At 39.5% G+C, this 72,089-nt stretch overlaps 2 protein-coding genes across 2 annotated transcripts; one reads left to right on the forward strand and one right to left on the reverse strand.

Moving 5' to 3' along the window:
• The first annotated feature begins 5,309 nt into the window (after positions 1–5,309).
• Positions 5,310–23,563, forward strand: LOC139730864 (uncharacterized). Its single transcript, XM_071641738.1, has 12 exons — positions 5,310–5,510; positions 8,640–8,867; positions 10,019–10,125; positions 11,208–11,299; positions 12,293–12,322; positions 13,974–14,055; positions 19,108–19,400; positions 19,465–19,614; positions 21,114–21,172; positions 22,043–22,152; positions 22,936–23,144; positions 23,352–23,563. The coding sequence occupies exons 1-12, from the start codon at positions 5,310–5,312 to the stop codon at positions 23,561–23,563; spliced, it is 1,773 nt and encodes a 590-aa protein (XP_071497839.1).
• A 4,895-nt stretch (positions 23,564–28,458) lies between these two features.
• On the reverse strand, positions 28,459–39,800 carry LOC139730854 (uncharacterized). Its single transcript, XM_071641728.1, has 2 exons — positions 39,631–39,800; positions 28,459–31,193 (listed from the first exon to the last, which is right to left on the reverse strand). The coding sequence occupies exons 1-2, from the start codon at positions 39,798–39,800 to the stop codon at positions 29,891–29,893; spliced, it is 1,473 nt and encodes a 490-aa protein (XP_071497829.1). The 3' UTR covers positions 28,459–29,890.
• Positions 39,801–72,089: the final 32,289 nt, after the last annotated feature.

The raw sequence follows: 72,089 nt of genomic DNA on the forward strand, positions 1-72,089 counted from the left end.
TATGTTTGATTTTTCTTACTTATGTTTGATTGCATCTTTTTATGCAAGAGGGCCCTAGACCCGGAGTGTTATATTAAAGGACAAGTCCACCTTCATATACATTAGGATTGAGAGAATGCAGCAATATTAGTAGAACACGTCAGTGAAAGTTTGAGGAAAATCGGACAATCCGTTCAAAAGTTACGAATATTTTAAGTATCTGCGCAGTCACTGCTGGAAGCGAAGACTACTACAGTGTATGATGTCACATGCGTTCAACTATACAAGGAAAATAAAAAGAGAATTTCACAAAACTCTACTTTTTGAATAAAGTACTTATTTCTTCCACTTGCTACTGACGTATGTTAAGGGTAATATTATTCCCTATGCCTTCTGAAAGAGAGAAGTCGAGTGTTCTTTTGTTATGCGAGAAAATGGAAATATGTTGAATTTTCTTTATTCTTTCTTTATATCGTTGTACTCATGTGACATCACAAGCTTACTTAGTCTTTTCATCCAGCCGTGACTGAGCAGAAACTTCAAAAATTCATAACTTTTGAACGGATTGTCCGATTTTCCTCAAACTCTCACTGATGTGTTCTACTAATAGTGCTGCATTCACTCAACCTGCATGTCCATGAAGGTGAACTTGTCCTTTAACTGTACAGTTCAGATCAAGCATAAGTCGGAAAATAAAGCATCAAGTCTCTGAATACATAATTCTGTTTAGCTGATACCTATGTTTACCTTCCTGATGCATGTTTGATTGCATCTTTTAATGGAACAGGGCCCAGATCAGACATGAGACATCTACTTTGGGGAGGGTACTAAGCAGCTGAACATTACCATGTGTATACAAAAGGCAGGAGAATACTTACGGAAAGCCATTCTTGTATGTGTCCGCAAACATGGATAAGGGCTTTTTTTATACGTCACCCGCAGCATAAATATACCTTCTTTTAAAAGCATAATTATTATGCTAGCTCTTGATGCATATTCGTGATTCTTGCGTCGAGATGTGTTGATCATACCTGATTGATTGGTTGATTGATTGATTGATTGATTGATTGATTGATTGATTGATTGAGTGAGTGAGTGAGTGATTGCCCTTCATCACGTACATAATCATCGACTGTTCAATGAGCTCAGTTGAGTTATGTTAAAAAAAAAGCACGGGCACACATTCTCTGAGGTACTCGGACCCACGAAATAGGGGTTAGAACCATCACTGGCTATCGGGCAAACCTCGGTAGTTTATAGTGGATATGACTCCTGCATGTCTAGTATTCAGAAGTTTGTAGGTTCGTGTTCCATTCGAGTTAGTTTCTATATCTCCTTGATCTTTTATCATGACTACTACTGAGACTTTGATTAATAATTGGTGTGTATTTACATTTAAGTCATGGGAGGGCTATTCATCAATCGGTTGCAATAGGGAAAAAAAATGAAGGTTCATTAATTTGCATAAAATGCGCAGTACCTTTTGCTATAATGGATAAGAATCATCAGGTGTGGCTCTCAGTCGGAAGTCTAGTGGATAAGACGCCTGTCGAATCATAAGGTCTGGAGTTCGATTGAGTCCCACCCGAGTATATGTATACCCGTGATTTATTATTAAGGCTATTACTCAGGCACTGAATAATCGGTGTTACTTTACTTCCATGAAGGGCAATTCATCAATCATATATGCATCTAGAACCTGTTAGGATAAATTGATTTAAAGTATTGTATAAATGATGATTCTACTTATGTTAGAGGTGCGTCAGAGATTGCAGCGAGATGTCCCATCTGTAGTTAAAAATCATCTCTACTCGTATCTGATCTAGTAATTTGGTGTTATTTTCCAAGTACGCTCTTCAATGCGTGAATCCGTGATTCTTTGAAGCAATAACCACCCACTATATTACCGAGCACACACAAAGAATAATAATCATGTCAGCCGTTAAAGCAGGGGCGTCACCAGCTTTTTTTCAAGGGGGGTGCGTTTTGACAGTAAATGTAAACTGTGAGATTTTTTTTAATGTGATTCATTGGCTCCTGTGTCATCATGTACATTTACACATACTCTGTATATTGTACATTATACATGTGATTGTATACATACACGAATCTTTCGCTTTGAAGGACTATATACGGGGGTACATTATTGTGACGGTGTGAGATCCTCGGCGATGATCCATTCCGCTCCTTCAGTGCGGAGGGTGTTGGAGGGGGATACCCCCTCCCACTGTAGGAACTTTTTGAAAAAAAACAAGAGTGTAAAAGTCGCGTTTACAGAGCATGGGAAAAATAAAAATATCATGAAGGACTATTACGGGGGTACATTATGTGACGGTGTGAGATCCTCGGCGAGGGAGCGAAGCAACCGAGCGGGAGAGGGTGTAAGAGGGGGATACCCCTCCCACGGAGGGACCTTAGTTTTTGTAAAAAGAAAAAAAAAAAGGAGAATTGCAGAACAATTAAATGCGAGCGAGCGGAGCGACCGAGCTTGAAAATTTTGATATTTTACAATCCCAAACTGCGGTTTGTAGCTTATATTTTTTCGCTTTGGAAATGAAGGGGGCGCACCGGGCGCAACTGCTTACAATTACTGGCAGCAACATTAGGATAATGGCATAACGAGTAAATGCGAGCGATTGGAATGAGCGAGCTTGAAAATTTTGACATTTTACAGTCCAAAAACTGCCGTTTTTAGCTCTATCTTTTCGCTTTGGAGATTAAAGGGGGGTGGCGCATCGGGCGCAACTGCTGGCAAGTACTGGCAGCAACGTCAGGAGAATGGCACAACGATTAAATGCGAGCGAGCGAAGCGAGCGAGCTCGAAAATTTTGGCATTTCACAGTTTAAAAAATGCCGTTTTTAGCTACATTTTTTCGCTTTGAAAATTTAGGGGGGGGGGGGCACCGGGCGCGACAGTTGGCAATTACTGGCAGTAACATCAGGAGAATGGCAAAGCGATTAAATGCGAGCGAGCTTGAAAATGTTGACATTTTAAATTTAAAAATTTACCGTTTGTAGCTATATTTTTCACTTTGGAAATTAAGCAGGGCGCACCGGGCGCAACCGCTGGCAATTACTGGCAACAACATCAGGAGAATGGGATAACGATTCAAATGCGAGCGAGCGGAGCGAGCCACTTAGAAAATTTTGACATTTTACAGGCAAAAAAAAAACTTCCGTTTGTAGCTATATTTCTTCGCTTTGGAAATTAAGGGGCGCACAGGGCGCAACTGCTGGCAATTACTGGCAGTAACATCAGGAGAATGGCATAAAATTGAATGCGAGCGAGCAGAACGAGTGAGCTTGAAAATTTTGACACAGTCAAAAAAACTGCCGTTTGTAGCTATATTTTTTCGTTTTCGAAATTAAGGGGGGGTGGCGCACAGGGCACAACTGCTGGCAATTACTGGCAGCAACATCAGGAGAATGGCATAACGATTACATTGTCTGTATCACTTCAGTCAATCAATTTTCCTTACAACGTTTTTGTCACCCCAAGGTTCCGCAATTATGTTTTCTCAATTTACTTTGTTTTGATTAAGCAACCTTATTTTATGATACCAAAGAAAGTGAAATGTTTATGTTCTTTTCGAAAAATGAAATAAAGTTTGAATTGAATTGATTAAAATGCGAGCGAGCGGAGCGAGCGAGTTTGAAAATTTTGACATTTTACACTCTAAAAACTGCCGTTTGTAGCTATTCCTTTTCGCTTTGGAAATTAAGGAGGGGTGGCGCACCGGGCGCAACTGCTGGCAATTTAATACTGGCAGCAACATCAGGAGAATGGCACAGCGATTAAAAACGAGCGAGCGGAGCGAGCGAGCGTGAAAATTTTGACATTTTACAGTCCCAAAACTGCCGTTTGTAACTATGTTTTTTCGCTTTGGAAATTAGGGGGGAGGGGGAGGCGGTGTGCCACTGATAGTCAAGGATGTCGGTTTATGTTCATGATTGGGGGAGGTATGACCAGCGAGGGGGCGTCGAAGTGACCAAGCGGGGGAAGGACGTCTAAAATCTGCACTTTAGAGCATCCCCTAATTGTTTGTGTTTGTGTGTGTGTGTTTTATACATGGAAAAGTTGGGAAATAGCCCAGGTCAAGTCTTATTATTGGCAATGCAAGGCATTTTTTTATAGACTATAGTATGTAAAACAACACTCAGTGATCTAGCTTTGATATAACAAAGTGTAAGGTACAGAGGTGTACATTCTACATCACATGGCGCAACATTGCAGCGACTCTTTGCCGTTCGGATGTTCTGAGTACACTGCTCCATCCTGCTTATCATTCAGAATGCCAACCAGGAATCACGCTGAATCACAATCTTTTGTCGGCTCCGGGCTTTTTGAACAATGTTTCACACTATTGATGCCTCTTTAATTATGGTTAAAAGAAATCTTAGAGAAAAAAAAAATAATTTCTTGCTCACCCTTTCATGTCAATTTCAAAAGCAGTTTACCAACCCTTGAATTACCATTTTGATCTTTTTTTTTTCAACCAGCGCCGCCCCCCCCCCCCGTTACGCCACTGATTGGAGACCTATAATGGGGGAGGGGGTGGGCGTGGTATCTCCCTACCATGCGACGGAGCTTTTGTATTTTCTGAAGTGACAATCCGTTGCACAATGAATGAAATATACCTTACGTATACAGTACGGGCGATAGATAGTAAACACGTGATGTACATGTATAGCATCAGTGCTGCCAGAGCCGGGGTGCGATTGTTTTTGTTTTTTGTTTTGTTTTTGTTTTGTTTAGTTTTCCTCCTGGTGGAAAAAAAAATAAGAAGAAAAATGAAAAAAGAACAATTTTTTAGTGTCCGGCGTTGAGGTCGCTCGCAGACTGAAGCGTTTTTTTTTTTTTTTTTTTTTTTTTTAGGTTCTGAAGGGGGGTGCGTTCGCACCCAGCGCACCCCCCCCCCCCCCCCCCCCCCTGGTGACGCCCATGTAAAGGCACAAACTTGATGAACTCCTCACGGAAGAAATCACGCATGAAAGCGCCTTTTGATTTGCCTTTTATATAATATATGATTGCAGTTTTGGTTGACGGATTCCAACTGCATAAGGCAATCTTCATGCGGTTATCAAACAAAAACGTCGCAGGGAGTCGCCAGTGTTGCACGAGTACTATAGTTCGCACGATTTGCTGTTTTCAGTAACTCCACTCAACGTTATGAGATTATAACTTGGAGATTTGCAACCAGTTTCCTTCAAGAAAGCCAACTTTATTTGTCCGGTTCGTATATGCCGGATGGTGGCTGCAAAGTGTACAGAGTCGACTATAATACGGATGATTTCATAGTTTGATGCAGATGTACCAATAAGTTAGCAGAATGCATCACGCAAGGTTCATCATCGCTCTCTGCATCTGCATGGGCGTCCTGGCGTCTGCAGAGGTGGATCCCGCACTGGGTGGACATCGCTCGAAGAGATCGCCTACGCCGCTTAGTGCTGAGGAGAGAATGGGAATACTCGACTTACACAATCAGCTCCGGAGCGGTGTTTCACCAGAGGCATCCAACATGCGTTACATGGTAGGCTATAATGTGTAGTTGCCTGTCCGGCTGTATGTTACGGACTTTTGTTTCTTGCCTGTACTTCATAAGAACGAAGACGGAAAATTACTTTATCCGTTCCATCCGAGGTATATGATGAATGGCAGTTGATTTTTTTTTTCGGGGGGGGGGGGGGTAACTTCATCTCAGCAGGCACTCTTGGTCTACATAAGGTAGGGCGGGGTAAGGTCACGTTATCATGGTAGGATCTTCTAAACAAGAGACCTTATGTGACTGATACACAGCCTGGTCCCCTGCTCTTTATTTGAAATGCATCAGCTTGAATGTCTGAAACACAAAGGTGCCTGCCACAAACAACTACACATGAATAGTATTGTGCTTTCCAGATTACCCACAGACTGTATTCTTCCTTTGTGCATTTCCACTGGTGAGTGTTCATGACATACCTTACCCCAACAAAAAGAATGAATTGTCAAAGGGAATGTGCATCAAGGTTCAACCAAGTAATTCAGGTTTGCTTTTAACCTGCACTTTTTCCTACTAAAAAATGAAGGAACAAAAATGCAATTACCAATCCTTTCATAAAACAACAACAACAACAACAACAACAACAACAACAATAAATCAATAAAATAATGCCGTCCAAGGAAATTGTCAGAAGAGTACATTTTGGGCAGCAGTACTTTTTTGTTCATCGAAGGGAATGGAAAAATAAGAAACACATCTGCTTCGATGAATGATGTATGTAAATTTTTTGTCTTTATCAGAACCATGGTGACAATGTGAATATGACCAATAATAATTCGAGAAAGTGCCTTTCTTGCGCCAAAATCTCAATTGAATTTTCGAATTTTAAATTTTGGGTTTGTGTCATATACTTTAGAGCTTCTGCTGTTGTCGTGTTTTAAAGAAAGAAGAGAGAGAGAAAAAATGGGGCCCTATACAACCATATAATAGCTTCTGACCACACAAGCAATGAAGATTCAATAGTGTTATGGACAAAGTTTAATGGCGTACCTATGCGCAGGGCTTTCCAAAGCTCAGTCAGTAAGAGTACCGGTCTCGCAATCTGGAGGTCTCGGGTTCGAATCCCAGTGGAATCCGATTTTCACTACTCATTTTCATGGGAAAAATAAGTGGACACAAAATGCTAAACGCCAAAAATGCAATGATTAGTCCGTCATTTAATACATTTAGACATTACTCTGATAATAACGTAGATGAATTTGGTTCGTGTTCAAAATGACACCGAGGAACTCTCAAATAAGAGTATAATATCTGGACAGCTCATAAGGTGCAAATGAGTGCTGGGAAATATGCATACGATTTAAATGTGATTCTATTTCTTAACGTGCTTTAGGCAACATCGTCTTGATAGAATTGAAATACACTACCTGTGAAGGTCAAGGCTGTGTATGTATTCTCTTACAGTGCAATTTTTATTTGAATCTTTAACTTCATTTATTCCATTTCCAACAAAATATGATTACAGCATATCCGGCACATTTGCAATACGAAATCAAGGATGCCCATTTTTTACAATCAGGGAAAAGATATACAATGATACAGTGCAATGAAATGTTATCATGTAATGTAACTTTACTTTATGAAAGAAAAAAAATGCCAATGGAGGGGACTGCTGGTCGAAAGCAATATTTATCTAGCGTCGTGCTGTTTTTACTCCACGCTACAGCGATCTAATGGAAATAGCTGAGGTCAGTGAGTTCCAATACGTAAACAAACAAGTATAGGCTTGTACATCATTCATTGTTCACGAGAAGAATTTGTTGTCCTGATTTCTTACCATGTCCACTGACCGGAAGGAACAAAAAAAAGTTCAGGTCGACTTAATTTCTATGCACTACTTTTAAAACATATGGAAAATAATTTGACGAAGTTTCTGTTTGTGTCTTAACTCACAAGTCATCTACTATATCTCAATCACGATTTGGTTTACAATTCTCCCTCCCTTTCTCTCCCTCTCCCTCTCTCTCTCTCTCTCTCTCTCTGCCTATCTATCTCGCTATCTTTCTTTCTTTGATGACTTCTCTCTATTTTTTTTTCTCCGAAGTGGAGATCACTTTCTGGGAAAAAACATTAAAGTTTCTGACACAGAAGTTGCAATTTTGGTATTGCTTATAACCATACCATGAAAACAGGAAGGGGAACTAACTGTGGTTTTATGAATATGAAGTTTTAGTCTTAGACAAAAACAAAGAAATATCTGTATCAAAAAACATCTTATGGCGAAGAATTTTTTTGTCCAGTTGGATTCCCTCGCTTTATTGGAATCGTTCTATAAATAAGCGTGTTGGTGTTGTACGCTATGATTGCTAGCTATGGTCATTAATTGCAAGATGAACTATTACAGGTTAAAAACGGCAAGAGTTATTTGTCAAAAGCAAGAATGTCAGTAGCATAATTGGTAAATATCAAAGTATCTGATAAATCTGTCAGAAGTAAGAGTTACCCATCTTGAAATTAACATAGTCCAAATATTGTACTTTGAGTGTCACCGCAAATTAAGGGGAATCACCTTAACACTATGGGGTATAGTCCAGCCTTTGCACATTTCAAAAACTTATTGCCGCGACTAGCCTTGAATCGAAGTCCTATTTTCCTTCGAACTAATGCAGAAATATCAGATTTTACTTTGCTATGTCAGAGTTGTAGACATTAGGATGAAGTTGGTTGGTTGGTGGTAATATGAAAGCCAGTCCAGAAATTTTTGCCAGAACGGTTCATTGGTTTTGGCGATGAAAAATTTAATTGTGACCAGTTTTCCCCCTGTCAACAAAAAGGCGTTTCCGGGAGTGCTTTATAGCGTGAGGGAAAAAGATGATTTATAATGTCCCAGTTCAGTTTAACGGTAAACAACGTCCATTGAAAAGAAGTAACACAGAGGGAAAAACAGACCATAAAACGGGACGGTGCGGGTGTGTGCTGGATGATGAAGGGCGCGGTACCCGAGTGCGTGCTTTTTGTTTTCTTTTCCTTTTTTCTTAATAATATGCGGGCTCGAATTCCAGGGTAGTCGGGAACAAAAACTGCATAATCTTCATGGTGTATCAGAGTCCTGTTCTGTTCAATGTTTAAAATAAAATGAAGTGTCGATAACATGGAGACGATCATGATTAAAATTTTCAGGTTTGGGATGATTCTCTGGCAACCATGGCTCAGCAATGGTCGGACGGATGCGTATACGAACACGGCAACCCTACAAACATCTCCCCGTTCGATCCCGTGGGCCAGAATCTCTGGGCGGGCACGTTTTACGATGACGGCACGCACGCCACGCAGTCTTGGTACGACGAGGTAACGGACTATAATTACGAGTCTAATCAGTGTTCGGCGGTATGTGGTCATTACACCCAGGTAAGCATGTTCCCTTTCGGATGAATTTCAGTCCTTTCTTAACATCTTTTCAGTCGATATCTTCCCGTGTGTGTGTGTGTGTGTGTGTGTGTGTGTGTGTGTGTGTGTGTGTGTGTGAATGTGAAATTATAGATATCATTAATCGTGTATCTTTTTGTGATTAATTATGCTGTTTCAGAATATTCAGTGAATGCAAGGCAAGTAAATCATAATGTTAGAAATGTTTATTGTGTAATAAATAACATCTAATGCATGCTATTTGCAAACAAAGAAAAACGTGTGTGTGAGTGTGTGTGTGCGTGTGTGTGTGTGTGTGTGTGTGTGTGTGTTTGGGTCCGTATCTATATCTGATTAGTCCGTCAGTTCTTATCTGAATGATCTATACAAACAATTACCAGTTTTACCCTATGAGGAATATCTTACTGTAAGTGGGTGACACATTTCTGTAGAGGTCAAGCGTAATATTCGTCTAGAGAGGCACATATTTTTTTTCTACTCCTTCTTCCCCCTCTCGTAAAATAAGGCAAAGATAGTAATTTATTATTTTTCTCACTTACGAGAAGAAAAAGAGGATCAAGGGAAGGGGAAACATAGAGACTAACGGAGTCCTCTGTAGCAGAAGGCCTTGTAGTGAATACATGTAATAGATTCTTCTTCCAAGCAAGCGACATTTCAATATCCCAACTGTGGAACACATTTTCCCCTTATCATTTCCTCGTGTAATCTAATCATCATTTCTCCCCATTATGTTTTGCTCATCACCATACTATTAGTATGCGCATATACGTAGATATTATATTGCATGGATGCCAGAGCGGATAAATACAAAGTTTACCAAAGCCAGAAAGAGTGCATTCGTGTATCTTATTCTAAGAATACATTACAAATACATATCTTTGCGATGAATAATATGAGCTTTGGCTGACTGTAATATGTAACATCATGTGCCTAGTGTAACAGTGAAGATCAAAAAAATGAATTCTTTGTCGACTGCGCTTAGGTATGAAGCCTGGTTGAAAATAAAACAAAACAAACAAACAAACAAAACACGCTCAGGAGTGTAGAGTTTGCGGATATTATAATAGGCATCATCATAATCACAGACTACAACGATTATGATCTAGATTATATATCCACCCTTCCCGACCCAGGTGGTGTGGGCTGAATCATATGCTGTTGGATGTGGACGCACATTCTGCGCAAACTTGGTGGGGTTCACCCAGAATGCCTACATGATCACGTGCAACTACGGACCAGCGTAGGTATTAAGTTCGAAGAGTTGTGCTACGTCCATCGCACTTGCGTACTGTATCTGTCACTATTGACGCTAGGCTCTGTTGCATGTGAAGTAGAGAGCTAACAGAAGTCCGATAATTAAACCTAAGTCTCTGGACACTAAATGTTGAATGGTTGATATAGCTGACTTATGATTGATTTTCTGACCTATGTCTGATTAATAACATGTTTTTATGTAACAGGGCCCTGGATATGTCCTAACGGTTCGATGTCTTTATTTCATCGGATGGAGGATGATTTAGATATGAGGGACAAATTGACCGATTGTAATGTTACTGAGTTTGCATAGCTATATCGATTATAGGAAGAAAAATATGTACCCGGTACTGAAACAGGCATTTCCCTCTTTTGTTACTGTACACTTTGACTTGATATTCATTTTTATCAATTACTTTCTCCTAAGATGACTCTCTTTAACAGTCAGGTGATAAGATCGATTGTGTCTTAGGATAAGATTTTTTTTCTTAAACAATTTGCACGTCAGTGTGTGTTTTATTCATATCATTAATGAATACTGAATCTTCATTCTTGGTGTTCTCCCGTAAAATACCACGCATACGAAAATATTAACTAAACCACTGAAAACACCAATATTATGCTAGAGCTCATTTTTCCGTTACCACATGCACTACATGGATCACACATTCTCTGAACATGGCTGATTCAATTCGCCCATGTCCGACTTAAAGACTTTGAACTTTGACCCGAACTGACTACTTAGCTCGTATGTTACTGCATATCCGTCAGCACTGTCACGAATGTCGTCAATATTTCCTGAATGAATTCGGAAATATTGTAACAATATATGGGACGAAATGCACTTTCAATAATTCATAAGTATAGAAAATCCATTATACTGATACAATTTGTGCACTTATCTCTGCATGAATAAGATTTCTTTGTGCTTTTTTTTTTTTTGGTCTTGATATTATGTCTTTATCTGTCACTTTCGGTGGATTGCATTATGTTTTGTAAGAACTGTAATCCCTGCAGAAGGGTGATAGATCTTAATGTAAAATAATTATAATGTTGTGTCTGTGGCAGGGGAAATGTTGTCGGTCAACGCCCGTATCTAACTGGTCTTAGCTGCTCGGAATGCTCAACCGGCAGTGGCCAGTGCTTCAATAATCAATGTAGTAAGTTTTTTTCACCTCTCCCTTTTTTCCCATCTTTTTCTTCTTTTTTTTTTCATTTTCCAATCATTTACCTACTGTAGTACAGTTAAGGTAGATATTTGTGACATTTCCCTATATGATTGCCACTTTGCGTTTTGTCTGTTCATCTTTTTAGCTTGAATATAAATCTTTAGTGAATTAAGGATGCCCTGTGTCAGAGGCAATCGAGATTAACAATTAAAATTAATGGATGTGAATGCTTGTACTTCCCTTCAAGCACAATTCAGGTTCTTTTGTTTAAATTTCACTGAACGCTCTTTCCAGTGATGCTGAGAAAATGTTAGAATATGTCATATTTTTCGTTTGAATTTCCAGATTTTAATCGTCAAAAGAACAATGACATTGTGATTCTCGCACTCGTCAGTGACAGCACATCAAAAAATCAATAGTTCTTGATATCAGCACAAATAAAGACGTCTGATCCAGTTTTTGCGTAATAACACAACACTGCATGTGTGAGCATCGATATATACAATTCGAAAGCATTCACTAAAAAACATAATAAAACAAATCAAAAAAAAAAAAAAATGGAAGACAAAGTAGTCACTGATGAGGTAGAAAACACACACACACAAAATTATGAATTTAATGGAAGGAATAAGAACATCACAGGAACGGCGGTATGATTAGACTATAGCTTTTTTTTTTGGGGGGGGGGGGGAGAGTTGTGTGTGTGTGTGTGTGTGTGTGTGTGTGTGTGTGTGTGTTTGTTTGTTTGTTTTTTGTTTGTTTTTTTGTTTTTTTAACATTTATGTTCAGTTCCCGGCAGGAGGTGATATCATGCTATCTCCTACTCCGGCAAGCCCGAGGTTGACGTACTTTGTTATATATTAGTCATATATGTTCTCGACAGTAACTATGATGACTTTTTTCTTGTGTAAGCAAGAAATCAATATTGAGCAAACATGTAAGTGACTTAAACGGAATGTCGTGTATTGTTTTCCAACTATACAGGACCATGTTCTGAGCACTCCGAGCCCTGTGGTGAGTAGAGTTGATTTGCCCTATCTATACGCTTCATTGCTATGAAGATTTCGACTCGGTTAGGTTATTAACAAGTCAAGCATGTGTCAAGGGATCTATTTTCATCTAATCAACTAGACTAAGTAGAAAAGAAGCAGACAACAAAAGAAGACAGAAGGGGTATTAACATCACCCCTTTACTCAGTAAGAACGATTGCATGTTTGTCAGTCTATTGACGGAAGCCAAGTCTGGCAGATAAGTGGGTAGATGTATATCGATTAGTCATTATATACCACATGTTGTCAGAACTTAAGCCAGAAATTAAACAAGAATGGGGCCTTTATCATCTAGACTAATGAACTTATACTTGATCCTAATTTCTGAAAAATACTGAACCTGTGTTTTAATGTCAATTTTAATTTTCCAATAGATAAGGACGGAGATATAATTGCAAAGGAAATAAGCCTCGAAAGTCAAGTGAACAGAGATGGGGATGTATATACCATCGTCTGATAATGATGATAGTAATGATATTAATGGTAATGATGATAATAATGATAAACAATGATAACAATCATTTGTACTGCGTAGCTGCCATAATGATAACAGAGTGGCAGTGGCATAGTGGCATAGTGGATTAGTGGATAAGACTCCCGACTCGTGATCGGAGGACCCGAGTTCGAATCCCGCCCAGTGCTTACGTCCTTGGACAAGATGTTTTTACCCACTATGTACCTCTCGACTCAGGTGTATAAATGGGTACCTGGCAATGCTAGGGTAATAATAATAGCAGGGCCCTCTGGTAGAGCAGTTGCAACACTGAATAGGCCACCCTGGGTAAAAAGACATTATTATTATTAATATTATTATAATTATTATAATTATTATAATTATTATAATTATTATTATAATTATTATTATCATTATTATTATTATTATTATTATTATTATCATTATTATTATTATTATTATTATTATTATTATTATTATTATTATTACTCTGTTGTGCATTACAAACAAGTTGTCGTGGCATCCATGTTTCAAACCTTAATAACATTTTTCAGAAGATGAGTTTTTAACGTGATAGATTTCGGAGCAGAAACATGAACGAAAGCCTGTCACCAAGGATAGTTCTTTTTGTTTCCCAGGTGTTTTGGTTTTCTCATCCATGCAGAGACATACATTGTTCCTTCACAATGACACACAAACTTGAAAAAAGTGTAATTCGTCGTATGCTCAGTCATGCATGACGTTTGTCTACATAATCAGCCACAAATGAAAAGAGGAAGAGTTCATCTTTCCAAACAACCAACATTGTGCTCTCCATAGCTGACAATTATGAAATGATAGTCCTCTAAAATTGGATTACCCTCTATGTGATACGCACTATATTTCATCTGTTCCGTCCAATTAAGTCCCCTATTGTAGGCAGGCATTCACCTACCAGTAGTTGATGCTATATAGGTGCGGCAAATAATTCGCGAAGCTTTCTGGCTACTAAGGGCAACTCATATGAACAAAGCATGCGCATAAATGCCTAGGATTTGAATTCCATTACCAAATCAGTATATTATTGTATATTAACGTTCATGTTGATCATTTCTATTCCCTGCTCGGAGACCAAATGAATGTAATTAATGCCACTTCTCTTCATTGTTCGTCAATTTTCAGAATGCCGTTACACCTGTGAGAACTGCGGAATCCTGAACAGCGATTGTACCTGCACATGTCAGAATGGCTACCGCGACAACAGGTGCACCAGTATGTATCCTAGAGAAAAATAGATGAATGAATTAACTAATAAGGAAATTGACTTAATAAACCGATGCACAAGAATGCATTCATACAATATACATGCACACATACGATTATGTACACACAAACATGTATTCACACATACATACATGCTCGCATGCATTTCTATACAAACTTGCATAATTATACACACATGCATAAAAACATGTAAGAGCACCTACATGTACACATACATATTAGATAGAAAAACAACAACGTAAAGAACACTGAAGATGAAAATATTTAAAAGTATCTCAAGTTGTCACGAAAGGGATTGTCATACCAACAGTCCACAAGCATGGGCCTACTGATGTAGTTACTCTGCATAACTATGGACTCTCACTCACAAACACACACACAAACACACACACACACACACACACACACACACGCACACGCACACGGACTCGGTTACTAAACTAAATTCTATTCAATTTTTGTTTGTTTGTTTTACACAAAGCTTGTTCCTGGCAACTAAATTAGAAAGCTGGCCTGAGACTGACCCGATAGCAACAATTAAAGGGAAGATAAACCCAAAGAGCAATGTGGATTGAGTGAAAGCAGCAAAATTAGTAGAACACATCCGTGAAAGTTTGAGGAAAATCGGACAATTGATGCAAAAGTTATGAATTTTTAAAGTTTTGGTGTTGGAACCGCTGGATGAGGAGACTACTAGAGGATATGACGTATGAGTGGACAACAATACAAAGAAAATATAAAGGAAATTCAACAAAAATTTACTTTTCTAGAATTATGAAAGAGCAATGGACCAACCGCTTCCAGAAAGCAGGGGGAATAATTGCTACCCTTAACATATGTAAATATCAAGTTGATGGAATTTGTAATTTTCATGAAAAATGGATTTTTGTAGTATTTTCTTTATATTTTCTTGGTATTGTTGTCCACTCATACGTCATAACCTCTAGTAGTCTCCTCATCCAGCGGGCCCAAACACCAAAACTTTAAAAATTCATAACTTTTGCATCGATTGTCCGATTTTGTTCAAACTTTCACTGATGTGTTCTACTAATGCTGCTGCTTTCACTCAATCCACATTGCTCTTGAGGTTTATCTTCCCTTTAATGTATGCAGGGTGGATTCCAAAGTGAAAGTTTATCCATTGGGAAGGTTCATGAAAAGGCTTGGTACTAGGAGCCCACAAAAACATAAGGAAAAAACAACAACATTACATTGACTACATTAGCAAATCACTCTGTATATTGAAACAATAATTGTTTACTGTGGTTGTTGGGACGAAACTTACTGCTACCTTTTCTACTGAAAACTTTGTGTAGGCAGCTACCTCATTACCTTAATCAAACATTTTTGCTACTTGAAAGACAAAACACGGTGTCACGCACATTTCACACGAGTAATGTAAATCCGTCACCCACGAAAAGCTAAAAATATTCAGCTGTGGAATATTTGCGTAGTCACGGACCAATGACCTCGATGCCGATCTGTAGTTCATTATAAGGTCATTTCCGGCTCGTACTTATGAAACTATTTTTTTTTTTTTGGTAAGTCATTCTGATTTCAATCACTTCAACTTTTGTGAGCAATAGAGAAGCAATTACCCAATTAAGCTTGTGAGTCAGTCGAGAATTATGTCAACTGGAAATAAAACCTGAAAACGTGATTATAAACCTTCAAAATGTAGAATATTCTGTCAAAACATTATTCTCCCTTACCAAAATGTCACAAATCATCGTTTATTGGTGCTAAGATATTTACGAGTACTCAGTATGTGTATGTGTTTTTGTTTGTTTGTTTGTTTGTTTGTTTGTTTGTTTGTTTGTTTGATTGTGTGTCTGTGACATTGTTTCTTGCGGAGTTGCACAAATTTAGGCTTTCGTCAATGATAATTAACCTTAATTGTATAGCCCATATCCCCCGAAATAATTGAATGCCTTTTATGCAATTGAAGGAAGAAAGTATGGAAAGTTAATAAACGGGAATCCATATTTGAGAGAGAGAGAGAGAGAGAGAGAGAGAGAGAGAGAGAAAGGGAAACAAGACAAAATACAAGTCAATTGCATTTCAGTTCCAATTCACTTACAATGTTTTATTCTGTCACGTCTGTAGCTTTGTGCATTATATTCAGTTGTGTTGTTTATTGCATATAGATGTGTGTGTTTGCGTGTGTGTGTGTGTGTGTGTGTGTGTGTATGCGTGTAATATTTATGTATCTGTCACAGTTTTTCTTAATACTCATCCACCTCACTAGCTGCATGTGTCGATACGCATGAATATTGCGGTGCTAGTCCCGGTTGGCCGTTGAGCTGGTGCGGTAACCCCCAGTACTCGTACGTTGATGCATATTGTCCCGCCTTTTGCGGAATTTGTGGTAAGTGTGTGTGAGGAAAACATACTTTGATGTCTTCCAAATCCTATTTTCTGCGCTTTTATTCTTTTCTTTTACTCATGAGGTATAGACATGATAGATGTTGGTTCGAATTGATGTAAATGGTGTACCACATCATGGTATATGTATACAATACAATCATCGTTACATCATATAACGTACGTTTGTGTAAACCAAGCAAAGTCTTGTCCATATTGACCTTGTACTTTTTTTTTTTTTTTTTAGATACGGTGGTTGGATTTTCTGCTTACTGCATATCTTTCGGTATATCAGCAATAGTTTGTCTTCTGTGATTTCCTAACACAAAATAAACATATGGTTGGAACATGAATATTTTATCTTGTTTTTGACGGAATCACAATTATCTTGTTTTCCCTTGAGTGGTTATGACATTTTGAACATTATTACCAGTGTTTGCTTATGCTTGTTTCCTATTTATTTCGTCTAATCTTTAATCATGGAGAAATGTGAGAACTAAAAAAAGTCGAACTGAAAAGAAAAAAAAATGAAATATATGATAATGAACATCACTGTCAAAGAAATTAAATGTATATTTATTTCGATCACAAAGACTTCCATTATACAGCACTCTTATCATGTCAACCTCATTACATCATCTACAAAGCGTAAATGCGGCAACCTCACGAATAAACCCTTCAAATAATATTTTGGTATCTCAGTCTGTAGCCAGTCTTACACGTCAGGTCGAACTACCGACCAGTCACTGATTTTTAATCATCATTCTTGTTTCCTTTTTGACTTGATTCTTTCGAATTGATATATTTTCTCAAAGTATCATAACCACATGAACATGAGTATAATGAATACACAGTACTCACCACATTTAAATTATCGTTTTTTCAGGTTACAAAAAAAAAAAAAACAGCAACCGGCATGAGCTTCTCGCAGAGAAGTAAAAATCTTTAAAAAGTTAATACTGATGTCAGCTACATGCATGCAGCTATTTTTTTTCAGCTTTTCCCGGATTTGTGTGTGCGTGTGTGTGTGTGTGTGTGTGTGTGTGTGTGTGTGTATGTGTCTGTGTATGACAGTACAACTAGCAACCGAGAAATGCAAAAGAATATGATATCTCCAGAGACGAAAAATATCCAAGTAATGCGATCTCATCACACCTTTCAGGCAAGGGCAAGAGGTTTCTTCCACTCTGCTTCACATGAAAAACTGGAATATGGGGGGATGCGTAAAAATAACTTTTATTCTCGTAATCATCATATTCATCATAACTTTTATTCTCGTAATCATCATATTCATCATCACTTTTATTCTCGTAATCATCATATTCATCATCACTTTTATTCTCGTAATCGTCATATTCATCATAACTTTTATTCTCGTAATCATCATATTCATCATAACTTTTATTCTCGTAATCATCATATTCATCATCACTTTTATTCTCGTAATCATCATATTCATCATCACTTTTATTCTCGTAATCGTCATATTCATCATAACTTTTATTCTCGTAATCATCATATTCATCATCACTTTTATTCTCGTAATCGTCATATTCATCATAACTTTTATTCTCGTAATCATCATATTCATCATCACTTTTATTCTCGTAATCATCATATTCATCATCACTTTTATTCTCGTAATCGTCATATTCATCATAACTTTTATTCTCGTAATCATCATATTCATCATCACTTTTATTCTCGTAATCGTCATATTCATCATAACTTTTATTCTCGTAATCATCATATTCATCATCACTTTTATTCTCGTAATCATCATATTCATCATCACTTTTATTCTCGTAATCGTCATATTCATCATCACTTTTATTCTCGTAATCATCATATTCATCATCACTTTTATTCTCGTAATCGTCATATTCATCATCACTTTTATTCTCGTAATCATCTTTTTCTATCTTCCAGATCCACCAGACCCGAACTTTGTTTGCAGTGAGTATCTACACACTAATTTTATGAGGGTTCGCAGAAGCAACATTCCGGTTTAAATAGTGTAATTCCCATGTCATTTTAATGCATATTGAGCATTAATCTGGGGTTGTATCACATAACCAGGTTATCTGTTGACTTCAGGACATGACAGAAACTACGCTCTTCGTTTCGAACAGTGAATTGTGAGGAGACATGCCAAAGGATTCACAAAATGGATACATTAATATATAGTAGACAAACATCTACTGATAATTGCTTGACTGATGGCAAATTACAACTTTTATTATCATCCTGCTGTTTGTATAATATCTCCTCTTAACTCATTGATCATATAAACATGCGAACCAAAATGAACAAGTGATGACAGAAGAGTGCTACATCCTCCTGAAACGTTTGTCATTACTGGATCTTGATAGCTGTATCTTGTACACTGATGTTGAAATGTCACGTCCCCTAAAAGAGAATGATATGTAAGGTTTGTTTTACATCAGTTGAATTGTATAGACCACGAAGACTTTCATTTTTGCTTACGATGTAGTTTTATTGTTGCTTATTTTTGTATACATATTATTATCATGTAATTATTCTTATAGTTTTATAAGATGTGATCCTTGAATAAGATTCGCAAGCACTCTCTATTTCAGTTTTGGTTTCTCGGTAGCTTATTAGTTTTGATTTTTCCAAATCATTCTTGTCCGCACGGCATAATAAGGACTGCCAACTACATCAGCGACTACGACCACGAAAGCACCAACACCTGCACCCACGACCACGAAAGCACCAACACCTGCAAAAACCACCATGAGAGCGCCAACACCTGCACCCACGACCACGAAAGCACCAACACCTGCAAAAACCACCACGAGAGCGCCAACACCTGCAGCAACCACCACGAAAGCACCAACACCAGCAGCCACCACCACGAGAGCACCAACACATGCAGCCACCACCACGCGTGCGTCAACAGCCAAACCTACCACCACAAGTTCCACCACGTCTACCCAGGCATCTTCGCGAGCGACAACTCCTTCACAAGCCCCCACAACCATGAAGATTACCACACGCGCAGCTACCAGCGAATTAACCACCACTACCACGACTGTGACAACCCAGCCCACTGATAGTCCTTGTACGCAGGAGTGTCTGAATGGTGGGACGTTAACGACCAGCGACTGCTCATGTCGTTGTCCTAGCACTTACCAAGGGAGACGTTGCCAGAGTAAGTGATGCTGTCCCCTTCCCTCATCGCTTTCCCTCTTCAAAGTGAAACACGCTATATGTTAATAGTCATGTTTCCTCTCGAGTCGTCAAGTCAGTTTCTTTCCCTACAAGTAGTCTTGTTGCTGTCCCAGTCTTGTCTTATGCTCATTACTCTGTTTGTTGTTTTGTGTGTTACTGTTTGTCCGTCTGTCTCTAACTTTTTTGTGACAAACTTTTTGTGTTGATTTGCTGCTGTTTTCAATTCAATTCAATTTTTGCATCGATCTTTTAATACAAGAAGGGCCCACACTCTACAAGCATTGTCTTTTTAGTGGGTCTCTCCGGTTTTTTTTTTCACACAGTACAACTATTGCAATGTATCACTACTGTTAGTTTTGTATTATTGTTTTCTCTGTTCAAATTGTGTGCATTGTTTTTTGTGACTCAAGAAAGTGAGATTTATGTTTATGTATTGTGGAAAAAACGAATAAATTAGAACTTGAACTTGATCTTGAACATCATAAGCGAAAACTATTAAAACTTCCACTAAAGGCTCGCAAGGATTAATATCAATTCGTGGATGATGACTTACAGTGCCTGTCAGCTTCATTGTCAGCTTTCAGCATCTAGTAATGTTTCAAATCTATGTTATGAAATGTTGTTTCGTGGCATTTATATTCCCTCGAACAGATCAACCTGCCACAAGATTCTCTCAGATATTGTCTGTTTCGAACCATCGAATGATTATGAAATGGTGGCATTTAATTCAATTCAATTCAATTTATACATTTATTCAGTAATAAAAATTTTAATACACAGTACAAAATGTATGTAGAATGTAACAAGTACAGTTCAGAGAAAGCCAAAGGCTTGTTAAAATAGAATGTACCCTTAAAATCAGACCATACACATATTGCAACCTACACAGTTGCTAAACATTATGATACCATATGATAAAAGTTACCAACACTATAAAAGGAGCAAAGAGAGAATGTAACATATTAGAACAGGCACGAAATCAAAATTGATAAAAGTTATCGATAACACTAAAGTAACATTCAGAATGAAACATAGTAAACCAGAGCACTAAACAAAGTAAACAAAAATACGTAAATCAAACCAGACAAATCAAAACAAGGTATCAAACGAGGTAAGTATGCGTCTTAATAATACGAGAAAACATTACCGATTGCAGCACATGTGAAGTACATAATAAAAAAAATAATGTCATTCAAATTTGACAGTTTGACTATAATGAAGAAAAGGCAAGAGAATATCGATATCTTGAAATTGTGCAAAGGCAGCTTTTAAAGATTTGCAGGAATTCTAGAAATCCAAAATGGATCCATGGAACTTTATCGACTGTTTTGGGCACGAGCTGTTAGGAACCAAAATGGATAAGTATCAGATTGATGCGGTGTGTTTATTGAGTGAATTTCATTGTAATTTTTGAAATGATTAGCAAAAGCATTTAGGAATGGCGTCGCAAAATCTATTCTTATTCCTTCCTCTCCGCAGACCTCAAGACCCAAGTACGGTATGGCATCATACTCGTCATCAGAGGCAATGTTGCCCTTGTAAGTTGGCATGTTGATAATCCATAAGTTGCCGTAGGCGATCTCAATTTCAGTGTCATGGATGAATGTGCATTCAGTATTCACTACAGAAAGAATTGAAACCAGCAATTGAAAGACCCTGAACCTATACGAAACAGACTGTAACCTGGTAACTCGGTATCATTCTGCTCTTGTTGGATCTTCTCCCGAAGTATAGACATCGCTCTGCGAAAGGGAGTTACTGTGTCTTTTGTAAGACTTCGTTGCTTGTTTCAAGTCATTTCAGATGTTTGTTTTATATTTATTTTTCCCCCACAGTAGACATGTTTTTTTAATCATTAGTATTCTGGTTCTCGTTACACTGAACTTTACTAGTGTGTCCAGATATACTTGACACAAACAACATGTTATCGATGTTTAGGCAGAAACATAAGTTGTGGAATGTAGCATGCACCATGCAGGGCGGTCGACCAATCTTAATTGAATCTCACCCTTCGCAATTGTGTGTGTGTGTGTGTGTGTGTGTGTGCGCGCGCGCGCGCTGGTGTCCGTCTGTCTGTAATACATACTATATAATTCATGTGTATATTGTTATGCGTGAATGAGATGTATTTCCCAATGACACCTAGTTATTTTTGTAATTTCTGCTGTACTGTTGAGGCTGGATGCTATCATCACGATCATGCCCTGAAATAATGATAATTGAATTTAAAAAAAATGAGTAATGGCTCACCCTTAGTACAAGGGGCGACCGCATCGACACGACCAAGTCAAGATATCCTCTATAGGAACGGATTAGGTGAAGGAAATGTCAACTTACTCTGTTGATATAAATTTGGTTTTCCCTTAGATTCTACACAATATTCTGAATGCTTTGGTCTTTCACAATAGTTTCCACGGTTCAGGAACGACCTGTTCGCCATAGTAAGTGCGATAGTCACGTCTACATGCAACGGACAATACTTCAGTGTGTGCTGCCCAAATTCAGGAACAAAGAATACGTGAGTAAAACGCATTCTTAATGAAGTAAAGGGGAGACTGAACCAAACTTTTGAAATAGTTGTCAATCTTCTCTGCCATCAAACAAAGATATTGTGCATTTATGATATTCTTGTCATCCCTCGAAAATAGTATTTAATATGTAAGGCTTACATATTAAATACTATTTTCGAGTGTAATGAAAACTATATCAGAGTTCTTTGTATTATACTTTTCTTTCATCCCCCTACTTGTCATGCAAAATTTCTTCAAATTTTGGAAACATTAATCTATGAGACATTCACAGTCATTTGACATGTAGTTAAGATTGTTTTGCAAATATAGGCTCTTTAAATGGGGGAAAACAGTCCATCCTTGCTTGAAAATTCACTGTCACTAAAGTGGTATATTTCATCGCCTATGTAAGTGTTTCACCGCAGTGTATGTTATTTCATAGTGTTGCGATCACGTATACCACGTGTTCCATTGCCTGTTGGAAGACCAACAATGTTATTGTTGAGTAGGGACGGGTACTTATATAGATAGTAAAATGAATGAAGTAAATATATATACATACAAACATACATACACGAATACACGTATACACACATAAAAATAGCGACAGGGAGAGAGATTAAACAAAATTCAAACTTTGATTTTCAAAACTTTGTTTCGCGCTGCGGACTATTTATTGTAGAACTTCGCGTATATTCATGATATGAGTACTGGGTGTGCCACTACCGTAGAGATTCCGCGCTGCTGCTTTTGTTTAATTAAAGTTGTTTTACTGCTTGTTCTACATTAAGAAATGAACGGCTGGATTACGTGGACAGCTCCCATGTATCAGTAGCTCAGGGGTTCCCAGAAATACTCGACCAGTTCACGTTCGCCCTGATGCTTCTCGTTACCCCACCATCGACAAGTGATCTGTGCAGTGCTGGCGTGCAGGCTGTCGCCAAGAGAAGTGTGGAGGTGCAAATTAAAGCCGGGAGAAACAAGCGACAAATCGAAGAAGGTGAACACACTACATATCACTATTTTTTTTAATTCAAAGATCTCGTTTATTCAAAAACAAATGACTTTGTTTTCACAATTCCTTTTGAGACATGCGTCAGACGACAGTTATTCCATAATATAATCATGGTTGTAGGGATGTCAAACCTGATGAATTACATTTCCAAACGTTGTTCATGTCTGTTTATTTTCATTCTCCTTGTGAAAGGCGGCTACTTGGACCAGGACGTGTTGTACGACGCCCTCACCGACAACCTGGAGACTATTTCAAGAGCAATAAACGCCACCATTGAGAGCGTAGAGAGAGGACAGGTCGGAGAAAATCCCCTGACTCTTTCCCAGACTCTCGGCATCATCATAGCGATCATCGTTTTCATTGTCTTGGCAGGAACACTGGCCATCATCTGTGGTGCCGTGTAAGTGACGGGTTCTATTATAAACTATCATGGACAAGGGGTGCCACTATACATTGTTTATTGCGCACCATTATGACATTATTGCACAGAGTGTGATGTTCTTGTGCCCGTGTACATATGTACGCAATAACACATATCAAACACACGTGACGTTCAGTTTTTCCGTCTTTTTTCTTCATCCTATCATCCTTCTTCTTTTCTTTTCAAGTCCATCAACTCTTTGCCTTTCCTGCAATGCGCGTCATGACCTCTGTTATCATTTAGGTAAAGGAAATTGAATGAAACGGAATCGCACTGATTAGTTTATCATTGTCATTAATGTTATCATTTATTATTATCATTGTTATTATCATTATTATTGTTATTATTATCACTATTGTTATCATTATTGTTATTATTATTATCATTATTGTTATCATTATTGTTATTATTATTATTATCATTATTATTACTGAATTACTTGTTATGGAGGGACTTCGATCGAGTGGTTAATACAGACTTGCATCAGATATTATTAAACTGTATGACGTATAGATTACGCTATTCCGTGTCAGTTACGTCTGTTTAAGTTTAAGAGTTGAATTAAATTAATGCCCATTATCAGATATCGCAGTTATAATCAGAGATTTTCGTGTAATTGCTTGTAGGCATACACTTATATATTCCATGAGGTATACATGTATGTTCCATGAGGTATAATTCCCTGAGGTATATGCTCCATGAGGTATTATATATTCCATGAGGTATAATTCCATGAGGTATATACGCCTTGAGGAATATATTCCATGAGGTAATATTCCATGAGGTAATATTCCATGAGGTATATATTCAATGAGGTACATATTCCATAAGGTATATTACTAATGGTTGCAGCTTCCATTTCTATGTCTGTACGTGTCCTCATGTGTGTAGGTGCCTACGTGTGCTCGTTTGAAATCCAAGACACCAGAGAAGCTAATAGTGGTGACGACTTACCCATACGTATCACAAGGCAAGGGTACTGAACACTATCTATCTTCTCTCCGTTTTCTACAGGTGCTGGCAAAAGCGACAAATTACTGGCAAGTGAAGCCAGTATATGTGTAACGTCTCACGGCCAAGATAGAGAAATCAATTTCCACGGCGAGATTCAGCTCAGGAGGTGCAGTTACTTCTCCGTATCTCCATCTTTTCTATACTTCCATCTTTCATTTGTTTTTGTTGTTTGTTTTTGTCATATTATAGTAGCTTCTTACATATATTACTGCTTGTAGTATTAAGACCCACCTGTCTTTCAATCACTTATGTTTTTAAGTACTCCAAAAGTGTTTCTATCAAATTTGTATTCAAAATAATATTTTTGTATTTACATTTTCTCTGTAAACTTTCACAAATGGAAAGGTTGCAGAAACCAATAATTGAAATGAACGAAATAACGTATTAATTTTTCCCCCACCCAGGTGACGTAAATAGATAAAGACTGTATTATACAATAGTCAGCCCATACTGTGTAATCTTTCCCATTTGTTTATGCGTGCTCGAGCTTCCGTGTACTACAGGACATATAAACGTACAGTAGCCTACATGTTTAATTTCTCTTTGCATTTCTAGCCATTTCCAGTACATTAGAGAAGCAGTGTTGGTTATGCCGATACTTATCCCATACAAGGACAAACGATGTTTTCGTCCCAAGAACACAGTTATATTTCTACCTACCCGAAAATGTCTTGAATACGCAACTCATGTTCAAGATAAACATGAGCGAAGCATGTGGGTCTAAATTTTTCCCCCGAATGTCAATAAGAAAACATATCCCTGCTGAAGAGAGCACAGTGTCCTACAGTGTGAAAAACAATGTGAAACACATGGTGAACACACTGTGAAATCTCTTCAAACTTTTAATTCGAGCGTTTTCGCAATTTATTGTGTAAAAAAACAACAACATTACTAAGTGAACTCTTTGTGAAAAAACAACAAAACAAAAGAAACACACACACACATACACACGCACACCACACCACAGTGTGAAGTCATCTTCTCACTGTTAAAATCGACCGTTTTCATTATATACTTACAGTCGACTATGTGAACACATTGTGAACACGCTGTGAGACACTGTGTTCTTTTCAACAGGGACGAGTTGGTATAAACGTGGGTTTCTCTGCCTTTCGTGCATGGTTTAGCTTGTGTTTGGGTTATTGCCTCTTTTATTATGTGTATGGTATATGACAAGGCTGAAATGAACCAAGTATGTGCTGTTATTATTGGAGTGTATCTGTTACTGACTAGATATCGTTTATCAAAATTAGCTGAACCCCCTTTACCTCTGATATACTATGGAAATTTGTCAGGGATTTAGCTCAAGCAAATCAGGTTGTTGTTCACACTGACGTAAAGTTCTGATGAATACAACAAGTTCTATTATCATATATCTACATACTTTGTGACGTGGATTTCTTGTTTCTTTGAGTTCATGGACGATAAGGTTGATTGTCTCAAGATAAAGATATTAATCCTCCTTAAACACATCAAGCGACATCTCAACACCCCGACACATCCATGCATAAATTCGGCACACACTGGTGCAGTCCAGAACACAGAGAATACACGTATTTAAAAAAAAAATAAAAAAAACTTTGAGTGATCCCTTCGGTCATTCTAAAATGAGTGTCACTCAAAATACACTCCAGTTTCACTTTAAACTCACTCTGTTCTGTTAGTCACTCCTTCAAGAGGGAAGACAGTTTGATTTGCCGTGTCAAAAACGAAGAGCTGCCCAATACACGAGAAATCCTCTATTTACCTAAAATTGCTAGTTATGCCTGACGAAATGCAAGTACTGGGTTATCAGCTATTTATAGATAACACGTAATTTTGCAAAGTAGCATTTCAAAACCTGATGGTACTAGTAGATATATACGGCTATTCCCTAAACAAGAGTGATCATTCCGGTGTCACAATCGACAAATGACAACTGTACTCTAAGGCCTGTACTTCGAGATAAAGAACCACTTCGAACCGATGTACACACTCACACATGGCACATGTCGAATTGACTGCTTAAAGGACAAGTTCACCCTTATAAACATAAGGATTGAGAGAATGCAGCAATATTAGTAGAACACATCAGTGAAAGTTTGAGGAAAATTGGACAATCGATGCAAAAGTTATGAATTTTTCAAATTTTTGTGTTGGAACCGCTGTATGAGGAGACTACTATAGCTTATGAGTCATATGCGTACAACAGTATAAAGAAAATGTAAAGAAAATTTAACATATTTTCACTTTTTTCGCATAATAAAAGAGCACTTGACTTGCCCTTTTCCAAAGGGCAGGGGGAATAATATTACCCATAACATATGTCGGTAACGAGTCAAGGGAATGTGTACTTTTTTCAAAAGAAGAAATTTTGTGAAAATCTCTTTATATTTTCCTTATATTGTTGTACGCATGTGACATCTAAGTTTTTCATACACTGCAGTAGTCTTCTCATCCAGCGGTTACTGCACAAAAACTTCAAAAATTCATAACTTTTGAACGGATTGTCCGATTTTCCTCAAACTTTCAATGATGTGTTCTACTAATATTGCTACATTCTCTCAATCCTTATGTTTATGAAGGTGAACTTGTCCTTTAATCTTTAGCGCTTCGAATAACTAAATGCTGCCCTCTTGATGTCTGCAGACGCTGGGCAGCATAATTTGCCAAGTGAGATATTCACGGAGATGGGATGTAAATCACATGCAGGATATTTTCCGGCAAAGACCACCCTTCCATTAAAAAAAGACATCATGATTATGATGATGAAGATGATAATGATGATGATGATGATGATAATAATAATAATAATAATGATAATAATAATAATAATAATAATAATAATAATAATAATAATAATGATAATAATAATAATAATAATAATAATGAATTATTATTATCATTATTATGATTGTTATTATTATTGTTATCATCATCATTATCATCATCATTATCATTAACAATTTTCCGTCTAGGAGCATTGTTGAATAAGTCTTATCAATTCGCCGATTTGAGATCAGCAAGATTCAATGGATCACTTGGTAATACATGTACCGATAGTACTGACTTAAGACAGCTCTCCACACAGATATAATGCAACATGTGTATGCACACCAAACACAACATTAATAGGCAGTGGATTCCCATGAAATGTATGTATAAAATAAATAATCTCATTTATTCACAAACTCCAACATGATTATTGGACAAAAATGGTTCAACCATCGACGGAAATAAGAACATAAGTATGGTGAAAGTGACAAAGATGCTCCTGACCATGTGATTACACGTAGGTCATTGAGATAATCGTGATAACCGATATCATTGTCAAAGCTTTAATTCGTTCTTGTTATCGAGTGCTTGAACATTTTTTACCCCACTGTCAGGCTGCCTCGGCTTGGCCAAAGAGACACGAAGGAAAATACGGGACAACGCAATCTCTTTTTTATTTCGAGACACAGCAATCTGCTCCCGAAACCAGGGGTGGTTTACAAAACAAGAAGAAAAGAAAGAAAGAAAGAAAGAAAGAAAACAGAAAGAAGAAAAAAGAAGGAAGAGGAGACGAAGAAGTAAAAGTAATGTACAGTATGTAGTAGTAGTAGTAGTAGTAGTAGTAGTAGTAGTAGTAGTAGTAGTAGTAAAAGAAGAAGTGGCAGCAGTTTTAACAGTAATAATTATTGTAATAGTGGCAATAATAGGAGCAGTACTAGCAATTCTCGTTCTTCTCTTTCTTGATGGCACTGTACTACTTATATTGTGATAGAACGGATAAAGTATAATGCTGGGGAAGACCGGAATCAGGAGGGTAACTTTTAATTGAGATGAGAGAATAATTACGTAATTTAAAAAAAAGACAGAAGATACTAATAAATTGGAGCCAGTGGAGGAAAGACATTAGTTACAAATGATGTGCATTTTCAGCTTCTCTGCTCCGATTCAATGCACATAAGGCAAGACTTTGGAATATCTCAGAATAACCATATTATTATTCTGTCGTTTTGAGCTTCACGCTTATGCATTCTAGCACATTTTGAAGAATATACAACACACACATATACACACACAATAAGCTAAAAAATGACATAAACATTTGAGTTTTCCCCAACGAAATGATGGGAAGGGTTTTACAAGGGAATTGCGGCTTTGGATTAGTGACATATTTTCTTATACATGTATGTGTTCGTCGTCGCCTCTCTTTTCTCACACATCATGATCATTCAATACACTTCATACATACACTGTAGAATGATATAACAGTGTAGTGCAAAATCCTACGTAATGGACAATCAAGATATCAGTTCATTTATCACACAAAGTAAAGTGGAAAATGTCTGTATGCCCCGAGCTGGCATTTGATGCCTTCGACTCAGTACTCATAAAATATCACAAATATCTTCAAATCGAACGATAAAAGATAACGTAAAAAGACAGTGTGAGAATGCATACTACAGGAAAATGTACTTACTCGTTAGTGTCATGCTATTGGGTTGATTTTGAGGCCATTTTAGCGGTTAGACTACATCATAATGCAAAAGCCTCGTTTCTATGGCATGAAAATGTGAAACTACCATTCTTTTTCAAAGCGGTATCACTGCACAGCAATCTCGTTCCGTTGATGATCTTTTGCCAGTGTCTACCCCCTGCGTCTTGTAGAGCAGCAGCAGTAGCAGCAGCAGTTTTCACCTAAACTGTTGCCTGGTAAGTACATGAATTCGATTTTTTGCATAATCATCAAGAACCGCCAAGGTGAAAACATTGTCAACACCCAACATGATGTCTGTACACTTTCTCCTAGAAGAATATTGGGATTTTAGAAGGACAACTCTTTAGAGAGCGATTGGAAATACACGCATTGAAACACACATCAATAATAGTTATGTAAATTACAATGCATTTAGCAAGGAGCTAGAATAGCAATCTCCACAGAAATAAAAGGGATCCACACTAACAGCAAGCCACCTAATGAAACTGAGAGGCTGGACGTGCTCTGAGGATTGTAAAAAAAAAAAAAAAGACCAGACAAGGTTCTTTGGAAACCTTATATACATCCATGTCAAAAGGCAAAGTTATCTTCCCTTTCAATTGAAAAAAAAACAACCAATCGATAATTGGGAAGCACAAAATGATCCGGCTGTACAGAAACAGTTGCCATGAAGACAACAGTCGAATGGCGTCCGACATTGTTATATTCATTGTTATATTGCAAGGTTACGAATGAAAGTTTTCTTGATGTTTCTCCACCAATCGTCATTGTTCACAGACAAAAAGGCAAGAAAACGCCTGTTGCTTCTTTTCGAAGTCATTACGCCTATCACTATTCAGATATTCTGTTCATTTCTTCAATAATCATTGCAAACGCATCGTGATCAGCACCGCGGAGGGGCGGGTAAGAATACTGGAGTTTGGGCGCTACCTCTGCCAAGTTCGACTGCAGTTCCGAAATTTTCCACTTGGACACGCCCTTTAAAACCTTGGTCACGTTCGTCCTACCCGAGAGCACTTCGTCCACTGGGATGTTGATCGAAAATCGCCGGTAGTCCAGAGTCCTTTCGAAGGGATAAATCACGTGACTTCTCTTGGATCTGAACGTGACGGGAATGCAACCGCTCATCACGGAGTCGAAGAACGATTTGCGAATGTTGGAGTATCCGGGAGGCTGGAGGCAGAATACGGAGTGACGCATCCAGTCAACAATGGGCAGATGTAGATCCTGGTGACACTCCGGCGTGTGGAACCACACCGCCTGCATTTCCTTCAGGGTGGCGTGTGCGGAGAACTGCGAGTAGCGTTCAGATGTACCCGTCATCCGTCTTTTCAGGATACTCCGGATGTCGTGGCCCTTCCGGCTGCTGGCGGCGAGGAGCATGAACACGTCCCGTTCAGTCTGGCGCACGTCCGCTGGGAAGACGTTGGTCTGGCGCGCGTTGAGCGCCGCAGTCTCCTTGGAGTTGAAGTGGCCATAGCTCGGTAACGGGGCGATGATCATCTCCTTGCCGTCGCGATGAAAGTAGCGCCTGGTCTTCTCACTCGGCTCCTGCTCGATGCCGATGAAAGTGATGCTCGACGTCCTCGCTTCGTCTCGGAGAAGCGGACAGTTGTTGCCCCAGTGCTCCCGCTCCATCCGACCCAGCGCCATGAAGTGCGGCCGCATCGTGTTGCCGTTATTAAAATATGGGAGGGCGCTGTTCAGAAATTCCCACAAGTCGTCGTGCAACTTCGTAACGTCTATGCGACTGTAAGTTCTACACAAACACGCAACGCTCGGATAGAAAGGGATATAAAACGCGTCAGCTTCGTTCGGGTCGGTAGTCCTATGATAGCTCGCTTTCAACTTTTCATGAAGGATGACCTCTAGAGAGTGACCGTATGTATTCCTGTAGCTCATTTTCTCAGTCGATCGCAACTCTGGCCCCATGCCGGAGTCGTTAAATTTAAAGCACGAGTCCCCATTTTGGACACATCGGGTCAGGTTGGTGTTGAACTTTTCCGGAAGGTCGTAGACGTAGACCAGAAAAGAAGGTTTCCGCGGAATGGGGTCTGGCTTGACCGCTATAATGGTTTGGTCATCTTGACCACCATGGGAAGTGATGTCATCCGGGAGTGCCTGGAGTCGTTTCCTGTGTGCAATACAAAACAAAGACAGAACGTACCGGGTCAGTCTGAATAATATGGTCCTTAACCGCATCCTAACACCTTTGCACTCATAGCATTGATGAAGACTCAACTTTTTGTCTTTCAATAGGTTTCATTACTCTGTTATCAAAATAAACGCTATCAAGATATCTGGATCCATTACCATTCCATGTAACATTATATTTCATCTCCTTCCTATACCTTAATTCAAGATCATTTCTTTTCAGCATTTCACTAAGTAATAATGATACTACAATTTGATCCTTACTTACTGGCACATTCCCCATTAACTAGTCATGAGAGGTAATGTCCTGAATGAACTTCCTAATTGTTAGGTATAACGAAAAACAAGTGCATTGTAGATCTCTATGAAGGGATGGTATAGTTTTGGTTGAGATGGGGGGAGTTTAGATTTTTACTTTTTGCGAGATAATTAGAGGACACTTTTGAAAATATATTACAGAGCATACAAAACGACGAGGAATTCAGAGATTATTTGATGAAAATCGGTTCTGAATTGATATATCCAAAAACAAAGTTAAAACAAAGTGCCCTATCTAATGAAAGGTGCCCCCTATCATTTATGAGCACACTTTATTTTAGGATAACTTAGCCATTTCAAAACCAATTTTCATTACATAAACATTGAATTCCTCATAGAATTGTAGCTCTTATAAATTTTACAAAAGGTTTTTCATTACCCCCACAATAAGTTGGAAACCCGAACCCTCATCTAAACAAAAGCTACACCCATCCCTTTAATTTGAGGCTATCGTGCCTCATACTAAAACCATAATTGGCATAGTGGATAAGACTCACGACTCCCGAACGGAGGACCGCGAGATCGAATCCCGCCCAGTGCTTACGTCCTTGGACAAGATGTTTTTACCCACATGTCCCTCTCGACCCAGGTGTATAAATGGGTACCTGGCAACGCTAGGATAATAATGATAGCAGAGCCCTCTGGTAGAGCAGTGGCAACACTGAAGAGGCTACCCTGGGTAAATAAGACCTTATTATTATTATTATTATAATTCTTTTAGGGGTATCACTTTATTATCATAAACGTATACAACGAGTCCCTTCAACTCAATAGTTTTGATATCATATACAAAATGTCAATGTCTCATGCGTAACAAAAGGTTTGATGTAGGCTCTACGGAATTTCCTAAACACATTCAGAGATGAGCAAGATTGGTTGGATTCTCCCTCAAGATGTTTCTCACACATACAAATAAAGACGCATGGAATCGACGACCATTGCGTCATGACTTTATTCTCATGGAAATGCCCCGTCTCTCCTCTAATTAAATAGAAACAAAGTCCTGACTGGAAATCAGTAGTGATGTCTAGACCTGATAAATAGGTTTATGCTTTGTGAGACACACGACTGATACGCCATTTCGAACGAAAATCACAATATCGAGACAAAGCGAAATGATTTATCAACCTTAACAGGTGACTGTGGACACGTGAGCCACTTTGCGAAAGAAGAAACCTTTTTTTCCCCTTTCCTCTTTAACGCGTTGTGTAGCGAAGTGAAATAAATTACAAGAAATAAAATGTCATATTTGACATAATGGCACATTCAGCACTTATGGAGGAATGGTATTTTTGCCTTGACTTTGAAAGAAAGGTCTGTAGAAGACCGCAATTAACTTTACAAGGAAAACGAAAGCATACACTTATCTCATCTTGGTCATACTACATTACAAATATTCACTCTCGGTCCTGAGTGAGGGGAGGCTTACATCTTGTAGAAAAAAAAAGATGAGCACATCACCAAACGGCTAATGGAGTTTGTAAAAGAATAATCCTCTGCCGTTCATTAGCCATTTAATTGGTTCCGCCCAGTGTGCTTTGAAAGAAGTCTCACAAACACATTATTTACACTCCTTCTGGACGTGCGTTCAGAGGGCTGATATATTCTGTCAGACATAATCGGATATAGATGCTTTTTTAGCGTTGTCGATTAGGAACAGCTCATCATTTTGTTAGAAACGTCGCTTTGAGGAGGAGCATTTCCTGACTGTTCGCGTAGACGTGGTTGACTGGCTGTCAATACAGAAGCAGATCAAAAGAGGATTTAAGTGTTTTAATAAAGAAAGACGGTACTACATCCATTCATCCAGTTCGCAAAAAACTAATGCCAAACGACCACAAACGATTCCGAAAATTCCACGGTTCATTCTTGAAAAGTTTACACTTTTAGTGTTGCGATAAAAAGCGAAATCGCTAGATGACACACACACACACACACACACACAGCCTCTCTTTCGTCCGTCAGTTTGTGCTTGCAACTGTGTTGTAGTTCCATGGTTTGTGTATTCAACAAACACTTCTCCCACCCCTCTCTTGAACTTCAGTGTCTAAAACAAAGTGAGCAACTACTTCGCATACAACACCCAATCAATCTTCAAAATCAAACATGACTGTACCGATAAGGTGTGTAACCCCCATAAACATCACAACACCCCGAAGACCCCGAAGAAAACATTCTTGGTGACAGGTCATATTTTCTTGTCTAAACTACACTCTCTTGTTTGTTTTACCCCATGAAAACCAGTACCATCCAGCCGATGCTCCTCAAGTCATCGCACTAGCTATCTTCTCAAGCATTCACCATTAATTTTCCAGTGACATCAGACTGCAAGGGGTAACTAACATAAAAATAGCAGGTGTATAGACCCTGCTTGACATTGTGAACACAGTTTGAAATCCTTCGCACTGTTAAAATCGAGCGTTTTCAATGGTTTTAGCATTGTGAACACATTGTGAATCATCAATTTACAGTGTGAAACAGAACATTACTACGTGGACACTGTTAAAAACTACACCGCAGTGAAACATTATCTTCACACTGTTAAATTCGAGGGTTTTCACATCGCCGACTATGTGAACACATTGTGTGAACACACTGTAAGACATTGAGTTCTTTTCAGCAGGGAATGATTAAAATGAATTGAATCAAATTGAATTGAATTGAACTGAATCGAATTGAATTGAATTGAATTGAATTGAATTGAATTGAATTGAATTGAATTGAATTGAATTGAATCGAATCGAATCGAATCGACTCGACTCGACTCGACTCGACTCGACTCGACTCGACTTGACTTGACTTGACTTGACTTGACTTGTCAAGACTTGACTTGAATTGAATTGAATTGAATTGAATTGAATTGAATTGAATTGAATTGAATTGAATTGAATTGAATTGAATTGAATTGAATTGAATTGAATTGAATTAACTTGTCATAACGATCGAGCTCTCCTTGCTTGGTGATGACCAGTGAGACGAAGTGCTTTAATCTCCTCTGCGTCGGTTATAGTCCGAGACTCCTCGATATGTCTTTCTATCAATTGAGAAGTGATATTGTTTTTATACTAATGATTTACATTCAAAGCAAATGACGATACGTATATATTCATAACACTGGTGGAGCCATCTAAACGGTGACTACAACGCTCCGTATAATCATTTTCATCCCTCCATGGTCCTGAGTAGAGGACACCGTCATAAATAGTTTCTTGCACAGATGAGGTTTTGATTATAACATTGTGCCATTCTTTGATAATAATATGTCATATCTGAGAAAAAGAGAATTAATATATTTGAAGTGTAACAATTATGGATGTGCGTTGCTCATATTGGCGGCTTTTTGAGGACACTATTGTAATTTCGCTGAAGAGATTGTTTGAAAAAACTATTGTAATAATTATGTTTAATATGTTTTAATATTTTCTGACGAGAGAAATCCAGGTGATTCTTCCGCAAAGGCAACATTTTGTCAACCGCCTGGAGCAACTTGGATGGATTCCAGGGAATTGAGTGAAATTATTTGTTGTTTAGGGTCGTGGCTTGTATTTGTAGGTCATTACCAGCGGTGGGAGACAACTGCAAACCGCATCCTCTCAAGATGTACTCAGCAAAAGGAATAGTGTCGGTATATCCAGGGTCAATGTATGGATTTTCATATCATAGATGCCGAGGAAACTATCCTCTTTGATCAACATTTCCGTTCAACTATGCAGTTAATTCTGTTATATTGCTCGATCGATCGAAAGATGGAAAGAGAGAGAGAGAACTCGATGTTGATCGATCAAGAACTCGATGTCTATTTAAAGTATTTCAAAACTTTAGTATCACTCCATCGCTGGCAGTGTTGGCAATCTCTATTTCAATTGTTCGTTTAAATATGACGGGGCGCTTAAGAAATTCACTGCGGATACTACACATCCGTGCATAATCATGGACAAGTTTAAGTGGGCTTTACATTTCTTTACCTCTCCTATTTTGAGGTGATAAAAGCATTTTTGTAGCGCCAGAAAAAAAAAGATAATAAAGCGGACAAACAATGGCAGGCACCTTTCAATCTTCATACCGAAAGATTCCATGAGCTAAAAGGTTATTCTAATGGTCTCTTAGCAATTACCATCAATATTTCTTAAGATTACAACACACAATGAGACACTTCAATCACTCAGATCAATCCATCTCAAAAAAATTTGCAGTAGATTGATTAATGACAGGCAAATACTCAACAGAAAAAAAAAGCAATTACCGTTCTTGTTGTTAAAAAAAGTTTCTACAAGCATTTATAGAATGGTCCCTGTAAAAATTTGCAAATTATAACGGTCAGTGATTGCCTTCTGTACTTTCACTTAAGAAGGGTGGTAATATCATCACTTAGGCAACAATGCAAATTGTCAATTTTGAACACGAAGCCCCTTCAAGCTCTACAAGTCCCCATCACTCTCCAGTCACTTTATGACTTCGAGAGGAATACAGAAAGCACTCTTCTTTACCCGTCCCTCCATTCACGACACTGTTGATCCGTTTAAAGCGGCACCATTTTCCTCAAAGCTCTTAAAGTTGAACCGATCTGTAATTTCTGGCGTTGAAAGCTCCCATTTCAATAAGGACTTGTTGAGAGAACGAGCAATTAGGGGTAATTTGGGTTTGCCCCAGGCCGGGATAATGAGTACGGATGACGTTCCGTGAGTCTTTTCCTCGTCCAGAGATCATTTTTCCTACAATCCCTACTCAATTGCTGTTAAGCAATACCAATTTACAAGTCTAAGCTACCATTTCAAGTGTTATTTTTTCGCAAACATCTATAACTCAAGGAGACAGTTGTCCCAAGTTTTCTCCTGTTCTTTCTCACTCTCTTCTTGCCGATGAGATGACACTTGTTCATAAATATAATACGGTTAGAGTCCTCGCTTATCGAAATTTCCCGTTTCTCTATTTAAAACACGCTAATAGACATCAAAACAACTAGTACAGATTTTGAATGGCTTAAAGGGGTGGTACAGTATTGGTGGAAATGAGGACTGGGCTTTTAATAATTTGCAAGATACCAAAAACCACTTATTAAATAGTACAGAGCATGCCAATCTAGGAGGAATTCAAAGTTTATTTGAAGAAAATCTGTCCTGGGATGGCTGAGACATTAAAAAAAACCCAAAGTAAAACAAAGCGATCATATAATGAAAGGTGAGTCCCACCATTTAGTAGGATCGCTCTATTTTGGATATCTCAGCCACTTCAAAACCAAGTAAACCAAATAAAGGTTGAATTCCTCTTGGAATCACATGCTCTTTCACATTTCATTAGAGGTTTCTCATTATCCCAGCGATGTCAGAAACCTGAAAATTGTAGGTCTCAGCCAAAACTATACGATCCCTTTAATCATAGCTGTACCACTCGTATGTAATGATGAAAAGATGAAGGTGGGAGAACAAGGGTTGAGGTATTTTCGGCTTGACGCCTGTAACATTAGAATCTAAGCAGCAACATAAATTCATGTGATGGTCTGCAGTAACCACTGGGCAGTTTCTGATAACTTCTGCGGGGATCGAATGGGTTTCCAATTGTATTTGCCTGTGATAGTTTCAACGACGGGGCTGTCATCATCTGTCACAAGTACACGCAGAAATTGGATGTGTCTAGAGAACTCAATATTTTTTCATTCAAAACCATCCTTATGAGCATATTTTCGCTATATATGCAGTTCTGCTGGGATGCAATGTGTGTATCTACAACTTATTATAAGGATCTAATCGTTCTCGATAACTTTTTTCCCCCCCATGTAGTGATAATGAATATATCGGCAGTTACGATCTGACGATTCGGGACACTTTTTGCCCAGACTAACACCGAAATAATGCAATTTCAACAAAGCAGTTCCTGTGCGGTGCCCTGGGTAGTAATCATAATCATAATCTAACAGCACAGAAATAGATCACGGTGAACAATGCAATGACGTAATTGTATGATACCCTTTCAAGAGGCTTCAAACAAATTACAGCTCGAGCTGTGACGTCGTTTTGCAGAGACTTTATTACTGCTCGTCTACCTCTAAATCCAACTCGAGTATTCTGGAGGATGATACTCAAAAGGTCGAGTGGCTAATACTGTGGTGTAGCACCTGTTTCATGCGGGACAGGTGGGAGTGAATCTATAAGCAGACAATGGACACTTCGGAACGCTTCTCTACTCCCTCTCTTCCCTGTACAACTGTGTGCACCGATGTCAAACTTCTTCACATACTGAGCACTGACATTTGTGAAGTACACCATGCATCCAACGACCTGTTCCTCTCCCGTCCTCCTGCCTTTCATCGTCAAATATAATTATTAGTAATTTCCTTTGTGAGCCAAAATAGACTACTGTATGTATGGCCTGGAGAATACAACTCTTCCCATTCGACAGTTCACCTCTACACTGCACACACCAAAGACATGCTTGCAAATGGACAAGCGAGAAGGAGAGAAAGATGGGGAGGGGACGGTGGTAAGAGAGGGGAAGAGGGAACGGTTTGGTTGGACATCAAAGAAGAGATCATGCTGCAACCATGATCACAACATGACCAAGTCAGAGACATTCATTATGAGACTGGTTTCCTCTATTAGCGAACAACAGGAAAGAGCAAGAAAGGAATAAAGGGACTGAACTATCCTCCTAGTCTCGTCAGACATGCAGCATTCGAAACGATGTCACTGATAGCACACTTAGTTTGATCACACGAAGATTTTTCGTGACTTTTAGCCATGCTGCCGGCATCTTATCTTGGTTGTCTCTCTACAGAGTAGTCCTACATCATAACTGAAACTCTTTGGTATGTTTGGATTTTATGAAATGTTTGTTCGTATTCATGGGGTAACGATGGCAACTCACGCTTTTCCGATGCGAGAGAATAGGCTGCGTTGTGTTATGGGGTAACACTACACCATTATCTTCAAGTACAGAGTAAACTTACGCTCTATAGGTCACAAATTATCAAACCACAACTTGCTTGAGCAGGGCAAAGATCCTCATACTATAAACAGCATCTTTCGACAGACACTGCACGAACTGACTTGATATATGGCATCGTGAGTTACGATTTCACGATATTTTCATGGAATGTAAATAAAAACTGACAGAGATGGAGATGTTGTTATATAAACAAACGTGAGAAGATGACCCAGTGAAATGTCCCTCGGTCGTAAATCTATACGACGAAGAAAGAGAGTTGACACACAGATCTGAAATGATATCCTTCCGTTTGCTCGATACACTGTACGAATATGAAGCAAGGCGTGTTATGTGTCTGTTTGGCGCGCTTGGTGTCTTTTGGCACATGTGATAAGGTGGATTTTGGCTAGTAAATATACGATTGTTTTTCTCTTCAAACTTGTTTTTCCCTCGTTCATCATTTCACACTTCTTTACCATCGCTTCTTATAAAAGATGTATGTTTCTGATTCGTTCCTGCAGCTATTTTCATTATCTCACTTCCCCACTGTGCTATGAAACTGATGTGGTGTCCTGCCGCATCAAGTTGTACTGCATAACATGGCATGTACCCAACTACTTTACACGTCACTGACACGCTGGCGACGCTACATGCGGATTGGTACCGAATGTGACTTCAAGTTTTCCCCTTAGTATACATCCGTCCTTCAACTACTGTTATGTACTCGCATTTAAAGAACCATGGAGTGAAGCTCCAAGTTTAGAGCTGTAAGGAGGGAATCCTCCAAAGCGTGCTGTTGCTGCCAAACATTTTACGTGTCTTCCTACCACGTAGCTCGTAATCACCTTCACGTATACATAGATGCACGAGAGACGGTAGTATAATGAACGTAGTTATCATCATGCTGAAGTGATAAATTGTTCACAAAATAAAATGTCATATATTATCAGTTTTGCTAGAGAACACGATGACCTATTGCCTAATCCATTGCTTATGAATGTGTTTTTGAAGAGTACATGGGGTAAACCTTGAAGCTATCGTCGCCACTGACCACTACGCAGTCAACGTGTCATACATACACTGCATTCCGTTAAATGATTACGAAGTCAGGAAAAAAAAACATACGTAATATTTTGGAAGATTGCATTTTGCTATCATCAGTATACCTAGTTACCTACCGTCCGTACTCGCCATGATGCCGCCCCACCGAGCCACTACGGAAGTCCCTGCGATCGTCTCCACCCGACTCCTGCACGACGTGGACCCTCGCCAGGAGCACGAGCGATGCGCAAGCTGTCAGTGCGGCGACCACCACTGAGCTGCGACGACGTCGAAACCAGCGGGCCATCTCGAAAACAGGCGAACGATTGACCGAATGGGTACTGGCACACCACAAGTGCAACACAGACTTTTGTCTCTGTGTTTCTTTGTTTTATCTGATGACCGATGACTTGTAGTGATTACCAATTGTGGTTCGCGACGATGCTATGATCGGTGCGGTCGACGGCAAGGAAGTTGATTAAACCATTGTGAGTTCGTCTGCGGAATCAAGGGAAAAAATAGACAAGAGGTATATGACTGAATCGGGTTATACAAATCACAAACACATCTGACCGTCAGAGTGAAAGGACGGTGTCTGTTGAGTGCGATAAAAACCAAAACGTTCAGATTGACTGTCAAGTGAGCTTTCCACGCCCAGATGATTTCCATACTATGCTTGTATTGGACGCGTTGCCATCCACGGCAGTAAAATCAATGATGAACCATACTAACGATATTGAGAAAGCAAGTCAAAAATCAATTGCGCAGTTTCCAGATGCCTTATTTTAGAAGTTTGGCAAACATGTTAGTCTTTCAATTTTCTCTTTTTACAGCGCAGGCAGGGACAAACGCGACACTTTCATGTCTGCAACAGCTCCTAACAAATCCCATTCTTCAAAAGTTTCGTACCCCGTCCCCTATTTGAAGAGCGGAGAAAGGCGTGTAGAAATGGAGCCTGTTGTGCAGGGTAGCATTATGACAGCTGTACTTACCATATAAAGTACTAGGCCTCTTAATCGCGCAATAAACTGTGTAAAGGTCTCATCACCTTTGCTTATTAAAAACCAACAAATGCTGGTAAAGGTCGAGTCCACACGATTTGAGACATGATTAAAAAACAAACAAGGTATAAACGAGAAGCGGATATTACTGGTAGATACACTCATTCCAAGGCAGAGTTGCGTCACGAGTACACAACGGAAGAGGGGGAGGGGTGTACAGGCAACGTTAGAAATATCGTATAGACAGGACGGCATACTTAATTCGCAGTGAATAATTGTACAGCACCTGCTCTGGAACAGTGTATTATACGTCTAAGTTCATTTTGCAGTTGATATCGAATAGACATTTATCAGAAAAATCAGTACTTCATTGAAGGAAGTGCCTGTCTCCAGTGGGGGATCTGGCTTTAATCAGGTCATTAAGTCGTGGAACTCTTATTTCCATCAACATTCATAAAACAACGTCCACATATAGTGTAGCAAAAAAAAAATGCATGGGAAAGGGAAAAAATAGGCAGTATGAACCAGTGAGTAGCCGAGGCATTTCGGTGAGTGCATATCACTTATTACAGTGATAGCAAAGTTTCGTTTTATCGTTCCGTCGTACTTCTAACTTTCATGACATTTTTCTTGACACGATTATCAATCCTAACATACAGCAGAAAGGTTTTGCCTCCGGCCTGTCATCGATCCAGAATGTCTGCAAGTAATCCAGACCCCGTTTCATGAAAATGTTGGCATGTAGTGTACGTTGCAGTTTTGCAGTTACTGCAGCAACAACTTCAAAAGATTTTCATTATTACTTTCTTTGAAACAGTCATGACAGTGGCGCAGGAGTCAGACTCTTATCACTTGCCTTCCGAATGGCAGGTATCGAGAGGAAACGACTAATTCGACAATTGGTAAAGATTATCGGGCTGTCGTCAGGTACACCGAAAGCAAAGGGTAAATTACTTCTTAGACCCCCCCCCCCCCTTGTCAATTTCATTTTGTGCAGAAAGTTGAATGAGATCAGAGTGCTCTCGATGCTGTGGTGTAATTTGATTTATATACAGCTATGTAATACTCCGCGATTTCGTCATCATGATCACGATTTATACGATTGGTCGATTGTTTCTTTCAAGTTTGCTGTCATTTTCGCGCACTTATACTCCTCATCGCTGAACAAACCTGTCGTAGCTCCGAACTTCATAACAGTTTATACTCGGAGGTATACCTCCTTGGTTCATCCATGGAGTTAGTAATGGCTCCATGGTTCATCCAGGGAGGTGGCTCTCACCTCCCTGGTTCATCTGAACAACCAATGTCCGAACAAGCAGCGAAGATTCTTACATGTTATTGTCGACAATTCCCTTTTTCGTTCTCATATTCTGTCGCCGTTTTGTTCTGTGTTCTTTGTTCTTTTTCCCCCCTGTTGATCTCTTGGTTTCTCTGTCTCTGCCTCTTTCCGTCCCTCGGTTTTCTTCTGGTAGAATTCATGACCTAGTCCCGCATTTGGTGAGGAGACAACAATAAAACCTGTGGTTTCCTTTTTGCACCACCGTTCTGAAAGTTATGAATACCGCTTGGCGATAATGGAGCTGGTAATTGCGGTGTTCACAGCGAGCGAATTTCACACGAGACTGGTCTCGCTCTTTAAACGAACCCGCAGAAGTAAATGCGAGATTTATCCTGAGAGATCGTTTGCATGCAAGAGGTGCTGGGAAATATATGATGGGGAACGATGCGATAAGTATTTCTGTTCACGAGATAAACAAGGTAATTATTTAAGATTTGTTTGTTTATTTAGGTTTGAGGAACGAATAGAGACTACAATCCTACGGAAATAAAGGAAAGAGAAATACGTAACTGAAACACGAAATGTTCTTCCACAGTTACACGTCGTTGGTCACAGAAAGATTTGGAGTTTTTCGGTATTTCACTCCAACCCACAAGGGGCTCGTCTGATACTCTCAGACCTCATTCAATTAGTGCAAACAGTCCGTCGTCAAATCACACACGACGGCCAATTTATCCCCATTAGCCTCTTTCCGTAATTGCAGCGTCGCTACGCAGGTCGGCCACTTGTCATCATCAATGACCGAAGGCAAAATTGAATGCCTCACCTGAGGCGCGTTGTGACCCTCACGCGTGTAAGGGAAGGGTCCGAAAGAGGACCTTAATGGCCTTTAATTACGGTTCTATCATCATACTGGATGGAAGCCGGAGTGGCAAGAGATAGAGGTCATATAACAATTAATGTCATAATGTATTGAGCATGAATCTTTCAACCTTCGGACGATGGGGGTGGGCAAACTTTATAGACTTGTATTCAATATGTATCATAAGAAATACCAGTAAGGGACAGTAAAAAGGAATGATAGAACTGGTGAAATCTCCCCCTCGTGTACAACACACTGCTGCTATGAGGATTATCAAGGACTTAACATTTGTATGACGGCCATTATAGCGATTACCGTCATGCGTTGTCTCACCACACGCAGTCAGAGCCGCACAGAGGAGATGCAGGAAACAAGAATTGTCCTTTATAGAAACCACTAATCATTAACAACGGAACACGGCAAACATTACTATATATTGCAAGACCCCGCGATGACAGGGCTTACCCATGAATAACTTAAGTAAAACTAAATTAAACAAAATCTTTATGTGGCTTACTGTTAATCGTCCGCTAACTTTCGTAATCCAGACACCGAGAGAACATGAATAGGAACCAACGGTAATCCACTGTCTGAATCTCGCGTCCTAATAACTGCTATTGATGATCCATTGACATCTCTAATTAAGCTTGACAATATCGGCTGCTCGCACTGGCGCTTCTATCAAGAGTTCAAGTGATCAGGATTATATTGGCGCGGAGAGAAAGAGATGCACTCCACGGTGACGTCGTTGGGATAGACAGAATACTGTGCATTACATGCCTGCTTCGCTGTATTGGTGAGGTTATATACGATGTCTCACAGGCAGAGGGCGACGAGACCGCTACAAACAACCAGCAATACGTCTACCCCGGACGGGCTGCACACCACGAAGTGCGAATTTTCCGAGACGCCACACAAGCTCGAACCGCTGGCAGGACAAGGGCCACGTGAACGAACGAACACATCCACAAAAAAAAAGGGACATGGGCGGATCCCAAACGCGCGGGAATTATTGAGTGTGGTCAAAAAGGGGGAGAGGAGGGGGTTGAAGTGAAATGAAGCCTGATCAAAAGTATTTGTAATTGCCCGGATAATACCCGTTGTAGATCATACACGCAACATTTCACGCATGAGCAATTCGCTCTCATTCCTAAAAACTCTATCTGAGCATTTCTCGCTCTTGTTGAGGGGCAATCCAAGATAACAAGCACCACGAAAAATCTATGATTCGCGGTAATAATACCAACGGCAGTTTAGGTAGATGTGAATTGCTTTCCTTGGAAGGACACCCGGTGAAGGTAAAAACTCATCTTCGTGAGCTAATACTTTGTGCATTAGAAACGTGAAATGTAGAATTTAAAAAAACTGATCTACTGCTCATTGATAGATGCCCACAAACTTTGCTTGATACACTGACTCACTGAATTTGCGAACATCGTTGCGGACAAACTGAATTATACACAACAGACAGTTTATCTTTTGAAGCGATGAGGATTGATTCGGTGATCAAAGTTTCCCACTGGAGCAGTGAATACGAATAACGCCAGACTGACAAATAACTCATGTCGTAGAGAATCTTCAAATGTGACGTTTTTATTCACAGCTTGACAAGAAAAAAAAAGGTGTGATTATGCACTTTGTCAAAATGATATACTGTAGCCTTATGTACAAAAACTATTAATTTCTGCTAACTACTATGTGAGTACCAGTCATAACCAAATCGAAGTCGCTAATTCATGTCATACTCTCTGAACTTATAGAGTGACGGACACACACACGCACACACACACACAAACACTTTTTTTAACACAAAGGAGAGAAAAAGCACACCTCTTTTTCAATCATCCACTTTGCTCGACAGGATTCTGCTATTGTCTGTCGGAAAAGAGGAAGTTAGCCGTGACGGTGACGGTGGGTTAGTTCAGCCTCTAATTGCCTTGATTTGGATCTCGGTGGCGCCCTTTTATCTGCCGCAAGGACGTCTCTGTGCATGTGCAGACAGCGAAAACTGTTAAAGAACGACTCCACAAAGAAGGGCGGAGCATTCAACCGTAGAGGAACTTGAGGGACAGAAAGTAACCACCACTTGTCATTCATACGAAGCATCACTTCGAGGTTTTATCTCATTAAAGGATGAAGAGATTTAACCAGATCTTTCTCGGAAGTAAAGATGTAAGCACGGAATACATGGTATGTCAACAGAACCTTCGCAATTTTGCTTGAAAAGGTTGCTTGAAACGGAGAAGAGTGATGGAAAAGTCCTTGGACTTTTCATAACGTATAGTATGTTCTCTTTGAGTGATCTTACGCAGATCTCCTCTCCACCAAGGGTTTTAATGTTGAACAATCGTCGATTATCATCAGATTGTGAACGGATAGTTTGTCAGCGGCGGAGAAAAGTAGAGTGCCAAGTTAAGCAAGAGTGGACGTGTTTGTAGTAAATCGCCAGATCAGCGGGAAGTTTTGCCTAATTATGACAAGTATTGCGCTACTTTACTGTAAATGCAATATTCTGGCTTAGCGTGCCGTACCTGCTTCATAGGAAAGATTCAAGACCAAGCTAAATGATTGTACGTAGTGACGATGAAACAAACAAACAAAAAAACATACAACAGACTACGGCAAATACCATGGTGCATGGTGGTGCAATGTCATTATCGTCCAAGCACATTTCCATAATTTTCAATAAATAGAAAGATCGTATATAAATGACGATTCTGATAGTACCTAAAAAAAGTTGTCTGCATTATCTTATCGAGTTATCAAGTCAATCTGCTCCATCTGGATATAAGTCTATTTCAAAACATCAAAGGGTATGTACATTTCTTTTTTTTTAAATCGTAGACAAAGACAGGTATAGGAATGACATGGACATGTGCCATTCTACCTGGGAATCACTGTTGACTCCAACAAAAGCACACAATAACAATCAATCCTGAACGCTTGAGATAACGAGGATCCTAGAAACGATGTCAAAAAAAAGATACAAAACAAACCAAACCCAAAACGCATATTGCATGGCAAACAACAACTGAACAATGTGCTTCGCTGAAGAGGTGTGCTCTGCACTGGGCGTCAACTTTTATTTGCTTCCTGTTCTCGTGGGAAACCGTCCGTCAGACTTTTCAAGTACTTCTGAGCGGTATTCATGTAGTGTGTATTATATGCTTAATCCTGTTTCTTCATAAGCAATAATTGCGAATCTGAGAAACTCTTCTTCTGTTTACATCCCAACACAAGAAAAGAGAATGAGAGGAAAAAGACGTTACCTTTTTTTTTTTTAATAATGAACGAATCAAAGACGGCTGTTAGATTTTCTTTTCGGCCTCATCTTCATGTGAAACTGGGGCCTACAGGCAATGAACATCATCATGACCACTCTTCAGATTACTGACACTTGTACCACTTACCTTCTTTTTCAAACACAAAACAGACAAAAAAAAAACAACAAACGAGCAAAGAATATACTCCGATTAAGAATCACATATTGTCGCATGTGGTGTATGATAAATTCCAACTTATATCTTCGAGGGGTTTTGCTCGATCGCGCCACAAGATAAATAAAGAGGACACGCTATATGGTCACTGTGCTTCCGAAACGTAAAAGATCCTCATCAAATCACATCCCGTATGCTTTCTACTTATTGAACATTACTAATAGATTCTGTGCTAAAACGATTTCTCGAAACTCTGGAGTGGACAGATAATTTTTTTAAGCATCGTTTCTGGGATAATATTGTTTCATAGTTTACATCTTGATATCATTAGTCAGAATCTCTGAATTTAACTGCATCCTTCAGAGAAATCAAAGTGAATAAAGGAAAGCGGTTCATAAATCCATGAAATATGCACAATATGAAATCATGATAGGCCAATTTCAGACGGGTGATGAACTTCAATCTTTTTAAATGTGTCTCTAATTTGAACCATCGTTTATAAATCCATCATTCGAGATGATTGATTAGAGCATTCTGAAACCAAAGCAAGTTGTTATGAATGAATAACAAACGGCTCCAAATAGATTTTTTTTTGTTCTTCCAGAAATCATGACCATGAACTTCAATCTTCTTAAATGTGTCGCCAATTTGAGAATCGTTCGTAAATTTGCTATTCAAGATGGTTAATTAGAAATTTCTGAAACCGAAGCAAGCTGTTATGAATGAACCGCAAAGGGCTAGAATTGAAAGACCTTATTTTCTTTCTTTGTTCTTCCTGAAATCTACATTGACCCTATACCTATAATAATAGGCAAATAAAAAGATGTAGCACCAAGCTATAAGGATATAATACAGTGCAATAAGTGTGAGACTTTGCGGGTTAATCAACAGTGCACTAAAAAACATGTCGGTCTTTCTCGGAGACTTGTATTCACCGGAATATCTACTACGAGTCAAGTCTGCAAGATGCACTATCATCTTGATTAGGTTTTTCATTAAAGTCAAGAGACGTGATACTTTGAGTCATACCTTACACAGTGTTGCAACGAAGTTGGTCACGAAATTTCGACACTTAACTCGCAGCGTAGAAAAAAAAATGCAGAAATAATATTTGTCGTATTAATATGACAATTGATGCCTAGTTCTCTTCACAAAAAGATTTCAGCGATGGCCGGACATTGAATAAAGGATGGGTAGCTACGAAAGCTTCACAAAAAAAAGTATCGCTTTTTACGCGCGAACAATTCTCAATTTCGTGAATGGGAGCGTGGAGCTATAGAAAGTCGCTTCATCCGTGAGGAATTGATTGACGAAGGACAATGGCTGAATTTCAGAATTTCAGTTTGTCTGTGATGGTCTGACATCATCATGGGATGAAAGATTTGAAAGGGACAGCTATAACGTGAGGGAGAGAGAGATGGGAGTAGATAGTGTTTCTTTTCTTAATTTCTGACGGGATAGACTGGACTCATGCACCTTACGTTCTCGCCTCGATGAGTGTGTCAACATCGGGGGAGAGATTGTTTACATTCTGGTCTGGGGAGAAAGGGTAATGCACACGCAGTCACGCTTGAAGAAAAGACAAGCAGTTCTATATTAAGATTAGCTTCAACATCATTATCATGTTCCTTTCTGCTTCTTCTTTTTTTTTTTGCCTATCAATTTTATTCACAATCAGCTCTGCGCGATGACGATGAAATACGTAGCTAAATGTGGCAGATACGGACATCATGCACATAAGAGCTTTGCTCATGAATGTTCATGACGCTCGGCATGATAAGTTTGCAAAGATGATAGAGCGCCGCCCAGCGCTCTGTCATTTTCTTTAGTACACTGTAATGCATTTGTTATATCATCAGAAGAACGTGTATCTACTATGATAGGCTTTCTCATAATGATGTCGGTCTTCTGAGGGGAATTAGGTGAATATACTGCGGGCTTACAAACACAAAGAAGTAAGTACTTTAATGGCTTCGAAGCACGCTCTGCTGAAAGAAAATGATCGTGATCATACTCCCTGCATTGTCAACATTGAAAAGTGTCACAACACGCCGAATGAAATCAACTTTAATCCTCGGTAAAACCAGGCAAGCGTATTTAAAAGCTCCTGGATCAACATTTCCTAAATCCACGGTAGCGTCAAACCATCACGCTCCGTTCAGCCTGCCATCAAACTCGGGCTGCTATCTGTCAAATCAAGTCATGTTTTCCCAGTTCAAGATTTAGAGGAGAAAAGAAGAAGGCCGAATGCCCTGAAGAAAAGTAAGCCCGATCAAAAAATGGGCGTGAGGACAACTCCCTCATGGTTTATGTCAACATGAATTCCTTCTTAAGGTTGAAGTCGGTGAAAAATATTTAACTTGTAGGAGTTGGACGCGCCACCGCGTTGAAGTATTTGTTATGTCTGACCAAGTGGTCTGAACATGGGTTGCTGTTTGGCAGAGCAACAGCTGAGACGGAAGATATTAAATAGCATCAAGAGTATATACAACGACGATAATGAGAACTCTGATTAAAATGCTGGTATTGGTAGCCATTAAACGATAACAACAACAATGATACGATTAATAATAATGATGATGATATTAATAATAATAATAATAATAATAATGATAATAATAATAATAATAACAACAATAATAATAATAACGAAAATAATAATAAATAATGGGGGTGTTTTTTTCAATGGACCTAAACTAAAGTCGGGATCATCTTGTGATCATTGAAGCTTTGTATTATATTTATAAGAGATGGTAGGCAGCTTGCGCGTTCAAGAGGTAACGATGTCGCTGTTGTGGTCACAAAATAAAATAGAGTAATATCATAAATTTGGGATATAGACACAACGATAATCGCGCACGACATGAGAAGAATTATAAATTACTTTGATTGTTCTACATTAAACAAGAATACAGACTGCTCGACTGGAGTGACATTTTTCTGGAAAGTTTTATGACAACAGACTGTGTCCTCATATTTAGCATATTTGTCCTAATGTCGTTGTGACAATGTAAAGTGAAATTTCATACCCGCACTTTTTCCAAACAGCACAAGTACGAATATTTCCAAAGCATGACTACAAACGATTACTCTGAATCCACACGTAGTATGGGCAAATGGCTCCTTTTTGAAGAATATCTTACAAACCAGGAGAAGACTTTTCTTCCTTTCAATATACCATGCTAAAAGGTTGATGCCTCATTTCTCTGTGTCTTTGACGTTTATGTGATTTGGGGCATCGTTATAATCGAAGATTAACTGCGTCAATTTTGTCTCGATTTCGAAAAAAAAAAACAGACGCATGATTAAAAACAAAAACAAAACAAAAATCAAACCACAAGCTGGGTATAGCGGTGACACATTATTATCGATATTGTAACTCTCCGTCGTCCACTCACTCTGACCTGTCGAAAAATTGCACCTTAATCTAATTTTCTTTGGAGGAGGGGGGGGGGGGGAACCAGGCGCGTGACTCGAATTAGTCAAAAATTAATTCAAGGCTATCATTATTCGTGTCAACATCATTATGAATTATGCTTGCGCTTACAGATCACTTCCTGCAGTCCTGTCTTCTGTAATAACCATTGTAAATTGATCAAACTGAGAAAGCCGAAAGCTTACGTAGGGGTCATGTTATCTTGTCATGTGGTGTGTCTCTTGCTTTAAGAGAGATAGATTACCATGGCAACCCATCACTGCGTTACACATTCACAAAATATGAAACAACGACAACGTGTAAAGTCGTTGGGTGACGCACATTGGCCACCTTGTTAAGGTTTGGTTGTGGAGGTTAGAGTACCACTTGGTGTTTTATTTGTTTGTGTGTTTGTGTGTGTGTTTTTTTCTTTTGATAATTTGCAATTACTGACCTACTTAGCATGGTTTAATGCTCACTCATAACTCTTTGACGTTACGATTTAAAAGCAAGGCTAACAGAATAAAAGACGACAGAATAGTTGCAATTGAAAAACACAGCGTATCTTCCGCAATCTAAAGCTTTGCTTCGAGCTATTTTGAGCAGCTATTTGAACAACAAAACAGAGAACAACAATTATTTTGCTATTCTTTGAGGATCCCCAGAGATATAAATCTTTTTAAAAGGACGCAAGTCGAAATGAAATTTAACTACGAATGAGAGCTGCCTAGCGTGTCATGACTGTACACACTTAAATGACGATGTTGTAACTACCAAAAAAATAATAAATATATATAAATAACATGGTAAAACTGCCTTTGAAGATCATGATTTCAGAACGCTTTTCTGAGGTTGATCAAGCGAAAGAAAGATAAATATAGGGGCCTATGTCTAAGTAAATGTTTTGAGCATGTTCGTTGTTTTTTTCCCAGTCAGTTGCCCAAGGCTAACACAAACATTTGCAACCGCACTCGTTCTACTGAATCCTACATCAGGTATAAATGAACATGAACCGGGTAAGTCTGACGTTACCATTGGTGATCTGGTACGTATGAAATGTCTACAGCTTCTCACAAATGATGGATAAGGTGCCCGGTAGGGTGAGGGTTGAGGTTCGTGGGCTGCACATATATTGTGGCGTCCAAAAGTTGGAATATAGGATCAAGCTGTACAGCAGCAAACCGTCAGCGTGTTTCAGATACAGTCAGCACAGCTCATGACAATGTGACACATAAATATCTACAGCAGATTACAGATGGAGCAACTACAACTTTTGTGTCTCGCTCCTCCAATTAATTACTTCTGTTTTAAAAACATTGCAACTGTTCTGTAAATGTTCTTAAAATATCTGACTCATATTGTGTCTGCAAGTCATCCACCCAGGGCTGTTTTAGCAGTCAACGTTTATGTTTTTCCGTCTCCACGAAAATTAATCGAGCTCATTAACGAAAGCGACAGTGATGGCCAGAGCGTATGTTGGGGAAGCGCCCTGATGAGTAAACCAAAAGATCAAAGGATCAGTGTGCGTCGGTAAGAGTACGGCCTCCAAATCGTCTCTTCTCCCCTATACACCTACAGCACAAAGAATCACGACAACTCCTGAGTATACGCCAAGCTGCACGCGAAGAGAATGGAGGGCAGAGATTCCTCTACTTATAATCTGATATCATGATCAAAATCATACTACAACAGTTTTGAAATATAATTATGGTCTACACAATAGTTTGAAATGTCTATGGATTGAAAATAAAAGACAGCTATAAACTTTATAGTGAGGAATCATCGGGGAAACATTGGAATTTTCCTTCTTAAAATGTTAAAAAAAAACAACACTGAAGTTCGACAATATCAAAGTTATTTCCAACATTTATTTTTCGAGTATTTTTCGGTCAGATTGTTCTGTTCTCAACAAAAGTGTTTCCCTTTTCCGATCGGCAAAAAAAAAAAGAAAAGAGAAAAAAAGGAGCGGATGAGTTCCTAAAATGCAACACTGATCACTTATTCATCATTTTGACAAAACAGCAACAACAAAAAACAGTTGGGCACGTCCTGTGTGATTTTTATTTTTTACAGTTCTCCTCAAAGGTTGTTTTTAACGCATCGTTGATAGGTAGCAGAACATAACTAAAAATCAGTGTAATCCGACGCAAACTTAAGACATTGGGGAGAACAGCTGAAGATAGTAATTCGCCAATTTCCCTAATTCCCATGGTGTTAGTGTTATCATCCATGAGCACTGCTGATCAATTAGTGAAACATGAGATCCGTGATCGTCGGATCAACAGCTGGGGAAGTCTATTGCGCAACAGGAACTGTACTAAACCCTGGCAATAGAGGGCGGAAGTCGATGAAACGCGAGTCTGCGCCGGGTTAATCAAACCGATTTAAAGGACAAGTCCACCTTCATATACATAAGGATTGAGAGAATGCAGCAATATTAGTATAACATATCAGTGAAAGTTTGAGGAAAATTGGACAATCCGTTCAAAAGTTACGAATATTTTAAGTATCTGCGCAGTCACTGCTGGAAGAGAAGACTACTACAGTGTATGATGTCACATGCGTACAACTATATAAGGGAAATAAAAAGAGAATTTCACAAAACTTTACTTTTTGAATAAAGTGCACATTTCCTCGACTTGCTACTGACGTATGTTAAGGGTAATATTATTCCCCCTGCCTTCTGAAAGAGAGAAGTCGAGTGTTCTTTTGTTTTGCGAGAAAAATGGAAATATGTTGAATTTTCTTTATTCTTTCTTTATATCGTTGTACTCATGTGACATCACAAGCTATAGTAGTCTTTTCATCCAGCCGTGACTGAGAAGAAACTTCAAAAATTCATAACTTTTGAACGGATTGTCCGATTTTGCTCAAACTCTCACTGATGTGTTCTACTAATATTGCTGCATTCACTCAACCCACATGTCTATGAAGGTGAACTTGTCCTTTAAGTTTTATTCTGCATCTTCCGATTAGGATTTCTAATCACAAGTTACCCGTCCTAAAGGTGTTGGCAACCTCGTTCCTAATACGGCTGCTTCTTTTCTAAGCATCTCACTTTCAAGGACTGCTAACACATGGGACCTAAAATTGGCAGTTTACCAAAGGGAACGGGGAGGGGGATCCCCCAAAAGAAAGATAGACTTGGAATGGCTTGGAACGATGATTCATGAGATTGTGATAAACATACTCACATCGTGTGTTTTATGATGCAACCATGACAACTTCCTCTTCAATATATCATTGAGCTATTTAAGGTTGGCTGAAGCATTCCAAGCAAGTTTACATGAAAATCTTAAGAATCTTTTGAATAGCCAACAGATTCTAAAATCTTGGATTTAGAAAATTTAAGGTATATAGTCCTAACTGATCCCTGATGGCAATTTACTATCTTGAACAAATGTTATTAATTGTTTCGAAACGAGAAAGCTAGAACTCCCTATGAATCAAAGTAGCTTATTTTGAAAAGTGTCTTCGCAATATACAACAGCGATAGACTCAGGCGAATTTATGCATAACCTCGCAAAATAAAGAAGGGACCTATCAAACCAGAAAACCAGAAATCAGTCGTGTTTTTAAGGCCTTCTGAATTGGACTACGATTTAAAAAAAAAGGATGAAAAAGGGAGATCCGTCGCGTAACATTAATCAACCTTATAGCTTTACTCGAGCTGTGACTGTTCCAGGATCAATGATCACTTTTTCAAAGAGAGAATTCTTAATGACACACATTACACATGTTACTGGTCATTTGTTCACTTCGAACATCTGCACGGATCAATACACCATTAATTTTGAACACAGGTCTCTGTTATTCTCTTCGGTTCTGCTCGAATAAAAAAGTAACCCGCATGAACTGGGCTTTCGGAGCCTCTCAAATTAAAAAAAAAAAATGGTCTTCTCAGGACACTCCAAACTCTTAATAATCCCAAGTTGTATACAGCTTTCTGGTTAGAATTGTCTTAGAGTTAACCAAGCCAGGCAAAGATCAGAGTTGTCGATCACGGGTGACTGCCGGTGCATACAGGAAAGCTTCCTGCACTATAAGGTTGCCTTTCTAAGTGATAGTTCTCGGCGACGAGAGGTTATATTCGGTACGACGTATCTACCATCACTTTCTCCTGACAAAATACAATCAAGAACATTCAAAGTAAGAATATCCAGTTTTCCCATTCTACGATGCGCCTCTCCATTTGTTGAACTTCTCAGTTGATCACAATATCGTTGAGAATAGGCGTCGATGCTCTCAAATGAAACGATTACTATTATAATGGTCAAGTATGAGAACTCTGACTCATCGATTGTTGTTGTTAGCGTCGTCGTTTCTTTGGTCATTTGGCCGTGTCTGGAGGGCGGGAGATGTCAGAGCACTACATTGGATCTTCACTCTTTCCCTCACGGAAGCAGACCTATCCATCATCTCCAAGACGCAGCTGGATAACACGTGTATCGACTGAAGATCAGCGGGAACGCTCGAAAATAGAGGAGGAGTGAGCGTGTGTTAAATGAGATGGAGGAAGTGTGATGAAAAAGAGAGAGCGATAATAGACAGATAGCCTAGAATAGACAACGAGAGACAAGGAGCAAGTACGTGCACCACCAAGAGGAGGGGTAAGAGGGAGGAGGAGAGGGGACGAGACTGAGACATGATACATGACTCAGATATAGTCTGGAAGACTTCATCTGTTTTTAGACGGAAGATTGTCGGGGCGGTTAATTATGATCGTGATGTTATTGTAGCGTCTTTGAGTGACCTGACGAGCACGCGGTATAGAGGACGGGGCCCGCTATCATACACTTACTCATTGGCTTCGCCATCGTATTATAGCAGAGGGCAATGACATATAACGTCTACGTAACATGTATCGTCTGGTAATCATAGCACACCAATCATGGGAATATTAAGGGTACATTGTATAATTATTTTTATAGACCATTATCGATTGACATGCAGTAAAAAAGAAAGAAAAAAAGAGCAAACTTGGAGGATTTCATGTTTTGCCCCCAAAGGTTGTCATCCACTCACAACGAGACACTGTGAGTGAGAAATGTTATTTTCGTCTTTGTCGACTAAAACCTTACACGAAGGAGAGACAAGAGAGAGAAGAATAAAGAATGTACAGATTTCTAGTAAAAGCACGCAAGGGACAAGTAAATGGGGTAAAAATTGTTTTTACAAGAGGTTTAGAGCTGGAAGTATCACATCTTCCGTAAAAGTTGTACAATGGCAGTCTCACGGATATTGTTTGTTCAAAGTAAAAGAAAAAATGTTATTTCATTTATTCTCACTGGTCATTTGTTCACTGAAGCGAGAGAGCGAGAGGCAAAAAGAGTGATAGATTAATGAATACTTAAATATTTCATATACCATATTTTTTTATATTTCGTGCCCTTGTTTGCATAATGTATACATATGATTTTATGACAAAAGCTTGGTGGTTTCTAAAAAAAAAAGAAGAAAAACGAATGAACCTGCATAGCGTTACATAATAGGCAGCTAAGCTGGATTTGAGGATACATTTGGTGTGACGGTCCTGAGAAACTACAGCCAGCGCTTCTACTTGATGGATAGGACAGCGAAACAGTGCGTGACAGAATAGCATCTTCTGCGGGAAATTACTAATTCCAAAGCCATGACGCAGTACTACTAAAAATAGAATTCTCGTGGGGTGTCGCTAGCCTGGAAACTATGCAACAAATCATGTAAACCCAGCCTTTTTTTCTCGCCATGTAACCCCGGGCATGTACCCATTAAAATGTCACATTTGCACGAAAGACATAACAATCGAAAGGGGGTGGGTACGGGAGGAGGGAAGATGGGGCTGAGGGTGGGAATGATGGGACGCTGGAGAAGAAACTAGTTGGGACAGATGTAATTTGCAGCAAGACACTATACATTCCCTTGAACCAGGTCATTGATAGTTCAGGCAGTCTACTTCTGTGCTAGACATAATTATGAATCATGTTTGTCATACATCGACTAAAACCACAGAATCACTGAAGCGTAATGCTGTTCAAACAATTTTAGCTAAATTAAAGTTGTGGCAGTGGGAAGTTGTATACGAGATTAGATTCCTGTGCAAACTCCTCAAGAACCGTAATAGAAAAAGATGCTTGAACGAATGATGAAACAGAGACCTATGAGCAAAGACACAACAATATTCACACGAGTCTGCCGATCGTAGTACGAACTAAACCGAACGTGTCCTGAATTGCAACGATCTCTTTCAGAGTTATCAATTCAAGCTGTTATCAAAGTTTTTAAGGGTTTTATACAAGTTTTTGCAGGAGTATTGCACGATCAGATACAGCAGGGAGGTGTACCTCCGTGGATACAATAACTGAGCAGGAAAATTGTCTGCACTAAGAGTTCCGCAGAATTGTGTTGCTTGGCGCCGAGTTGTACAGAAGCGCTGCAACCGAGAAGATGAAATGATTAATCGCCTTCCCGACTTTCTCGGGTCCGAGATATTGCGTCATCGGACCGAAAAGATCGAGAAGACGAGATCCCGGATCTCGACTTCTTACCACCTCGGACCCAATAGGTAGGGAAGACGATATCTCAGATCTCGCCTTCTTGCTACCTCGGACCCGACAAGTCCAGAAGACAAGGGGTCATCTCGTTTTCTCGGTGGCACTTATAAAATTACGTAGAATCAGGGAGGTGGAAGAGTACCTCCCTGGCAGAATCTAGTTGTGCTTGGTTTTGCCAAGTCGCATCGCACGTAGATGTAGTTGATCACTATAGAGGTCACCTGGCCACTGCTAACAACAGCTCGCCATGAATTCGTGAGTCTTGTATGTGTATACATGTGAGAGTTGCTGTTGAAGTTTGAATGGGGTGGGGGTCGCCTGAAAGAAAGGGGACGGAATGTCCTGGGTCCTGAAAGTGATGACTGGTGACGAGATTTCTAGTGGAGGATGTCACACTTGGTACTGTCACTACTCATCATCGGAAAACTGACCTCCAGAGTAAATTACGTGACCCTTTCAAGTGCAGGTATCCACGGCAACCGTTCAATCACGAATGAACAGACATGAACGAAGCGCCCTCGCCCATCTTTATGTACGAGATGTTAATGACAGGCCATTTAACTGATCAACGCCATGACCTGGCAGCCAGGGACGCGGAGACAGTTGTGGCGATGTCATGAGCGTGGCTCAAAGCCACATAAGGAATTTAGGGTCTATTAAATGATTAAGCCTCCTTTTGGGGAGTTAACTGAATCAAAATTTGAGATAATGGGGACCAGTGGTAGGATATTCCTTGGAGGAGGTATGGGGATCTCTCTCCCTAGCCTTGTTTCAAAGGCACTCACGTTTTTGTTTGCAGTGATGGTCGTGAGCCAAGAGCTAAGGAGGCAAAGCCGAGTTGGGGTCTCGGCTTGACTAGTCTCACATAACGACCCTCTGCTTTCTTCGTATGACAATCACTAGAGCGGAGGGGCTTATAGACAAAGGGCATCTCATCTCTTACTGCGTGGTGCCCGCTTTAAAAAGTAAAATATCTAAAAGAAGAAAGCGTTAATTATTCATAAGCCCATAAAGTAGACGTATAGCAACAACTCAATAGTGATTTCATCGTAAAACCCTTCAGAAAACATGGTGCCCTTTCATTGCAGTCAAGACTGAAGGATGCAAGAAGATTTCGAAATAATCAACACATGACCATCAGTTCATGCGTTTTACGTTTTCAGTCTCACCACACCCTATCTCTGATTTAAAACTTTATCTCATTTCCGTTCCAGTGTTGGTTGCCAGCTGTACAAACATACTCAAAATCTGTCAAACATATTATTTTTTTTTCATACACGATACAATCGAACATAGTACTTTTACTGACAACCACATACAATAATGTGTATTGTATACTGCTTGTCCGAGGATTACCCTGCACAGAAACAGCTCCTGCATGGAAAGTAGATTTCAAGTGTTTATATGCAGTAGAAAAGAGAACAATGAAGAACTTGTTACTCGGAAAATATCTATTAATTTGATTACACGAGTAAACCGGGTTATAGAAATGACATCCAACAGATGTTGTGGTCTAGACAGGGTAATCCCCCATGTGATACCACTCCCAGACACTGGATAAACTCCTGACGTGAACCCCTCGTCAAATGAACGTAACCATTAAAACTGATTCCCGGCCATTACATGATTGTCTGTATCAGCCAGTAGCGACATCCTCAGTCAGTTCCTTCACACATAGGCGCACATGGGAATAAACATCTTGATTTGCCTTGTTTCATTTTGTGTCTGTTTGTGGCATGACGAACATACTTGAAGCGAAGTCTTTAACTGTCAGTTCTGAAGCAGTATAACGCCCGTCCCATGCACACAGCCCATTGTAAAACAATAAATCGTCGTAAAATCGTTTCTTATAGCATAAGGTATACCAGTCGATGGGGGAAATATTCTTGACACTTAACAATAAGGGTCAAGTGGGAGTGAATCGTCACACCGGCGACTTATTATGACCACTCCGAGAGTGATTACTGGACTTGAATGGCATTCCTGCAGAGCAGTCAACGTTCTTATCAGCTGGGTGAATTTGAGAGTCCATCGATTCTCTTTGGTATTAAACCTTTCAATTTGCACTAAATAATAGCTGTTTAGCGCAATAAGTGTCACAATAAGACGCCATGGGCTAATCTACACCCCCTCAAACAACAACAACAACAACAGCGACAAACTATCAAACACTTTCAGACTTCTCCGAGTTTTACCGTCGACTTTTTAGGGTCAATGTCTGACGGTCACTTCTCATCTGACTAAGACGTAGATCTCATAGCTATTACATGTAGAATGAGGGGCTCGACGAAACGTCTGATAGTTTTTGACGAAATGAAACGAAAGCAAACATTCACCTTGATCAACGTGATCAGACTGAACTCCCCCCCCCCCCCCACACACACACCTACGTATGCCCACATAATCATACACATATAAAGGTTCGGTGACAGCTGGAACATGTGCTGATGATTAGCTTTGGAACATACGCTGGAATAATTAGCAACAGATGGGGTCACATCCTTCGCCCTTCACTACACACTCTCTCACACACATTCTCACACACGAACATACACCACATAACACTTTCAAATGTGTGTCTGTGGGTGGGTGGGTGTGTGCGTGTGTGTGTGTACGTGTGTGTGTGTGTGTGTGTGTGTGTGTGTGTGTGCGTGTGTGTGTACATGTGTGTGTGTGTGTGGCTAAACTGATCCTATGTCCTCCAGGTGTTATGTCTGACTGTTGTACACGTGTTCCCTCGTCCATGTCGTCTGCTTGACTTCAAGGAACAATATAGTCTCATTGACAATAACTTTGTCCTCTCTTGTCAAGCGTCTGGTTCAACACGAGAGGCTGTTCACGACGGTATAAAGGTGACAGTTCTTGTGCAGGAAGCCTCTACAACCTTAGAAATCTCACGAGCAGACCAAAAAAAAAGCTGCTTAAAACTGTTATTCCAATGCAACAACAACAACAAAAATGTTTGCGGCCAAAATATTGACGCATTACCGATGCATATAATATATGCTTTACATTTTATACATTTGCCGAAACGGGGGGGGGGGGGGGGTAGTTCACTAAACGCGATAATGCAGAACCTAATGTGTACTGTTGCTGCGATTCTAGGCCATATTTCTCGTTCCTGTTTTATTATTTTTTTTATTAGTTAATGATCCACGACGAACATAAACCACTGTCTCTAATCTGTATGTTGGCAAGTGACCAATAAACCACGGAAGATTTTTTGTATTGCTGCTTCACACATTTATATGATACTGAAATAGAAATCACCATAATGAGGGGACCACGTGGAAGTTGCAATGGATACCAGTTGCGCAGTAGACTTGTTTTACTGAGAGAGAGAAAGTAGAGAAAAGGTCAGTACATCATGCAACGTCATGCACGACAGGAATGAGATGCCATCTTTTCGTCCTTGTCTGTCTCTGCCGATCATTTGCTTCTCTACCATCACCACAATTAAATGTTTTCTTTCCTCCCAGTCCGATCGTTCCGAACTGAAATAGATGCCCACGACTAGATTCATGTATTTTTACAGAGAATGTATTTTTACAGATCTTCGGGTTTTGTACATGCACCTCTAGCTTTATCCTTACTCCCCCACTTCTATCTGTATCTTTCGCAAACAAACCTTGGAATGTGAGCCCCCCTTTTTAAGGCTTCGATAAGCTCCATTACATTCCTTTAGAAGGCTCCGTTGGTTCTAGCGCCACAGAATCTCCTCAATATTTGGCTTGGTTTCATGTCAAAGCGATTTCTTCTTTCGGCCTGATTAACTCTACAGAGGATCATCCGCTGGCGTTAAACAAAGATGGGATCAGCCGATGTCAGTAGGCGTGACAGTTGAAGCATGCTCGCTACGCAACGTTGCAACAACAGACACGGTCGACGTTTTTCACTTTGGTTATTAGTGCTGACTAGGAAGTTGTTGTCATTATGTCATTAGACAGTTGTTGTCATTAATCATAAGGATTCCTCCAGGCCGATTGGCTCATGGCTGTTCTGCAAACAGCATGAGGAACGAAAAGAATAAAGACTTACAAAAAGGGAGAATAGGGAAGGAGTCGGGAGATACGTGGCCGTGAAAGAAAAAAAAACCCAACAACTTAAAGACAAAGGAGGTGATGCGACAAAGTGATAAACACAGCAAGATTAGTTGAGAAAACTATTTTTGAAGTCACGAGGACCAGTGATAGTTTGATTCCGGGAATGTACAAATAGGGTAGCAACTTTTTATGGTTGTCAAAAATACATTCAAAACATTGACTAACTGAGAAAATTACGGAGAGATATTAGATACAGACATGACAGGACTGGGAATAGTGAGGTATGTAAAGGTAGATGGATTAATATGGAGAAAGATAAATTGGGATATGTAGGGAGGTAGAGAGATGGAAAGAGAGATAGATACATGTAGTTAGCTAGGTAGACAGATCGGTAGAAAACAGATTGATTATCTGCCTATGATTCATTTATAGGCAGATATATAGATACATATATCGATGGTTGGCAGATCGTGCAAACGACATTCATCACAAAGGAGGAGGAATAAGCGTTTGCGCTTACTGTACTTGTATTGATATTAAATCACTGCCGTGTGCATGTGCCCTAAGTGAATAGGTAGTACGAAAAGTAAAAAGGGATCAGAAGGGGGTTTCGCTTTCATTTACAAGAGTTCCTAAAAAGTTCCAACGCAGAGGGCTAAAAAAAGATTGCAGTCTATTCGAAGAGGAGGTTTCTCGGGGACACAGAACAATCCTCCTGACACGCCTGGCCAATCAAAAAATAGCTAAAGGTAATCATCCCTGCGAATAAAAACGGACCTTTCCAAACCTCCAAAACTTAGCAATGCTACCCAAAAGTGGGCTTGTGAAAAATTCATTATGATATAATATGTGCTTGTCAGCGTAATTACCACAGGAATTACCATATCATGTGATGATAATGAGGCTGAAGCATACTTCATAAATTATCGCATGTGATAGTTGGATCTGCTTTCCTCTAAATGAGGGATATCTGAACAGAATTTGAATAGAAACCGGCCCCTCTCCGTCTCATAGCCAAAAATTCAGAACCCAATTGTTAACGTGGTGGTTTATTTGAATACCACTTCAATAACGTACCTCAACTCCTTTGTGTATCTCACCTTTTTCATCTTAATCTTGTATTTCAATCACACGTCTTGTGGGGAAATTATTCACACTTGTGACATGGTCAATGTCGTATCAAAATAGCTCGAATGACACCCAACTGATTTAGCAGTGCAGTAGTTCGTGAGAATCGTGACGTTGCCCTTCTTTCATTACTTTGATTTCTTACGATTGATCCACCTAAATACGATCGTCGTAACAAGATACCTAGGAATATGACTGACACATCATTTAAGTAAATCAATATTTTTTTTCCAATCCTTGAAATTTTTGCCATTTTCACCAGCAGAAGGTCTCTGACATCCCAATTAGTGTCAAATCAGAACCTCGCAACTCAGGAAATCTCCGTAGAGGTCAGGGTTACTCGCAGAGTCCAAGAAAAAAAAAATGAAATGTGATAGCCCTCCAACGCAAAACATCGGCGGAGTAGTAGACAGAAATGTCACTAATGTTACAGACGCTCAAAAATTGTGGCGGCGCAACCAGGGAGGTGAGTCTTTCTTCCTCTCCCACCTTCATGGAGCATCATTAAAATCGTCGAACTTTACCGACTGGGGTACACAATATTTGGTGCTCAACTGGAGAAAGGAAAACAAAATCTAGTACATTAACTTGTGAAAAGTTTAACGCCACTATATACTAAGAATGTCATCATGCTAGTGGACCTTTCCGAAATGGTATTCCAGCACGAATGTCAAACAGAGAAAATTCGTATGGTGATTCCGGTCATTCACGATTACTGTCAACCTTTTTTTTTTCTCTTCTTCTTCATTAAGTCTCCTATAATTATGTGCAAAGGGTGCTGTTAAATCACCGAATGAAGAGATGGCTTGACCTCATTTGGTTTTTTTTTCCTTTGTGAACGTGGAAATTTTCACTCTTTTTACGATGGAAATGCAGTTAACGCTGATGTCATCAACGGACACAACACACTATAGCATCACTACTATCTGCCTCTGATGGGAACATGTTGCCACTTGTACTGTTTTGGTGTCGGAAGGATATAAGCCTAGATAATGAAACGGCAATGACCTGCGTGGGAAAAAAGAGAATACCTCTAAACTATTTCATCTCGTACGGTGAGCAAAGTTCCACTATGCATTCAGAGAAGATGCGAATTACTTCTTGCTTAAAAAGCACGGTATATATTTTTCATAGAGTTAAGTGCTTCAAGAATTCGCTTTGAGTATACAATATCCCACTTAACATGAACCTGTTGCAACACAGCCACCAAGAAAAACAAACAAACAAACAAACTTACTATACACGTTGTATGTCCTATCCAGTAGTCGATCAAATTCAAGAGTCATTGCTCTCGAAGCCCACCGACTTGCTCCAAGCACACACACACACCTGGCAACTGAGATGAAGCCGCCGCCAAGCCATATGCCTTTATACCGTGACTTTGATTGAAAAACTTTTGTTCTTGAATGAGATTTTAGTTAATCAGAAATTATCATAATTCTGATGAAAAGAGCACAACAGACAAACTCACCTGCCCTACCGGCGCCATCCACGAACATACTCCTCATACTAAGTATGTTGAATGTAGGCCCTACTTCTTATCTCGCCAGACGATATTTACGCGCGGACAGGGCGAGGCACAATTAAAGACTGACAAACTTGTTTTCCCGCAGCTGACGGCTCATCGCAAGCGCCGTGTATCTTCCGCGTCTTTCTACATTTCCATTGTCATTCTCATCAGGTCTCTTCTGGCAACGCATAATTATTTTGCTTTTAAACTTTCCTCTCAACGGGGAAGCTGAGTACTCTCCCCTCTCCGTTGATACCATATTTACTTATGTCAATGGCAAAAGCAGCGGGTGAACAATGATTGGGGAATCCGCTAATCCCTAACTGCGTGCGGGTAGCTACCCAGGGGCGAGAAAGAGAGGGAGAGGGGTAACTTCGAGAATACAGAGATGAGGGTGAAGAAGAAAAAAGCGTAACTGCTTGTCGTGAAGAGACACACTAGATTGACGTTAAACAAATATGCCTTTACACTTAAAGTGAAGTAGAGTGAGAAGCTAAATAGGTAGACGTTTGAATAACTGATCTCGGTACAAACAGGGCAGGGTTATATTGACATAAGGAGTTCTGCTGCAGGCTGACATATTTTCACATATTTCCCTCTTTTTTCAGTGACAATGAGTTACGATGACATTTACTTGCACGACTTGGTAATGCATTTAACCCACTGCTTCTTGGGAGTCATGAGTACTGCGTATAAAATCGACAAATGACCGTAGTGTTATATCTTGAAAAGCTCCCCTACTCCTTGTCATACGTTCAAGAAGAATTGCAGAAAACTAAACATGGAATCATAAATTTGGCTTACGATTTAACTTGACGACCAAACATACAAAGGACTTGCTGAAAAATGAGCTACCGTATACGGATGGCTACGCTGTGTCCACTATACGTTATACACCACGCCCCAATCTGTCAATCCAGGGAGGTAGGCCTACCTCCCGGGTCAATCTTACGCATAAGCAGCAAAGCTAAGCATTCGACATATAACCATAGTACGAGTGATATTCTTTTGTACAAGACCCGTACTAACTGTAATATCGATGAAAATCAAAGAAAAAAAAAGACAAGGACATAAATTTTACGAGATTGCAGAAAGTTGTCTTCAGTCGGGCAGACAAAGGTAGCTTAACATACTGGCAGCTAGTGTACGGGAAATTCTGATATTAATACCCGCCTGGGAATAATAATAGCAACGCACACACTAGCAACAAAATGAGATTGTAATTTGTAACTTCCTCCCTCTCCACACACAGTCCAGGACACAACCATTGACATTCACTGCTTTCCGCTTTTGTCGGCGGAGCATCAACCGCTTGCACGTGTGGTTCACAGCACTTTTTAATAGCGTACCTAGTATAAAAACTGTGGGGAAGACGCTCCAGACGAGTCTATTGTTGCTTTGCAGCACTCATGAAAAATGTAAGTGAATGCAAATCAACAAATAACAAAACTCGACATAATGCAAGTCCTTCTCACGATGTGAATAAAAGTACCTCATGCCTATAAAAGTGATGGCCTCTTCCATTAAAGTCCTCTTCCTCAAAAGCAAATTCTTCCAATATCCTAACACACATGCATACCTCCAAAAAATAAAAAGAAAAAGAAAACAATCATGTGTGAATAGCTATCGAAACATATTCGCGCCATACCTAGAGGCAGACGTTCATACTTTATATTGACAATTTCCACACTAGTTTAACCATTTTTTCCCCCGAGTGCCGCTTCTGCGTCGTCGAAAATGGACTCAAGCCGCAACAGCAACTTGAACAAATGTGAAGGTGTGATGAAACCATTATCCGGTGTTTAATGTTATCCGCGTAATTTATTAAATAGAATTAGTACGAAAGTGAGTACTAAAATAAGGTAAAATTTACCATAAATCAAGATTTGGGAAAAAACAGTAATCATGTCAAGAAATGGTACGTACCACCAAAGGGCTCCCACCTCAGCAAAGCCTTCCCCGAGAGATCCTGAACGCGTCACAGCTCTGAACTGCAATAACCCGACGAACCATCGGCTCCGATGCGTCGCGACGCTTTTCACGCACGTCCCCACCACGGGCTGAATCTGGTCCACTCTTCTATGACAGACCTGCCAGCGACCAAAAGACAAACACGGGGGGAAAGGTGGATATTAATCACTTTTATGCGGCTTGAATGAGTGCATGGAGAAGTCAGCGTTAATGTCAAGGCTAGAGGATTAAAGACCGCTATCCAGCTGCCAAACTTTTTGACGGACTCGTTCCGTCTGTTCAGCGCGACGCACCGCAGAAGCGCTGGATGAAAATGCCGGTCACGGCTCGTGTACTTCAGACGACATCCTATAACAGCACAGATACTCTCCTAGTCTATTTCAATGCGCTTTCATCTACCTATTAAAAAAAAAAGACAAATAGATACTAACAATAACATGCATGAATGAACAAAACACACATGCTCTCCTGAAAAAGTTGACGTGATCTGTCTCCTATCTAAACAAGTCTAAACTTCATTTTTGATCCTTTTTTATTTTTGTCGCATTGATGTCTCTGAGGTGAATGACGTTCCTGAAGCTGGCGGATATTTCGTACGACTGTATGGTATTCAACAGTGAGAATGAGGACAGGGTTCTATACTAATTCCCGTTTTTAACCATCTGAAACCGCAGCCGGATCGTTCGATGTGAAATACAAATGATTCATTTATACACAATGCGGCAAATAAGATGAACAATTTTTTGTTCGTCATCATCTATTCATGAAATTGCTTCACAAGTCTTGTACAGTTCCAAGAGCCTCGGGACACAAGGCACAGATTCGACGCAAAGAGTCAAATCTGTATGACGCTTCCTGTTACGTAATGATAAAGAACTTCGTACAAATACTTTGATAATAATGATGATGATGATGATAATAATAATGATAATGATAATAATAATATAGTTTTCTTTATCCAGGTGGTAGCCTCTTCAGTGTTGCCACTGTTCTACAAGAGGGCCCTGCCATTATATATCATTACCCTTATAGCGTTGCCAGGTACCATTTATACACCTGGATCAACAGGGACATTCGGGTAAAAACTTCATGTACAGGAACGTACGTCTCTTGACGGGATTCGAACTCGGAACCTCCGATTGAAAATCAAGAGCCTTATCCACTATGCCAAAGTTGTACGGTATGGGAACCACGAGGTGCAAGGTGGAAAATGGAAAGCGTTGTATCAAGCACCACTAAAACTACTCGGTGAGTATTCGATTAACAGATGTCAATATGAGGCAAGCGAATTTGCCTCAATGACTGAAACAGTTCGAAATTAACATCTATAGATTCAGTTCGCTTATATCAAAACGTTTGTTACGCCAATCTAAGATTGTCTGTTATGTCAAGCGACGAAAAACTCTGATTTGCCTACTTTCATGTAAGTCGAAGTGATGATCCAACCAGTGTTAAACTCATGTGGCGACTCTGTCATATCCCACAAAACCAAAACGTCATAAAAAAACGTTTCGTCATACAAATGGGGGAAAAAACCCAAAACCCTTGAAAAACGGAGGCATTTCGCACTCGCCAGCTCTCCTAAATACTATAGTAAAACTAATGTACACCACAGATGACTAATTACCCACTTTGTCAGGGATGACTCTTTCTTTTATGATACCTCTTTTTCTTCTCCTTCTCTTTCTTCGTCGTTTGTGCTGTAAAATTCAAGTGTTTCGAGTTTAACTCTCTGAGACAATATAGCGTTCATTCGCCGAAAGATAAAAACCAATGCTTGTCCCTATATCTTTATATGCAATATTTTTGTATGTAATTCTGTGTTCACTGGACGAGCCTCATAAAACATTTTTCGACTTCTTCTGTCGAGCTTTAACTTCCTAACGTAGAAGTCATGTCTTGCTGTAAGATTGAGGCACTTTAATGTATTGTCTTCGACAATCAAATATCAGACAGCTTCAGTCTTATAGTAGAAGAAGAGTCTCACTATTTTTTGAATTGCCCGATATACGCTCCAGATGGCTTGTGACGTTCAGCGATGTTTACCACATTCAGTGCATTATTAGCTCACTATCAGGTATATTGTATTCGAGAGACCCACTTTTTGTGCTTCTTGTCCATTCTTTACTTTGAAGTATACTCGTAAAATAGGAAAATGATACTCTAACCTTGTGAAGTCACAGCTCTTCTAACCAGGTTAAGGAGGGATTATTAGAAACCAGCATGCTTGGCATCTTGTCTTTGCACTCTGGTTGATGACTGATGTCATGATGGCTTTGACTTGACTTTTTTTTAATCAATTCAGAGCATCATCAACAAAATGTCAGATCTGATGTTCTCCCAACGACCATCACAGGTGCGGGAAATAATGACACCATCAATAGGACATGGAATACACCGTCAAGTAGTACCGTCTTTCCACACACCTGTCCAAGCTAAGCCACGGTTTATGTCTGACTCACTTTGAGTTTTAAAGGCGACAGAAGGGACCCTAAGGACAAGTTCAACCACAGAAAACCACTAACGCACCTGAACAACGCCCTCCTTCAGATGAGGTATGACACAAGAAGTTTGAGGTATACAAATAACCGAAGTTGGCATCGAAACGCAGCAATAAGCCAGTTCACAGTTACAGTCTGTGCATGTGCAGATAAAGGTCATTGCAGACCTTCTCTTGAAATGGATTTGCAACTGAGGTATTCAAAACCTAGATAGGGCTTCTTGACAACTGTGTTGTAAATGAACCAGGTGCAGATTGGTATTTACAGGTGAATGTGCATTCTTTTCAGCAACATTGACAAAAAGCCATTCATGCAGCACTGACATGTAAATTAACACTTCTTGCATTGCTGTTTTCAACTGCTCTTCTTGAGGACTATTCCATGTTTTGCAAAGTCTGTGGTTGGAGAGGTCATTGCAGACTAGTGCTAACTGTGAACTGGCTTATAGTTAGCGAAATTAGCACCCGGTGAGTACAGACCTGGCGAGACTGAGACCGTGTGTTTCGTCACAATCGTAACCACAACTTGGATTGACATTGGCTGATTCATTATGATAAATACCAGAAAGAAAGATGGTTCGCACTAAATGCTTTGATTTCAAGGAAGCAACAATGGGGCTTCGCTGAAGCTAAAAATCGAGATCTGATTCTACCACCTGCATTACCGCATCACCCTCGAAGCTCAATGAAGAACCATCACTTGTCATCAAGCAAACAACGTTGTGGGCACTGTAGGAAATGAAAATCAATATCTCGAAGCTCTCCACATCAAGACAGTTTGAAGCATATGAAATTTATCGCCATCAACCAATAATATATTAGGACAAGCTTCGAAGGACCCATATTCAAGCAAGATTATCCAACCTAGTCTTACGTGTCGGCATTGAATACTGGCAAGTTGATGCCTGACGCCCATCGCCCATGGCTAGATATTGTGCTGTCTGAAATTGAATCAATTGGATTATCTGATCATCATTACTTGATCATAGTATTTTACAATTTATTGAATATCGCTGCAAACAAAAATGTTTGAGGCAACCACAGTGTATTAGACCGCGGTCTCTCAATACCTGGTTCAAGTCCACAGTTGGGCAGCAGCGGTTGTGTCCCTGATAGACAGCGCTCATTATCCCCATTGCCAAGACCTTAAAGGTGTAACGGAAACCCGTCCGATCTGGCGTGGGGCATACTCGTGAGCATTCACCTGCTTCTTTGGTGGCTATACTTAAAGTAGATCAAAGCACTCAAGTAACCTCCTAATAACCTGTGAAATCAGTATTGTTTATTCACAGGTGTGCTCTTTGTTGATCACAGAAAGCCGTTTGTGGATCGCAACAGGTGTCTTGTCCTTTATTGAGTTGTCGCAGGTGAATGGACAAGAATGAAATTTTAAAGTATTCGGCGTCTCAAAAGAAGACTTTCAAAAGTTAAACGAACAATAGGGAATTCCTGTGTTTGTGTCGGGAAAAGATAGCAAGATACCGTGAATCAGAATCTCTATCATTTTATACGGGGAAGGAATCATGACAGAAGGTCTGTCTCCTTTTGCAAACGTCGTGATGCCGCAAATGTTTGCTCTTTGCGATTATCGTATTCATTTCCGTAGCGCATAGCGGGGTCTTGCATCTTTGTTGGTAGTTCCCGAGAATGACGATTTTTTTCTAATTGAAATACCACTATTCACTGTCCTACCACTGTCATGATGCAAACATTGTACTGCGACTTCAGGGACTAAAAAACAACAAAAGCAACGGGAAAATGCATGCGTGCTATTTTTAACACATTCTGAATAGACCTACAATAAATTGTTACCATGGGTGTTTCATGTAACACTACGTCAATATTTACCACTATCGAGAGATGAGTAGCGTTCAAAGGAGTACTAGTACATACCACGGAGGAACAGAAATGTTACAGTATGGCGACAATAGTAGGTGCGACTTCGCTCTGAAAACATTATTGGTTACGCAAAATTGGCACGGACATGGCAAACAGACATTGCCTTTCATTCAGTCACGCACAGGTGTCATACCTGTACAATAACGCGACCGACCCTTCTGAGCATCTACCTTAAGCCAGATCAACCAAAGTTTCAATCTCAAATCTAAAATATCATATTGTCATTATGATTTTCTCAAAACAAAGCTGTCATCTCGTGCGTTTTGTTTGTTTGTTTGTTTGTTTATTTCCAATCTATTCAAACTGAATAATGGATGAATAAGTAAACAAAATCCGTCTCCGACAAACTGGTGCCACTCCACGGAAAGGTTATGTTACCTGGACACAGGAACATCATTTGTTGTTACTAATCTTACGTAAGCTTTTTTAGCAGTGGGGTGCTATCAAATAAGATAGAAACTTGGAAAGATTCCTCGAAAATAGCATTTTATTATCATCAGACATTTGCAGTGCTTGGCAGTTCGCTTATTTTGTTGTAGGCATATGGTAAATACCCTGATAACTTATCAGATTCGATCGAGAAGACTGGAAAGATATTGGAAGCTATCGGCGTGATACCGCGATATTTGTAAAGAAGAACAGAGACTGTCAGTGATGCAAGGCAAACAAACAAACAAAGTAAACAAAACAAAAGGAAAAACTAGTCTGTCCTATACAAATGACATTGGCTTCCTCCTTTAATTAGGTAACCTTAGGCCTACCTATAAGAGAGATTCTCAATACTTTTAGCCACGCATCACTCTGCTAAGCCTCGGGAGGTCAGTCGCAACTAAATCCAGTAATTTTCGTATATTCAACCAATGAAGCATCTCCTTGATACTTTACACTTACTTCGCTTTACTTTAATCCGTCCATTTGTACCATCTGGGGGTGTAATGCTGAAAAAAAAAAACAGTTGGCGGTCTGCCCCTTGATACTATACTGACAGGAAATGACCAAAGCGTGATCGGAATAGTCAATCGGAAAATTTACAATTGTGCGCTTGTCCCCCAACTGTGGCATTCCTCGTCATCCTCAAGACTACGTGATCTTGCCTGGAGTGATTGATATTGTATCTATCAAAAGCTGTCGTAGAAAGAGAGATAGAGATAGCGATGTTGCTGTTGTTGATGATGACAATAGCTCGGATTAGAGATGATTAATGCCGCTCAAGACCAATTCGCAAAGTTCATTATTATTTTAGAAAGAACGTCTTCAACCGACAACGTTGATGACCTGGAGTGTTCTGGGCCTGTCTTACACTCGGATAAGTGACCACATGGTGACCTGAACTTCACATCATAAAGACAAATACCATCCATCCTCTAGCATTTTCAATAAATCTCAGAACGTGGGCCGTTCGCGTGCAAACATGAGTGAGGAATCCGACGTACTAGTAAACTGTGTTTGATTGTTTCGCTTGTTTTATCATTGTTACATTTTTATGTTTCCCGAGGATACGATGACTCACAGACATAAAAATGATTAACCAATATATCACGTCCATAATGTATTTTTCTTTTCCCCCCGATAAGCTGCTGATGTTCCATTTTGCTATCAACTTCGTTTCAGATCTTTCTTTCTTTGTCTTGGTTGGACAACTTGTTGCTCGACATCGCTCTGCATATTATTACATACAGTCCTCTTAAGCGGGACATCTAGCGTTTCACTGTGTTTATGATAATGCATGTATTAAAAAACTACATAAGTCGTTTAGTTGAATTAAACATGGCACGAATCTCTTAAGATATGTTTTCAAAAAGGAGAAAAAAAGTTGTCATAATAATCTGATAAATAGTGGATCATATCACAATAGTACTGGTATCTACTGATTTATATTAGTCATACTAAATCTTATAAGTATATGAATATCATATGAATACTTAATGTGTGATTTTACCTATACTGTGCATGAATGACTACTAATTTTCACAATCTTTCATTACATATCATGATAATCCTTCGTCTTCTTATCACCGGAAACAAAGAGACTTTCCCATCAAAAGAAAAATTCATTTGATTTCTCAATAGATGGGGTTAGAATAAGATGTGTTCTCAGTGCTGCTTGAGTAGTTTGACGTCAGTTGTAACGCACGCGTAGATTTGTGCAAATTTTTCCCGTGTGAATTCCCGTTGCGACAGTCACGTTCAATCTAGACGACGTCATTTCGATTCACCTGCCAGGTCGGAACCCCTGAAGCGTTGCGACCAAGGCAAATATTTTCTTTACCAATTAGTGAATATGGCGTGAATCTCAACATGGGCACTGTTTGAAGTCATATACCACTGATCGCACTATCGCTTTTGACAGACTAAAGCCCGTCTGTGTAGACAATTGGGAACGCTTCCTCGTTCGTTGCTATGGGTGATCCTATAAACATATTAGTGGGGTGGCTTAGTGAAATTATCGTGACACGGCGGACAAAAGCATGATTTTTTCACCAAAGGTACTTCATGATGTACCTTCTCAAAAAATAGGGTGCTCCAAGAAAATTGATGCTGGGAAGGAGGTCAGAGGTCAAAGGTCAATGACCTTTATTTGTGAAATAGGTTTGTTGGCTATTTCTGAGGTCAGGAATATCCAATCTGGATAAAACTTGGCAGGAAGAATATTGAGAACAAGTAAAATATTTTGATTGAATTTGGGGTGAATTTTCCAAAGGTCAAAGGTCAAAGGTCAATGAACTTTTTCTAAAAATCATGTTTTTGTTTATTTCTCCAGGTAGGAAGATTCAATTTTCACAAAATTTGATATGAACGTTGTATAGAAGGTACCAAGAGTATAAACCAGGGGTCAAATATAATTGTTGATTTGTGCGTTGCCATGGCAACCCAAAACTAGGGTTTTTAATTGAAGTTAGTTACAGGAGGCTATTTTCCAGTTTGGAAGAGATTCCATTTGAATAGGTGCAACTGATCAACGGGATGTATAGAGGTTTGAAATACTTTTCATTAGTGTTAAGTGGTATGTTGCCATGG

Source organism: Diadema antillarum, unplaced genomic scaffold (assembly GCF_040938485.1).
Source record: "Diadema antillarum isolate AM-2024a unplaced genomic scaffold, OU_Dant_1.0 seq00000340_RagTag, whole genome shotgun sequence".
In the NCBI taxonomy this organism is placed as follows: domain Eukaryota; kingdom Metazoa; phylum Echinodermata; class Echinoidea; order Diadematoida; family Diadematidae; genus Diadema; species Diadema antillarum.

Coding starts and splice junctions, on each gene's coding strand:
- LOC139730864 (XM_071641738.1), top strand. CDS start 5,310: ATGCATCACGCAAGGTTCATCATCGCTCTCTGCATCTGCATGGGCGTC. Junction 8,868..10,018: donor TATGTGGTCATTACACCCAG/GTAAGCATGTTC, acceptor TTCCCGACCCAG/GTGGTGTGGGCTGAATCATA. Junction 23,145..23,351: donor CAAGCGACAAATCGAAGAAG/GTGAACACACTA, acceptor TCCTTGTGAAAG/GCGGCTACTTGGACCAGGAC.
- LOC139730854 (XM_071641728.1), bottom strand. CDS start 39,800: ATGGCCCGCTGGTTTCGACGTCGTCGCAGCTCAGTGGTGGTCGCCGCA. Junction 31,194..39,630: donor CATCATGGCGAGTACGGACG/GTAGGTAACTAG, acceptor TATTGCACACAG/GAAACGACTCCAGGCACTCC.